Here is a 72089-nt window from a genome sequence, read left to right on the forward strand (position 1 = left end):
ATTTATCCTATTTCTGATAGCCCCTGGGTGAGCCCTGTCCAAGTCATCCCAAAAAAGGGAGGCGTGACAGTGATTCATAATGAAAAAAATGAACTGGTTCCTACAAGAACAGTTACAGGGTGGCGCATGTGTATTGACTACAGAAGGCTCAATACAGCCACCAGAAAGGATCATTTTCCTTTACCATTCATAAACCAGATGCTAGAAAGACTGGCAGGTCATGATTATTACTGCTTTTTGGATGGCTACTCAGGCTATAACCAGATTGTAGTAGATCCCCAGGATCAAGAGAAAACAGCATTCACATGTCCATCCGGAGTGTTTGCTTATAGAAGGATGCCATTTGGGCTATGTAATGCGCCTGCAACCTTCCAGAGATGCATGCTCTCTATTTTCTCTGATATGGTGGAAAAATTTCTGGAAGTCTTCATGGATGACTTCTCAGTATATGGAGACTCATTCAGCTCCTGTCTTGATCACCTGAAACTTGTTCTGAAGAGATGCCAAGAGACCAACCTAGTTTTAAACTGGGAAAAATGTCACTTCATGGTGACTGAAGGGATTGTCCTTGGGCATAAAATCTCAAACAAGGGAATAGAGGTGGATCAAGCAAAAATAGTGGTAATTGAAAAATTACCACCACCTGCTAATGTTAAGGCAATCAGAAGCTTTCTGGGGCATGCAGGATTCTATAGGAGGTTTATAAAGGATTTTTCAAAAATCGCAAAACCTCTAAGCAATCTGCTAACTACTGACACGCCATTTGTGTTTGACACAGAGTGTCTACAGGCGTTTGAAACGCTGAAAGCTAAGCTGGTCACAGCACCAGTTATTTCTGCACCAGACTGGACATTACCATTTGAGCTAATGTGTGATGCCAGTGATCACGCCATTGGTGCAGTATTGGGACAGAGGCATGACAAGCTTCTACACGCCATTGGTGCAGTATTGCAAACTATAAAGCTGCAAGGTTCATACCCAAAGAGTACAACAGGCAACAAAAGAAAAAATTAATCACTGATGCAAAGTACTACTTGTGGGATGAACCCTATCTCTTTAAGAGATGTGCAGACGGAATAATCCGTAGGTGTGTTCCTAGAGAAGAAGCACAGAGGATCCTATGGCATTGCCATGGATCTCAATATGGAGGCCATTTCGGAGGTGAGCGAACAGCCACCAAGGTCCTCCAATGTGGGTTCTATTGGCCCACACTCTATAAAGATTCCTGAGAGTTTGTACGTAACTGTGACAGTTGCCAAAGAGCTGGTAATCTGCCTCATGGTTACGCCATGCCTCAACAAGGAATCTTGGAGATTGAGTTGTTTGACGTATGGGGAATTGACTTCATGGGACCTTTCCCACCATCATTCTCAAACACTTATATTCTGGTGGCAGTTGACTATGTATCAAAATAGGTTGAGGCCATTGCCACACCCACCAATGATACTAAAACAGTGCTGAAGTTCCTCCAGAAATATATCTTCAGCAGGTTTGGGGTCCCTAGAGTACTAATCAGTGACGGGAGCACTCACTTCTGCAACAAATAGCTTTACTCTGCCATGGTCCGGTATGGGATTCGCCACAAGGTGGCGACTCCATATCATCCACAGACTAATGGACAAGCTGAAGTCTCTAACAGAGAGCTAAAAAGAATCCTAGAACGGACTGTAAATACCCGTAGAAAGGATTGGGCAAGAAGCTTGGATGATGCTCTGTGGGCATACAAAACAGCATTCAAGACTCCTATAGGGACCTCTCCATACCAACTGGTCTATGGTAAGGCATGTCACCTGCCCGTGGAACTGGAACATAAAGCCTACTGGGCAACCAGATTCCTGAACTTTGATGCCAAATCAGCTGGAGAAAAAAGATTGCTCCAGCTAAATGAGCTAGAAGAATTCAGATTCACTGCTTTCGAAAATGCCAAGCTTTATAAAGAAAAATAAAAAAAGTGGCATGACAGAAAGCTGTCATCTAGAATCTTTGAACCAGGACAAAAGGTTCTGTTGTTCAACTCCAGGCTCAGGCTATTACCCAGGAAACTGAAGTCCCGGTGGAGGGGACCATATGTGATTACAAGTGTATCACCATATGGTTTTGTGGAGCTTCAAGATATTGATTCTGATAAGAAGTTCATTGTCAATGGACAGAGAATCAAGCACTATCTTGAAGGCAATGTTGAGCAAGAGTGCTCAAGGCTGAAGCTAGACTAAAAGCTCAGCAAGGTCCAGCTAAAGACAATAAAGAAGCGCTTGCTAGGAGGCAACCCAGCCATGGGGCATCAATCCTCTAAGCATTTTGCCCCATTTTTATTTTTATTTGTTTATATAAAGTTCACCGATCCTAAGGTAAAGAGTCAATTGTATAAGTTCACAGGGTTACAGAAGGATTTTGCACACAAAACAGAGAAAAAAGCTCACTGACAAGAAAATGCCAATAAAAGTCTGTTTTGGGCATTCAACGCCCAACAGAAGCATTCACTGGGCGTTGAACGCCAGTGAGGATACCCATCTGGGCGTTAAACGCCAGAAAGAAGCTCTTTCTGGGCGTTTAACGCCAGATTTACAGCATTCTGGGCGTTCAGAAAAACGCCCAGTAACAAAGGACTTCCTGGCGTTCAACGCCAGAAAGAAGCAGCAGCTGGGCGTTGAACGCCCAGGAGAGGCAGCAGTTGGGCGCTGAACGCCCAAAACATGCAGCGTTTGGGCGTTCCAACGCCAGGATGGTGGGGAGGAGGTAAATTCATTTTTTTTTCATATTTTTTCATTCTAATCTTAATTTTCATGCTTCAATTCATGATTTCTTGCATACACATGTTAAGAATCCTGATTTTTAAAATCCCTAATTTCTAAAAATCCTACCTTAAAAATATCAAATGTATCTTAATCCATATGCACAAACCCTCTTTTTCAATACAATTCAACTCTTTTTCAAATTTTCAAAACAAATCTATCTTTTCAACTAATATCTTTTTCAAATCTCCACATTATCTTTTTCAAAAAATTTTCATATCTTTTCAATTTTAAACTATTTCCTCTCTTATCATATCTTCTATCTTATCTTTTCCAAATCAATTTTTTTATCATATCTTTCCTAAAATTTTCGAACCCACCCCCTCCCTTTAAATATGGGTTCGGCCTCCACCCCCCTCCATCAACAATTGCACCTAGCTCTCCTTCTATCCCTCTCCTTTCTTTTCTTTTGCTTGAGGACAAGTAAACCTCTAAGTTTGGTGTGTTTATCCGTGATCACTAAGATCATGGCTCCTAAGGGAAAACAACCCACTTCAAGAGGCAAGAAAGAGAGCATTCCAAAACCACTTTGGAATCAAGGGAAGTTCTTATCTAAAGAACATTCAGACCATTATTGCAAAATAATGGGTCTAAGATCAGTGATCCCGGAAGTTAGATTCGATCTGAAAGAAGACGAATATCCGGAGATCCAGGAGCAAATTCGAATCAGGAACTGGGAGGTCCTAGCTAATCCTGAAACGAAAGTGGGAAGGAATATGGTCCAGGAGTTCTATGCTAATATTTCGCAGACAGACAAGCAAAAACTATCTGGAACTACTTTCTATGAATATCGGACCATGGTCAGAGGAAAGATTGTTCATACCAACCCTGACAAGATCAGGGAGATCTTAAAGCTACCTCAGCTGAAAGATGATCCAGACTCTTTCAACAGGAGAATGATGAGAACAGACAAGGGTCTGGATAAGATTCTAGAGGACATATATATTCCTGGAGCCAGGTGGACCACCAGTACGAAGGGTGTCCCAAATCAACTCAAAAGAGAAGATCTCAAACCAGTTGCCAGAGGATGGCTGGACTTCATTGGGCATTCTCTACTGCCCACTAGCAACCGTTCTGAAGTCACTGTTAAAAGAGTAGTGATGATCCATTGAATCATGATGGGAAAAGAAGTGGAAGTTCATCAACTGATTTCAACTGAATTCTACAAAATTGCTAACAAAAATTCTAAAGAGGCTAGGTTGGCTTATCCAAGCTTGATTTCTCTGCTCTGCAAGGACGCTGGAGTAAGGATGGAAATAACTGAGTATATCTCAATTGAGAAACCAATCACCAAAGCATCAATGGAAAAACAACAAGCGCAGGATGACCCCATCAAGAAGAAAACACAGGAATTTCTCCCAGAAATCCCTCAATCTGAATATTGGGAGTATCTTGAAACATCAGTTACCAAGATACAAGAAGCTATGGAACAAATAATAAAGGAACAGAAGGAACACAGTCAAATTCTTTGCTATTTGATTAAAGAACAGGAAGAGCAAGGACGTGACTTGAGGGAATTGAAGCGCCAGAAGTTATCTCTTGAAGGACCAAGCACCCCACAGATCCGAGGAACATCCACTTCCCAGAACAAAGGTTGTTAAATTCCAATTTCTGCTTTAACTCTGTGATAGTTGTCGTTATAAGAGTTTACTTTAGGAGTCATATAGTAGTAATTAGTGTTTATTTTGATTTTACCTCCAATTAAGTTATAGTCTATTTTTCTCATCATCAGCAAACATGAATAAAATAGTAGATCTTTTGAATAAGAGGCAATAAAATTCGAGTTTTTTTTTAATAAGAAAAATTCTAATTAGTAACATGTGGTGGCAATGCTTTCTGTCTTCTGAATGAATGCTTGAACAGTGCATATGTCTTTTGAATTTGTTATTTAAGACTGTTAAATATGTTGGCTCTTGAAAGAATGATGAACATGAGACATGTTATTGATAATCTGAAAAATCATAAAAATGATTCTTGAAGCAAGAAAAAGCAGCAAAGAACAAAGCTTGCAGAAAAAAAAAAGAAGAGAAGAGAAAGCAAGCAGAAAAAGCCAATAGCCCTTAAAACCAAAAGGCAAGGGTAATAAAAAGGATCCCAAGGCTTTGAGCATCAGTGGATAGAAGGGCCTAAAGGAATAAAATCCTGGCCTAAGCGGCTAAACCAAGCTGTCCCTAGCCATGTGCTTGTGGCGTGAAGGTGTCAAGTGAAAACTTGAGACTGAGCGGTTAAAGTCAAGGTCCAAAGCAAAAAGAAGAGTGTGCTTAAGAACCCTGGACACCTCTAATTGGGGACTTTAGCAAAGCTGAGTTACAATCTGAAAAGGTTCACCCAATTATGTGTCTGTGGCATTTATGTATCCGGTGGTAATACTGGAAAACAAAGTGCTTAGGGCCACGGCCAAGACTCATAAAGTAGCTGTGTTCAAGAATCACCATACTGAAATAGGAGAATCAATAACACTATCTGAATTCTAAGTTCCTATAGATGCCAATCACTCTGAGCTTTAATGGATAAAGTGAGGTGCCAAAACTGTTCGGAAGCAAAAAGCTACTAGTCCCGCTCATCTAATTAGAATCTGAGCTTCACTCAAAAACTCTGAGATATTATTGCTTCTTGACTTATTAGTCTTCTATTTTATTTGTCTAGTTGCTTGAGGACAAGCAACAGTTCAAGTTTGGTGTTGTGATGAGCAGATATTTTATACGCTTTTTGGGGTTAATTTCATATAGATTTTAGTATGTTATAGTTGGTTTTTAGTTTATTTTCATTATTTTCTAGGCAAAATCCACATTTCTGGACTTTACTATGAGTTTTTGTATTTTTCTGTAATTTCAGGTATTTTCTGGCTGAAATTGAGGGAGCTGAGCAAAAATCTTATTCAGGCTGAAAAAGGACTGCTGATGCTATTGGATTCTGACCTCCCTGCACTCAAAATGGATTTTCTGGATCTACCGGACTCCAAATGGCGTGCTTTCAATTGCGTTAGAAAGTAGACATCCAGGGCTTTCCAGCAATATATAATAGTCCATACTTTGCTCAAGGATAGACGACATAAACTGGCGTTCAACGCCAGTTCTCTGCCCAATTCTGGCGTCCAGCGCCAGAAACAAGTTGCAAGTTGGAGTTCAACGCCAGAAAAGGATCCAAAGCTGGCGTTGAATGCCCAAAACAGCCCCAGGCACGTGAGAAGCTTTAGTCTCAGCCCCAGCACACACCAAGTGGGCCCCAGAAGTGGATTTCTGCACTATCTGTTATAGTTTACTCATTTTCTGTAAACCTAGGTTACTAGTTTAGTATTTAAACAACTTTTAGAGATTTATTTTGGATCTCATGACATTTTAGATCTAACCTTTATACTCTTTGATGGCATGAGTCTCTAAACTCCATTGTTGGGGGTGAGGAGCTCTGCTGTGTCTCGATGAATTAATGCAAGTATTTCTATTTTTCATTCAAACATGCGTGTTCCTACCTAAGATATCCATTCGCGCCTAACTATGGAGAAGGTGATGATCAGTGACACTCATCACCTTCCTCAATCCATGAACGTGTGTCTGACAATCACCTTCGTTCTACATCAGATTGAATGAATATCTCTTAGATTCCTTAATCAGAATCTCCGTGGTATAAGCTAGATTGATGGCGGCATTCATGAGAATCCGAAAAGTCTAAACCTTGTCTGTGGTATTCCGAGTAGGATTCTGGGATTGGATGGCTGTGACGAACTTCAAACTCGCGAGTGCTGGGCGTAGTGACAGACACAAAAGGATAGTAAATCCTATTCCGGTACGACTGAGAACCTGCAGATGATTAGCCGTGCGGTGACAGCGCACTTGGACCCTTTTCACTGGAAGGATGGATGGTAGCCATTGACAACGGTGATCCACCTACACACAGCTTGCCATAGGAGGATGTGCGTGCGTGAATCAGAAGACAGAGGAAAGCAGAGATTCTGAAGACAAAGCATCTCCAAAACTCCAACATATTCTCCATTACTGCAATACAAGTAACCTTTAATCCATGCTCTCTTGTTTGTTCGCAATTCAACGGATAAATATAATTGACTTCCTGACTAAGAATTGCAAGATAACCATAGATTGCTTCAAACTAACAATCTCCGTGGGATTCGACCCTTACTCACGTAAGGTATTACTTGGACGACCCAGTGCACTTGCTGGTTAGTGGTACGAGTGTGAAAAGTGTGGTTCACAATTCGTGCACCAGTATTGATTTTAGGTATATATGTATTGTATATATGTATTAGGTGTGTATATGTATATATTGGAGCTTGAATTGTAAGCTTTGGAGCTTGGTGGAGGTTGAGTACTTTTGTTGGGTGCCTTGGTGGTGTCTCAGAAATACGAAGAAATCGGCCAATGTATGGTTTAGGTTTCACGTATTTAATATATAATGTTCTGTGAAAACTTAGGCTAGATGACCATAGGATAGGTTGGAACGTATGAGTGTGTTTGATGTTTAGTAACCTTGATTAAAAATTGTGATACGGATTTGGTGTTTGTTGGGTGAATGTTGAGTTGATGATTATTGAGTTGATGACATGAATGTATATGCCTAAGATAGGTGGATTATGATTTTATTGAGGTATTTGAGAGATTGATGCATGATATTGATGAATTGAGATATGGAAAGACATTGTAGTTAATGGTGATTTAGTTAGGATTTGTGAATATAAAATTGTTATTGTTGTTTCATTGATATCTCATGATTGCTTTGGATATGATTGATTGATTTTGAGTAGTTGAATGATGAGTTGAATGTTGTGGATAGAATGAAAATGTGAAAAATGTGAATTGGGTTGTGTAATATTGTGTAGAACCTTGGAGTTATGAAAGAGAATGTTGTTTTGGTAAAATTTTAAAGGTTTGAGGTTTGTGAAAAATTGGATTTTGGCCGAACTTTGGCGATGCATAACTTGGCTTCCGGATCGCCAAATAATTTCAAATTGTTTCAAATAAAAATTGGGTCCGTGAAGTTTATGCCGTTTGAAGAACGGATGAAAAATATTTTAAAACAAAAAAGTTATGCGCGTCGGAAATTTGGGGTTTAAAATGAGCATTCTGCATGATTCAGACTAGCCAAAATTTTTGGTAAAACGTATGCCCACGCGTACGCGTGGCCCACGCATATGCGTGACATGAGGTTTATGCGTACGCGAAATTTCCCATACGCAACCAATCAATTCTGCCTGGTTTGCATGCATACGCGAGATGGGGCATGCGTAGTCATCTTGGTCCAAGCGCGTACCCATGCGTACGCATGGCCCCTGTTTCATCAAAAATAGATTTTGTGTTTTAAAGCTCAAACTTGAACTTCTAGACTTCTATTTTCATTTCTTTAGCCTAAATATTATTAGTAAGCCTAGTCATAGGATGAAGTTAGAAAATTGTGATAACTTGAAGGTGAAGAAAGATTATTTTTAAAGGTAATAAGTGATTAGAGGAGATGGTATTTGATCAATAAAGATGGTGAAAATGGTATATGAAGTAATTAATAGAGTAAAGTGACATTGATAATGATGTGTGTGACACTTAATGATGTTAAATAATTGAGAATGATGAGATGAGATATGAATCACTGTGAGATTGAAAATGATAAATTGTAAGAAACGATTGAATAACTTGAGCTTGGGGCGTTGTCTTCCCCATGTCAGCCTAGGATTCGTCCCACGGATAATATTAAGCTTCGGGTGCTGTCTTCCCCATGTCAGCCGGGATTTTTCCCGTGGTTATTATTGAGTTTGGAGTGTTGTTTTTCCCATATCAGCTTGGGATTCTTCTCATGGTTAATCTTTGAGCTTGGGGTGTGTTCTCTTCTACCCATGTCAGCTTGGGACTCTTCCCATGGATGTTATTGAGCTTGGGGGTGATCACTCACGCATGTTAGCTTAGGGATTCTCCCCATGGTGAGTGTTGAGGTTGAGGACATGTCGGGCTGGCGACGTAACTGACAGTTGATATCAACAGCCATAGGATAGGCATACATTATGTACATATTGTATTATTTGCTTGCTTGTGAACTATATGGGATTGCTTGTGTGATTATAATCTGCTATTTGTTATAATTGCTATCTGTATTACTTGTGAACTACTTGTGTTTGCTTTGTTTTGTTTGTTTGTCTGTGCAACTCATAGGAGACAGAGGAACGGAGGAAAGGTGGAAAAGATTAGTGTGCAGGATTAAGTTTGGTTAGGTTGAGAACCTTTAGACGACCACTTATTTATGGCTTCTGTTTTTAGTCCTTTAAGCTTTATAACTGAGTGTCGGTGTTCTAGGATTGTCTCTAGCATTCTCAGGACCTTATATATTATGTGCGTGGCACCTTTACCATGCTGAGAACCCCCGGTTCTCACCCTATACAATATTGTTGCTTTTCAGATGCATGTTGGAAGGCACCTCGCTAGGCATCTGGACTTCGAAAGCGGAGTGGTTTTTTTCTGGGTTTCTCTCTAAACAATTTGTTTATTTTTCTTCTCTTAGGGGTTTATGGAGAACTAGGGTGTTCTCTATGTATTTTGGATTTTGGGATATGTATATATGTATGTAAATATTCTCCAGCCAACCTTAACTTCGCAGGCTGAGTTAGGAGCTTGTTATTATGTACCTTTGGCCCTCTATTCCTAGTTCTGTTATATTTTGTTTAGCATCCTTAGTTTTCTTCTCACGCAAGTAAACTCATTTTCTGAGCACTGTGCTTTCTATTTTGCCATTTTGTTTTATCCGTTTTTCAAGACTCTTGGTTAAATATCTTTTTCATTATATATATATATATATATATATATATATATATATATATATATATATATAATTTTTCTCCTAGAGGTCGTAATACCTCATCACCTCCGTCTTATGACTTAAGCATAAGATTTTGTGTGGTAGGGTGTTACATTATGGTATCAGAGCAGTTCGTTCCCGTAGAGCCTGGGGAATGGGCTAACTATGCTTCTAAGCATACTCTGGCTGTGTGTACATGCTATTTAGGATGTCTGCTTGACATATATAGCTTAAATGTTCATGAGCATTACCTTTGGAGATTTGAAGCACTAGACTTTGGATATTAAGACTGATCACCTTAATATCAATTGTTCGGTGTGGACAATACCTAAATGACATCTCGTGGGCACGAGTGAGATGATACGACTGATTTTAGGGTTGCTGCAGTGCGAGCTACTGCTAAGAGGATGACACATCCGAACTGAGAACAGTGATGAAGGCGGTAATGGATCTGATGATGAAAGAAATCATGGGATTATAACTCGTGTAGCTAGAGCAAAGTTCAATAGCAATTATTTAGAAGGATAAAGAGACTCAAAGAATATTCTAACAGAGTAGACGAGTGATTAAGTTCTTAGTGGCTTGTAATCAGAGTAACACTGCGGAAACATAGTGAATTTGGTGGCTCTAGAATGGTAGTGACGTGAGAAAGGAGTATTAGGATATGAGGGCGTCTTAAGGAATTGGCGTAGGAGCGAGGAGTGGAAAGTGTGCATCATTTAGGTTATAACAGATTGAATTAGACTAAGAGACTGGAGAATTGATTAATGTTTGAAATAGCTAAGAAGGATTTGAGATTAATTTGGCTTAGAATGAACTCTTGAAGGGTAAGGAAGTTTGCAGTCATTGAAAAGGAACTAGACTAAGTTAAGACTGAAACAAACAGGTAGAGTTAGGCTTGAATTTGATTAAGTTTATGATGTTGTACCTGAGATTAGAGAATGTGAATTTGTGTTTGAATTCAGGTTGGAAGAATAACAAATGAATGATAAGAGGTCGGTTGGATATGAGAGAGCATATATGAAGATTTGAGAGCGAATTTTCGAGGGCGAAAATTTCTATTAGGGGGTAGAATGTAAACCCCGAGTAATTAGTGAATAATTAAATAATAAATTAAATGTTAATAAAAAAAATTAGAAATATGAATTTTATATTAAATTGGGATAGAGCTTATTAAAACGAGAATTTTGATACTAATTTCAAAGAATTTGGCCCAAGATTGGGTCTAACAGGCTGAACCAGACAAACCAGGCCCAAAATGGGCCCAAGGCCCAAATTCAAACCAGCCACTTAATCAAAACCCAGCCTTCCTTTCTTCTTCCTCTTCATTTCACGCTAGGAAACATTGTGGAGAAGGTAAGGAAGACAAAACTCTTGCTCCCAAATTAAACTATCATAACTTCTTGCTCCGAGCTCCGATTGCTGCACCGTTTGTGGCCACGTGTCTACCACGCCGAGCTCTACAAATATATCGGAATAATTTCATTGGTAAGTCACTCTACCACTCTATTTTCTCTATCCCTTGAATTTCGAGAATTGATGAGAATTCATATTGAGATTTTGTTGATTTTGGTACTTTAGGTTCAATCTAGCTTACAGAACATGTTGGGTTTGGTTCATTTGGTCTGTGAGTATAGTAAGGATCCTCAACCCTAGTTAAATTCTTGAATTTATGTATTGGGTATTGATTTTGGGTATATATGTGTTGTATATATGTATTAGGTGTGTATATGTATATATTGGAGCTTGAATTGTAAGCTTTGGAGCTTGGTAGAGGTTGAGTACTTTTGTTGGGTGCCTTGGTGGTGTCTTAGAAATACGTAAAAATTGGCCAAGGTATGGTTTAGATTTCATGTATTTAATATAAATAATGTTCTATGAAAACTTAGGCTAGATGACCATAGGATAGGTTAGAACGTATGAGTGTGTTTGATGTTTAGTAACCTTGATTAAAAATTGTGATATGAATTTGGTGTTTGTTGGATGAATGTTGAGTTGATGATTATTGACTTGATGACATGAATGTATATGTCTAAGAAAGGTGGATTATGATTTTATTGAGGTATTTGAGAGATTGATGCATGATATTAATGAATTGAGATATGGTAACACATTGTGGTTGATGGTGATTTAGTGAGGATTTGTGAATATGAAATTGTTATTGTTGTTTTATTGATATCTCATGATTGCTTTGGATATGGATTGATTGGTTTTGAGTAGTTGAATGATGTGTTGAATGTTGTGGAAAGAATGAGAATGTGGAAAAGGTGAATTGGGTTGTGTAATATTGTGTAGAATCTTGGAGTTATGAAAGAGAATCTTGCTTTGGTAAAAATTTAAGGTTTGAGGTTTGTGAAAAATTAGTTTTTGGCCAAACTTTGGCGAGGCATAACTTGGGTTCCGGATCCCCAAATAATTTCAAACTTTTTTCAAATGAAAATTGGGTCCATGAAGTTTACGCCGTTCGAAGAATGGATGAAGAGTGTTTAAAATAAAAAAGTTATGCGCGTCGGAAGTTTGCGGTTTAAAATGAGCATTCTGCAGGATTCAGACTTAGCAAAATTATTGGTAAAACGTACACCCACGCGTACGCGTGACATGAGGTTTATGCGTTCGTGAAATTTCTCATACGCAACCAATCAATTTTGCCTGGTTTGTATGCGTACGTGACATGGGGGCATGCGTACGCATCTTGGTCCAAGCGTGTACCCATGCATACGCGTGACCCACGCGTACGCATGGCCCTTGTTTTAGCAAAAACAGATTGTGTTTTAAAGCTCAAACTCGAACCTCTAGACTTCTATTTTCATTCCTTTAGCTTAAATATTGTTAGTAAGCCTAGTCATAGGATGAAGTTAGGAAATTGTGGTAATTTGGAGGTGAAGAAAGATTCTTTTTAAAGGTAATAAGTGATTAGAGGAGATGGTATTTGATCGATAAAGATGGTGAAAATGGTATATGAGGTAATTAATAGAGTAAAGTGACATTGATAATGATGTGTGTGACACTTAATGATGTTAAATAATTGAGAATGATGAGATGAGATATGAATCACTGTGAGATTGAAAATGATAAATTGTAAGAAACGATTGAATAACTTGAACTTAGGACATTGTCTTCCCCATGTCAGCCTAGGATTCGTCCCACGGATAATATTGAGCTTGGGGTGCTGTCTTCCCCATGTCAGCCGGGATTTTTTCGTGGTTATTATTGAGTTTGGAGTGTTATTTTTCCCATATCAGCTTGGGATTCTTCTCATGGTTAATCTTTGAGCTTGGGTTGTGTTCTTTTCTACCCATGTTAGCATTGGACTCTTCCCATGGATGTTATTGAGCTTGTGGTGTTCACTCACGCATGTTAGCTTGGGGATTCTCCCCATGGTGAGTGTTGAGGTTGAGGGCATGTCGGGCTGGCTACGTAACCGACAGTTGATATCAACAGCTATAGGACAGGCATACATCATGTGCATATTGTATGATTCGCTTGCTTGTGAACTATATAGGATTGCCTACGTGATTATAATCTGCTATTTGTTAAAATTGCTATTTGTATTACGTGTGAAATACTTGTGTTTGTCTTGTTTTGCTTGTTTGTTTGTGCAACTCATAGGAGACGGAGGAACGGAGGAAAGGTGGAAAAGATTAGTGTGCAGGATTAAGTTTAGTTAGATTGAGAACCTTTAGATGACCACTTATTTATGGCTTCTGTTCTAGGATGCCTTTGAGATTCCCAAGACCTTATATATTATGTGCGTGGCACTTTTACCATGCTAAGAATCCCTAGTTCTCACCCCATACAATATTGTTGCTTTTCATATGCAGGTCGGAAGGCACCTCGCTAGGCATCTGGACTTCGGAAGCGGAGTGGTTTTTTCTGGGTTTCATATATATATATATATATATATTTAACTTTCTCTCCAAATAATTTGTTTATTTTGCTCCTCTTAGAGGTTTATGGAGAGCTAGGGTGTTATCTATGTATTTTGGGTTTTGAGATATGTATATATGTATGTAAATATTCTCCGGCCAACTGGTGCACGAATTCCCACACCTTCATACAACTGTACCAGCAAGTGCACTGGATCGTCCATGTAATACCTGAGCGAGTCAGGGTCGATCCCACGAGGATTGTGGTTTGAAGCAAGCTATGGTTATCTTGTAGGTCTTAGTCAGGCGAATCAAGAAGTTGTTAGATTGAGGCTTAATTGCATTAAAGAAATAGTGTATAAAATACTTTGTGAATTTGAAAGGAATCAGTTATAGGAATATGGTTAAGGATTGGAGTTGCTTTGTCTTCCTGAATTAACTCTAGTATTACTGTCTCCTTTGCTTGTGAATGATTTCTTCTATGGCAGGCTGTATGTGATCAATTCTATTGGCCATGGTCATCAATCTCCTCTGCTTCAGATCAAACGCCGTATGGCCACGGTCATCCATCTGAACAAGGGTGAAGCTCTAGCAGTTCATTCTCTTTAGTGATTCTACTCAAAATACCACAGATAATGTCAAATTTTTTGGATCAGAGAATGCTGCTCCTTTGGGTTCTAACCTCTACCACAGAGACCCTAATCTCCCCAGATATTGGCTGAATTAGTGTCTCGAGAAGTCCCCAACGAAGTCATGAATTAGCCGTTTGAGAGATGTATAATCAAGCTGGCGGTTCGCGCTTTCCAGCCACGTATTCACACGAACCCAAGTAGACACGGGTGGTTGTCAGGCACGCTGCCTTAGTATGATGAACGGAGCTGATTGTCATGGATCATCCCATTCACCATGTTGAAGAACGAGTATACATCTTAGAATTAAATCAAACATGGATCCAAGAAGAACAGTAATACTTCTATTAATTCATAGAACTCAGCATGGCTCCTTCCCTCAACCTAGGAGGTTTAGAAACTCATACTGATAGAAATACAATGGTAAAAATGAAATATGGTGTGTAAAGTCTCAAGATGATGTGAATCTAATCCCTTAAATACTAAACTAATGACTAGTAAGGGTAAAATAGTCTTTTTAGTGCTAAAATCCACTTCTGGGGCCCACTTGGTGAGTGTTTGGACTGAGCTTTGATGAGATCCATATGCTAGGAGGCCTCTAGGGCATTTAACGCTAGCTAGGGGGTCCTCTCTGGGTGTTTGGACGCCTGGTTTCCTCCTTGGGCGTTGGACGCCTGGAAAGGGGCAGGAAGCTGGCGTTGGACACTTGTTTTGGGCCTTTTATTCTGAAGTAAAGTATAAAATTTTATATATTTCTGGAAAGCTCTGGAAGTCAGCTTTCCATAGCCATTAAGAACGCTTCATTTTGACTTTTGTAGCTCCAAAAAATCTCTTTCAAGTACAAGGAGATCAGATCCGGACAGCATCTGCAGTGCTTTCTCTGCCTCTGAATCAGACTTTTGCTCCAACTCCTCAATTTCAGCCAGAAAATACCTGAAATTGTACAAAAATACACAAAATGTGAATTTAACACTAAAACCTATGAAAATTTAATAAAAACTAAACAAAACATGATTTAAACTATATGAAAATAATGCCAAAAAGCGTATAAAATATCCGCTCATCACCAGCCTTAACTTCGCAGGCTGAGTTAGGAGCTTGTTACTTTGTACCTTTGGCCCTCTATTCCTAGTTCTGTTATATTATGTTCAGTATCTTTAGTTTTCTTTTCACGCAAGTAAACTCGTTTTCTAAGCGCTGCGCTTTCTATTTTGCGATTTTGTTTTACCCGTTTTTCAAGACTCCTAGTTAAATATCTTTTTCACTATTAATATATATAATTTTATTCTTAGAGGTCGTAATACCTCACCACCTCTGTCATATGACTTAAGCATAAGATTTTGTGTGGTAGGGTGTTACAGGTCTCCTAGCTTATCGATGGGCTGAAGGTCCTACTGAGGCTCTAGTTGAAAGTCTGGCGGTAGATTAGGCTAGAAGTCTTACTAAAAATCTGGCTAAGGATCTACCTAGAATAGTGGCTATGGCTGAATGGATGGTGAGTCCTACCAGGATGTATCTCATAGATCAAAAAATTATATGGTGCATCTAGGTTGAATAACGGACTAAGAAGCGGTTCTTCCTAGACAAGTGTATTCCCGTTGAACACAGCTTTTTAGAGTCTTGGCCGTGGCTCTAAGCACTTTATTTTCTAGTATTACCACCAGATACGTAAATACCACAGACAATTTAACTAGGTAAACCCTTTCAGATTGTGATTCAGCTTTGCTAGAATCCCCAGGTAGAGGTGTCCAGAGTTCTTAAGCACCCTCTTTTTGCTTTGGATCACGACTTTAACCGCTTAGTCTCAAGCTTTTCACTTGACACATTCATGCCACAAGCACATGGTTAGGGATAGCTTGGTTGAGCTGCTTAGGCTAGGATTTTATTCTTTTAGGCCCTCCTATCCACTGATGCTCAAAGCCTTAGATCCTTTTACCCTTGCCTCTTGGTTTTAAGGATTATTGGCTTTTCTACTTTTTTTCTTTTTTTTTTCTACTTTTTCTTGCATCAAGAATCATTTTTTTTATTTTCAGATTATCATAATACTTCTCCTTTTTCCTTGTTCTTTCAAGAGCCAACATTCTAAAATTCCAACTTCTACCATGTACTGTTTATTCATGCATTCAGAAAACAAAAGCAATAACACTACATCAAAATAATTGAACAATTCTTTATTGTAGAACTCGAAAATTATGCATCTTTAATTCTTCTAAAAAAATCAACTATTTTATTCATGTTTAATGATGATAAGAGGAATACTTTATAGCTAATTGGGAAATAAAAATTAATTAATACTAATGCTTATTTATTTCGAAAAAATTAGAAGACAATAAATAAAAACTTAAATGCTACTAGTGATCATGTAAACCTAAATATGAGACATAGGAATTAGTATAACAGAAATATGAAAAATAGGAATTAGAATAGCCACAGAGTTGAAACTCAACAACCTTCAGCTTGAGGGATGTTGGGCTCTTCAGGTTGAGGGGCGCTGGGCTCTTCAGGGGAGAGCTTCTGGCGCTTCAGCTCCTCAATTTCATGCCCCTGCTTCGCTTACTCCTTGATCAGTTTGCAAATCATGCTAGTCTGATCTTTCTGCTCCTCTCTGAGTTGATCCAAGGTACTTTGCAAGTGCATCACAGACGCCTTCAGCTGATCCCAATACTCAATTGGAGGAATCTCTTAGGGAGGCTCAGGTGCCTTCCTTTTGGGATGATCCTCTTTTATCTTGGAATTTTCCATCACCTGCTTGGAGATTGGGCTTACCACTGGAATAAAGTTGTCCACATGGATCAGAACCTTAGCCTCTTGGCATAGGCGAAAGATGAGATTTGGATAAGCTAGCATTGCATTAGTATACATTCTATTTGCCAGCTTGTAGATCTCACGGGAGATTATTTGGTGGACTTCTATCTCATTCTCCATCATGATGCAATGAATCATCACAGCTCTTGGAATAGGAACTTCAGAGTGGTTACTTATGGGGAGTATAAAACGCCCAATGCAGTCTAGCCATCCTCTAGCAATTGGCTTAAGGTTTGCCCTTTTCAGCTGGTTTGGCTGGCCTTTTACATTCTCAATCTATTGAGTTCCAGGCAAGCATATGTCCTCTAGGACTTGATCCAGCTTAGGCTTGGCTACTACCCTCCTATTGTATGATTCAGGGTCATCCCTCTGTAAGGGTAATTTAAAGATTTCTCTCACCCTATCCAGATGAAAATAGATGATCTTCCCCCTGACCATGGTGCGAAAAGTATGGAATGCTGTTCCATCTTTCTTTTGCTTATCTGTCATCCACAAATTTGCATAGAATTCATGGATCATGTTGTATCCAACAGTGATCTCAGGATTAGCTAGAATCTCTCAGCCTTTCCTTTGAATTTGCTCTTAGATCTCTGGGTATTCTTCTTCTCCTAATTTGAATCCCACCTCATGGATTACTGGCCTTTTAATCATATCTTGTGATAATGTTCTTCATGTTACTTGGTAAGGAATTGAATAGGTTTGAAAACAACTGTTGAGTTATCTTCTTTCTTGTTCTTTGGGGCGGTCTTGTCACTTCTTGGAGCCATGGGATTCAAATTTTTATGAGAGAACAGGACTTCTTCCACACCAAACTTAGAATATTTGCTCGTCCTCGAGTAAAAGGTGATAAAAGAAGAAAGAAGAAAAGTGAAATAGAAGATAAGAGGAGAATAGAATTCGAATGAGAGGAGGTGAGTGAGGGAGAGGGGGCACGAACATACATATATATAGGGAGGGGGATGGATTTTCGAAAATAATCTTTGAAGAAGGATAAAGATTTTTGAAAAAGATAGAAAAAGATGGGTTATAAAACTTGAAAGATAAGAAAAGATATTGAAAAGATATTAAAAAGATATAAAAGATTTGAAAGATAGGATAGGAGTATGAAAAATATTTGAAAGTTTCATAAAAGATATGAATAAGAATTTGTAAAGACAAGAAAATATTTTGAAAGAATTTGAAAACAAATTGAAAAAGATATGAAATTTTGAAAAAAATTTGAAAGGATTTGAAAATATGTTAAATTTGAAATTAAATTGAAATTGAAATATTTAAACCAAATTTGATTTAAAAATCAAAGAATATTTGAAATTGAATTTGAAAAAGATAGATTGAATAAAGAAAAGATAAGAATTTCGAAATTACCTCCATGTTGTCTTGCTGGTGTTTAAACGCCCAGAGTGCCTGCATTCTGGCGTTTAACGCCAGGGAGATCCCTTCTCCAAGGTATTCTATTTGATGTTCTGCATCATTCTGTCTCTATTTAAGCACTGTTCATAATCACTAACATTAAAATTGACCTAATTAAGATATAATCAAAAACTATTAAGAAGAAAACTAATTAAAACAAAATTAATTAAAAATACTATACGAGTAATCATTGGGTTGCCTCCCAACAAGCGCTTCTTTAATGTCTTTAGTTGGACTTCACTGTACTTAACTTAGTAACAGTGTTGAGCCTCCTGGATCTACATCTCCTTCAAGGTAATGCTTAACCCTCTTTCCATTCATAGTGAACCTGTTTTCTTTACCTTGAAGTTCTATGTGCCCGTAAGGTGATACACTAGTAATCACAAACGGTCCTGTCCAACGGGATTTGTGTTTCCCAGGGAATAGTTTGAGTCTTGAGTTGAAGAGTAGGACCCTCTGTCCTGATTCAAAGACTCTGGAAGATATTTTCTTGTCATGCCGCCTTTTTGCCTTTTCATTATAGATCTTTGTATTTTCAAATGCATCTAAGCGGAATTCATCCAACTCATTTAGTTGGAGCAGCCATTTCTCTCCTGTTGATTTAGCATCAAGGTTGAGGAATCTAGTAGCACAATAGGCCTTATGTTCTAGTTCCATTGGCAAATGACAAGACTTCTCATATACCAGCTGATATGGTGAAGTTCCAATGGGGGATTTGAAAGCCATTCTGTATGCCCATAGAGCATCGTCAAGCTTTCTAGCCCAATTCTTTCTAGAGGTGTGATGAGCGGATAATTTATACGCTTTTTGACATTGTTTTTAGTATGTTTTTAGTAGGATCTAGTTACTTTTAGGGATGTTTTTAATAGATTTTGTGTTAAATTCACATTTCTGGACTTTACTATGAGTTTGTGTGTTTTTCTGTGATTTCAGGTATTTTCTGGCTGAAATTGAGGGACTTGAGCAGAAATCAGATTCAGAGGTTGAAAAAGGACTGCTGATGCTGTTGGATTCTGACCTCCCTGCACTCAAAGTGGATTTTCTGGAGCTACAGAACTCGAAATGGCGCGCTTCCAATTGCATTAGAAAGTAGACATCCAGATCTTTCCAGAAATATATAATAGTCCATACTTTGGCCAAGAATTGACGACGTAAACTGGCGTTCAACGCCAGCTTTCTACCCAAATCTGGCGTCCAGCGCCAGAAAAGGATCCAAAACCAGAGTTGAACGCCCAAACTGGCACAAAAACTGGCGTTCAACTCCACAAATGGCCTCTGCACGTGCAACACTTAAGCTTAGCCCAAACACACACCAAGTGGGCCCCGGAAGTGGATTTATACATCAAATACTTACTCATGTAAACCCTAGTAGCTAGTTTATTATAAATAGGACCTCTTACTATCCTTTTAGACCATCCTGGATTGTATTTTGATCCTGTGATCTCGTTTAGGGGGCTGGCCATCTCGGCCATGCCTGGACCTTCCACTTATGTATTTTCAACGGTAGAGTTTCTACACTCCATAGATTAAGGTGTGGAGCTCTGCTGTTCCTCAAAGATTAATGCAAAGTACTACTGTTTTCTATTCAATTCTTCTTATTTCGCTTCTAAGATATCCATTCGCACCCAAGAACGTGATGAAGGTGATGATTATGTGTGACGCTCATCATCCTTCTCCCTTATGAACGCGTTCCTGACAAACACTTCTGTTCTACATGAAATAAGCTAGAATGAATATCTCTCAGATCTCCTAACCGGAATCTTCGTGGCGTAAGCTAGAAAGATGGCAGCATTCAAGAGAATCCGGAAAGTCTAAACCTTGTCTGTGGTATTCCAAGTAGGATTCAATGATTGAATGACTGTGACGAGCTCCGAACTCGCGATTGCAGGGCGTTAGTGACAGACGCAAAAGGATAGTAAATCCTATTCCAGCATGATCAAGAACCGACAGATGAATAGCCGTGCTGTGACAGGGTGCGTGAGCATATTATTCACTGAGAGGATAAGATGAAGCCATTGGCAAGGGTGATGCCTCCAGACGATTAGCCGTGCCGTGACAGGGCATTGGATCATTTTCCCGTGAGATGACCGAAAGTAGCCATTGACAGTGGTGATGTATCACATAAAGCCAGCCATGGAAAGGAATGAGACTGATTGGATGAAGATAGCAGGAAAGCAGAGGTTCAGAAGAACGAAAAGTATCTCCATTCGCTTATCTGAAATTCCTACCAATGAATTACATAAGTATCTCTATCCCTATTTTATTATATAATATTCGAAAACACCATTATCAATTTATATCTGCCTAACTGAGATCTGCAAGGTGACCATAGCTTGCTTCATACCAACAATCTCCGTGGGATTCGACCCTTACTCACGTAAGGTATTACTTGGACGACCCAGTGCACTTGCTGGTTAGTTGTATCGAAGTTGTGACAATTATGAATTAAGATCAGAGCACCAAGCTTTGGAGCCATTACCAGGATTTGTTCGAGCCTGGAGATCACAATTTCGTGCACCAAGTTTTTGGCGCCGTTGCCGGGGATTGTTTGAGTTTGGACAACTGACGGTTCATCTTGTTGCTCAGATTAGGTAATTTTCTTTTTGTTTTATTTTCAAAAATCTTTCAAAAATCTTCTCACCTGTTTTCGAAAAAAAAATGTTTTCAAAAATATATTTTTCTTCAAGAATTTTTAAGAATGAATTCTAGTGTTTCATGAAGCATGTTGAAGCCTGGCTGGCTGTAAAGCCATGTCTCAATTCTTATACTCAAGAGAAGAGCTTCTTTATCTTTCTTAGCCAATTGGCTATTGAATGTAAGGAATGTCAGGCGTGTCATGTCTGAGTTACATACTAAAGCTTGGCTGGCTATTAAGCCATGCCTGACCCTTTGATTGGAGCTTTAGAGCATAAGATTCCTGGAATTCATATTAAAAATTTTGGAATCCTTTTTTTTTTTTCCTTTTTCAAAAGAATTTTTCGAAAAATATAAAATAAAAATCCAAAAAAATTAGAAAATCATAAAAATCAAAAATATTTCATGTTTCTTGAGTCTTGAGTCATATCATAAGTTTGGTGTCAATTGCATGTGCATCTTGCATTTTTCGAAAATTTCATGCATTCATGGTGTTCTTCATGATCTTCAAGTTGTTCTTGGTAAGTCTTCTTGTTTGATCTTGATGATTTTTTGTTTTGTGTCTTTTCATGTTTATCATATGCATTCTTGAATTCTTAGTGAGTAAGCATTAAAGAATTCTAAGCTTGGTGTCTTGCATGTTTTCTTTGCATTAAAAATTTTTCAAAAATATGTTCTTGATGTTCATCATGTTCTTCATAGTGTTCTTGGTGTTCATCTTGACATTCATAGCATTCTTGCATGCATTCATTGTTTTGATCTAAAAATTTCATGCATTGCATAATTTTCATGTTTTCATAAAAATTCAAAAAATCAAAAAAATATCTTTCCCTTTCTCTCTCATCAAAATTCGAAAATTTGAGTTTATTTTTTTAAAAATTTTTAAAATCAAATTGTTTCTCATGAGTCAAATCAAATTTTCAATTTGAAAATCTTATCTTTTTCAAAATCTTTTTCAAAATTCATGATTATTTTCGAAAATTCCAAAAAAATAATTTTCAAAAACCTTTTTCTTATTTTATATCATAATTTTCGAAAATAACATAATCAATTAAAGTTTTGATTCAAAAATTTGAAGTTTGTTACTTGCTTGTTAAGAAAGATTAAAACTTTAAGTTCTAGAATCATATCTTGTGATTTCTTATGAATCAAGTCATTAATTGTGATTTTAAAAATCAAATCTTTTTCAAAAACTAATTTCTATCATATCTTTTCAAAAAAAAAAATATCTTCTTATCTTATCTTTTTCAAAATTTGATTTCAAAATATCTTCTCTAACTTCCCAACTTCTTATCTTTTCAAATTTGTTTCAACTAACTAACTAACTTTTTGTTTGTTTCTTAACTTTTTCAAAACTACCTAACTAACTCTCTCTCTCTAATTTTCGAAAATATCTTCCCTCTTTTTCAAAAATTTCTTTTTTATTAACTAATTATTTTTATTTTTTATTAAAAAAAAATTTCGAAAAAAATACTAACCTTTTTCAAAAACTATTTTCAAAAATCACTAACTCTTTTTCAAAAATTGTTTTCGAAAATTCACTTCCCTCTCTCATCTCCTTCTATTTTTTTTTATTCATCTACTAACATCTCTCCCTCATTCAAAAAAAAAAAAAGAGAAAAAAAAAGGGGGATCTCTATTATTATTATTTTTCTGTGCCTTCTTCTTTGTCATATGAGCAGGAGCAAGGACAAGAATATTCTTGTTGAAGCAGATCCAGAACCTGAAAGGACTCTGAATTACAACTAACCAGTAAGCACCTGTTAGGAATTTTCAAACAAGAAGAGGAGATGGCAGCCGAAAATAATAATAATGCAAGGAGGATGCTTGGTGACTTTACTGCACCTAATTCCAATTTACATGGAAGAAGCATCTCCATTCCTGCCATTGGAGCAAACAAATTTGAGCTGAAACCTCAATTAGTTTCTCTGATGCAGCAGAACTGCAAGTTTCATGGACTTCCATCTGAAGATCCTTTTCAGTTCCTAACTGAATTCTTGCAGATATGTGATACTGTTAAGACTAATGGAGTAGATCCTGAAGTCTACGGGCTCATGCTTTTCCCTTTTGCTGTAAGAGACAGAGCTAGATTATGGTTGGATTCTCAACCCAAAGACAGCCTGAACTCTTGGGATAAGCTGGTCACGGCTTTCTTAGCCAAGTACTTTCCTCCTCAAAAGCTGAGCAAGCTTAGAGCTGATGTTCAAACCTTCAGACAGAAAGAAGGTGAATCCCTCTATGAAGCTTGGGAAAGATACAAACAGTTGACCAAAAAGTGTCCTTCTGACATGCTTTCAGAATGGACCATCCTGGATATATTCTATGATGGTTTATCTGAGCTATCAAAGATGTCACTGGACACTTCTGCATGTGGATCCATTCACCTAAAGAAAACGCCTGCAGAAGCTCAAGAACTCATTGACATGGTTGCTAATAACCAGTTCATGTACACTTCTGAAAGGAATCCTGTGAGCAATGGGACGCCTATGCAGAAGGGAGTTCTTGAAGTTGATACTCTGAATGCCATATTGGCTCAGAACAAAATATTGACTCAGCAAGTCAATATGATTTCTCAGAGTCTGCCTGGAATGCAAGCTGCATCCAACAGTACTCAAGAGGCATCTTCTGAAGAAGAAGCCTATGATCCTGAGAACCCTGCAATAGCAGAGGTGAATTACTTAGGTGAACCTTATGGAAACACCTATAACTCAACATGGAGAAATCATCCAAATTTTTCATGAAAGGATCAAAACCCCCAACAAGGCTTTAATAATGGTGGAAGAAACAGGTTTAGCAATAGCAAGCCTTTTCCATCATCAACTCAGCAACAGACAGAGAACTCTGAACAAAATGCTTCTAATTTAGCAAATCTAGTCTCTGATCTATCTAAGGCCACTGTAAGTTTCATGAATGAAACAAGGTCTTCCATTAGAAATCTGGAAGCACAAGTGGGCCAGCTGAGTAAAAGGATCACTGAAATCCCTCCTAGTACTCTCCCAAGCAATACAGAAGAGAATCCAAAAGGAGAGTGCAAGGCCATTGACATAAGCGCCATGGCCGAACCTGTGAGGAGAGGAGAGGACGTGAATCCCAAGGAGGAAGACCTCCTGGGACGTCCAGTGGTCAATAAGGAGCTTCTCTCTGAGGAACCAAAGGACTCTGGGGCCCATCTAGAGACCATAGAGATCCCATTGAACCTCCTTATGCCCTTCATAAGCTCTGATGAGTATTCCTCTTCTGAAGAGAATGAGGATGTTACTGAAGAGCAAACTGCCAAGTTTCTTGGTGCAATCATGAAGCTAAATGCCAAATTATTTGGCATTGATACTTGGGAAGTTGAACCTCTCTTGTTCATCAATGAACTAAGTGATCTGGATTAACTGACATTGCCTCAGAAGAGACAGGATCCTGGAAAGTTCATAATACCCTGTACCATAGACACCATGATCTTTAAGGCTCTGTGTGACCTTGGTTCAGGAATAAACCTCATGCCCCTCTCTGTAATAGAGAAACTGGGAATCTATGGGGTGCAAGCTGCTAAAATCTCATTAGAGATGGCAGACAGCTCAAGAAAACAGGTTTATGGACAAGTAGAGGACGTGTTAGTAAAGGTTGAAGGCCTTTACATCCCTGCCGATTTCATAGTCCTGGATACTGGAAAGGAAGAGGATGAATCCATCATCCTAGGAAGACCTTTCTTGGCCACAGCAAGAGCTGTGATTGATGTTGACAGAGGTGAAATATTCCTTCAATGGAATGAGAACTTCCTTGTGTTTAAAACTCAAGGATCTCCCTCTGCAACTATGGAGAGGAAGCAGAAAAAGCTTCTCTCCAAGCAGAGTCAACCAAAGCCCCCACAGTCAAACTCTAAGTTTGGTGTTGGGAGGCCACAACCAAACTCTAAGTTTGGTGTTGAACTCCCATATCCAAACTCTAAGTTTGGTGTTGGAGAGTCTCAACAAAGCTCTGCACATCTGTGAGGCTCCATGAGAGCCCACTGTCAAGCTATTGACATTAAAGAAGCGCTTGTTGGGAGGCAACCCAATGTTTATTTATCTAACTATATTTTTCTTAGTTATGTGTCTTTATAGGTTCATGATCATGAGGAGTCACAAAATAAATATAAAAATTGAAAATGGAATAAAAAAAAATAGCAGAAGAAAAATCACACCCTGGAAGAGCATCTGTCTGGCGTTCGAATGCCAGAACAGAGCATAGTTCTGGCGCTGAACGCCCAGAATGGGAGCATCCTGGCGCTGAATGCCCAGAACAGGCATGGTTCTGGCGTTCAACGCCAGAAATGGCAGCAAAGGGGCGTTGAACGCCCAAAATGGGCACCAACCTGGCGCTGAACGCCCAAAGTTGTGTGCAAGGGCATTTTGCATGCCTAAATTGGTGCAGGGATGTAAATGCCTTGACACCTCAAGATCTGTGGACCTCACAAGATCACCTCAGGATCTGTGAACCCCACAGGATCCCCACCTACCTCCACTCACTCTCTTCTCTCTTCTCAATCATCCTCTATTCCCAATAAACACTCTTCCCTATTAACTCTTTACCACTCACATCCAAACACCCACCTTCCTTCAAAATTCAACATCTCTTTCCCACCCAATCCCACCCATATGGCCGAATACACATCTCCCTCCATCTCCTCCATATCTTCTTCTTATTCTTCTATCCTTTCTTCTTTTGCTCGAGGGCGAGCAACATTCTAAGTTTTGTGTGGTAAAAGCATAGCTTTTTTGTTTTTTCCATAACCATTGATGGCACCTAAGGCCAGAGAAACCTCTAGAAAGAGGAAAGGGAAGACAAAAGCTTCCATCAAGGGTCTATAGCTCAGTGGTAGAACATTTGACTGCAAATCAAAAGATCCCTGAGATACCTCAGGGGATATATTTTCTTCCACACAATTATTGGAAGCAACAAAGGGTGGAACATCAAGAGCACTCCATCATCCTTCATGAAATCAGAGAAGATCTAAAAGCAATGAAGGAGGAGCAACAAAGACAAGGAAGAGACATAGAAGAGCTCAAGGACATCATTGGTTCCTCAAGAAGGAAACGCCACCATTACTAAGGTGGATTCATTCCTTGTTCTTATTTCTTCTATTTTTTTTTCTATGTTATGTGCTTATCTGTGTTTGTGTCTTCATTACATGATCATTAGTAGTTAGTAACTATGTCTTAAAGTTATAAATGTCCTATGAATCCATCACCTCTCTTAAATGAAAAATGTTTTAATTCAAAAGAACAAGAAGTACATGAGTTTCGAATTTATCCTTGAACTTAGTTTAATTATATTAATGTGGTGACAATGCTTCTTGTTTTCTGAATGTATGCTTGAACAGTGCATATGTCTTTTGAAGTTGTTGGTTAAGAATGTTAAATATGTTGGCTCTTGAAAGAATGATGACTAGGAGACATGTTACTTGATAATCTGAAAAATCATAAAAATGATTCTTGAAGCAAGAAAAAGCAGCAAAGAACAAAGCTTGCAGAAAAAAAAAATAGAAAGAAAAAGAAAAAGCAAGCAGAAAAAGCCAAAGCTCTTAAAACCAAGAGGCAAGAGCAAAAAGCCAATAACCCTTAAAACCAAAAGGCAAGGGCAAATAAAAAGGATCCCAAGGCTTTGAGCATCAGTGGATAGGAGGGCCTAAAGGAATAAAATCCTGGTCTAAGCGGCTAAACCAAGCTGTCCCTAACCATGTGCTTATGGCGTGTAGGTGTCAAGTGAAAACTTGAGACTGAGTGGTTAAAGTCAAGGTCCAAAGCAAAAAAAGAGTGTGCTTAAGAACCCTGGACACCTCTAATTGGGGACTTTAGCAAAGCTGAGTCACAAACTGAAAAGGTTCACCCAATTATGTGTCTGTGGCATTTATGTATCCGGTGGTAATACTGGAAAACAAAGTGCTTAGGGCCACGGCCAAGACTCATAAAATAGCTGTGTTCAAGAATCATCATACTGAACTAGGAGAATCAATAACACTATCTGAACTCTGAGTTCCTATAGATGCCAATCATTCTGAACCTCAATGGATAAAGTGAGATGCCAAAACTATTCAAGAGGCAAAAAGCTATAAGTCCCGCTCATATGATTGAAGCTCTGTTTCATTGATAGTTTGGAATTTATAGTATATTCTATTCTTTTTATCCTATTTTGATTTTCAGTTGCTTGGGGACAAGCAACAATTTAAGTTTGGTGTTGTGATGAGCGGATAATTTATACGCTTTTTGACATTGTTTTTAGTATGTTTTTAGTAGGATCTAGTTACTTTTAGGGATGTTTTTAATAGATTTTGTGTTAAATTCACATTTCTGGACTTTACTATGAGTTTGTGTGTTTTTCTGTGATTTCAGGTATTTTCTGGCTGAAATTGAGGGACTTGAGCAGAAATCAGATTCAGAGGTTGAAAAAGGACTGCTGATGCTGTTGGATTCTGACCTCCCTGCACTCAAAGTGGATTTTCTGGAGCTACAGAACTCGAAATGGCGCGCTTCCAATTGCGTTGAAAAGTAGACATCCAGGGCTTTCCAGCAATATATAATAGTCCATACTTTGGCCAAGTATTGAGGACGTAAACTGGCGTTCAACGCCAGCTTTCTACCCAAATCTGGCGTCCAGCGCCAGAAAAGGATCCAAAACCAGAGTTGAACGCCCAAACTGGCACAAAAACTGGCGTTCAACTCCACAAATGGCCTCTGCACGTGCAACACTTAAGCTCAGCCCAAACACACACCAAGTGGGCCCCGGAAGTGGATTTATACATCAAATACTTACTCATGTAAACCCTAGTAGCTAGTTTATTATAAATAGGACCTCTTACTATCCTTTTAGACCATCCTGGATTGTATTTTGATCCTGTGATCTCGTTTAGGGGGCTGGCCATCTCGGCCATGCCTGGACCTTCCACTTATGTATTTTCAACGGTAGAGTTTCTACACTCCATAGATTAAGGTGTGGAGCTCTGCTGTTCCTCAAAGATTAATGCAAAGTACTACTGTTTTCTATTCAATTCTTCTTATTTCGCTTCTAAGATATCCATTCGCACCCAAGAACGTGATGAAGGTGATGATTATGTGTGACGCTCATCATCCTTCTCCCTTATGAACGCGTTCCTGACAAACACTTCTGTTCTACATGAAATAAGCTAGAATGAATATCTCTCAGATCTCCTAACCGGAATCTTCGTGGCGTAAGCTAGAAAGATGGTAGCATTCAAGAGAATCCGGAAAGTCTAAACCTTGTCTGTGGTATTCCGAGTAGGATTCAATGATTGAATGACTGTGACGAGCTCCGAACTCGCGATTGCAGGCCGTTAGTGACAGACGCAAAAGGATAGTAAATCCTATTCCAGCATGATCGAGAACCGACAGATGAATAGCCGTGCCATGACAGGGTACGTGAGCATATTATTCACTGAGAGGATAAGATGAAGCCATTGGCAAGGGTGATGCCTCCAGACGATTAGCCGTGCCGTGACAGGGCATTGGATCATTTTCCCGTGAGATGACCGAAAGTAGCCATTGACAGTGGTGATGTATCACATAAAGCCAGCCATGGAAAGGAATGAGACTGATTGGATGAAGATAGCAGGAAAGCAGAGGTTCAGAAGAACGAAAAGTATCTCCATTCGCTTATCTGAAATTCCTACCAATGAATTACATAAGTATCTCTATCCCTATTTTATTATATAATATTCGAAAACACCATTATCAATTTATATCTGCCTAACTGAGATCTGCAAGGTGACCATAGCTTGCTTCATACCAACAATCTCCGTGGGATTCGACCCTTACTCACGTAAGGTATTACTTGGACGACCCAGTGCACTTGCTGGTTAGTTGTATCGAAGTTGTGACAATTATGAATTAAGATCAGAGCACCAAGCTTTGGAGCCATTACCAGGATTTGTTCGAGCCTGGAGATCACAATTTCGTGCACCAAGGTGCTTACTGTCCTCTCTAAGATTCGCTGTAGTTCTCTATTTGAGACTTCAGCTTGCCCATTTGTTTGGGGATGATATGTTGTTGCTACTTTATGGCGAACTCCGTAACGGCTTAAAACAGAATCCAGCTGTCTGTTGCATAAATGAGTACCTCCATTACTAATCAGTGTCCTAGGGACACCAAATCTACTGAAGATGTTCTTTTGGAGGAAATTCATTACTATTCTGGTGTCATTAGTGGGTGTTGCTATTACTTCAACCCATTTAAACACATAGTCTATTACCACCAGGATGTAGGTGTTTGAGTATGAAGGTGGGAAGGGTCCCATGAAATCTATACCCCATATGTCAAACAACTCAATTTATAGGATTCCTTGCTGAGCATACCGTGACCATGAGGGAGATAGCTAGCCCTTTGGCAACTATCACAGTTACGGACAAATTCTCTAGAGTCCTTAAAGAGAGTAGGCCAGTAGAAGCCACTTTAGAGAACCTTAGTGGTTGTCCGCTCACCTCCAAAGTGTCCTCCATAGTCTGAGCCATGGCATACTACAAGAAAAATACCCATTCAGCCACACTTTTTTTAAGCTACATTTGAAAAGCGTAGCCTATTCATAGAATAGGCTACGCTTTTCTCCGTGTTGCCTTTTTATAAGAGAAAAGGATACACAATTGTGGCATCATTTAAAAAGTGTATCCTTAGGTATTATAGAAATCACTTATAAAGCGTAGCCGTAGATTGATACCTATGGATTCACTTTTCGTATCAAAGGGAACGCTTTTAGAGGGTAGCCTATTTATTAAGTTTTGGGTGCATTTTAAAAGTGATGTCTAATGTATCTAGAACTAAAAACTTAATACTTGTAAAATTTTTCCCTCTTAACACTTGTAAATTTTTTCCCTCTTAACTTTTTATCCAGTTCACACTTAGTGAAAATTTTCCCTCTAAGAGAAGAAAACCATTTCACCTTTCACAAAAAAAAAACCCTCAGCTCACACTCAGCTCACAAAGAAAACCATTTCACCCTTTTAGAAGAAAACCCTCATCGTCATCACCCTCAGCTCGTCATCGATCACCCTCAGCTCGCTCGTCATCACCCTCAGAAAAGCCTCCTGCATCGCGAATCGAAGCTAACCACTGACCCCCACTCACCACTCACCGCCACACACCACCCACCACTAACCACTGACTGTCGCTCGAAGCTAAGTCGCCCTCTTGCACTGATCGTAGCGCGCCACCCAGACTGTTCATCTACCTTCGTAGTCTCTGCTCTCACCATCACTGGTCACCATCGTCGTATCTGCATTCACTGTCGCCGCTCAACCAAGTTGTCTCTGCTCTCACCGTTGCATCTCACTCTTGTTGTCTCTGTGCCGACCGTCGCCGCACGCCTAGCATCATTGTTCTCTCTACTCACCATCATCGAGAAGGTGTGTATAGATTTTCATTTGGTTCTGAAATTGGAGGTTTAGGGTTCCGATTTAGGATTTTTAATTTGGGGGTTTTGTACACTAATTGCCTGTTATCCGTGAAATCTGAAGTTTGGTTTAGTTCAAGTGATTCAGTTGTTGTTTACTGAAATCTGAATTGAGTAGAGGTTGCTTGTTGTTCTAAACCATACTTGTTTGGGTAATAGAAAAATGAAATGCAGTCACTGCCATCACATGGAACTAATTGGTTATGATTCTTTATTGCTTCCTTAATTGCCTCCGGTAAGACAAGAAAATTGAGATTTCTTAATATATTTCTGTCACAAATAATTCTATGAATCAAGGTTTCTTCTGTACAGAAAAAATCATTGAATAGTTCTTCTGCATAGAAATTAAAAGTAGTATATGGTTCTACTTGTATATGCATAGAGAGGAAGGGCTAAAACAGTTGATGGACAAAGATAGTGTGGTGCACAAGAAGGTGAAATAGATGAAGGATATGGCTGGAAAAGCTGTCCTTAATGGTGCTCTTCTTTGAATTCTGTTGAAGAACTAATTGAGGATATCGTAGGTAGCAATTTATAACTATTCTGTTGTGTTTCATGAATATAGTTTTCCTTTCTTAGAATCAATGAATAAATTAGTGTGATAGAGAATTTTCTGACTAATATGATATAAGTTAGAAATTAAATTATTGTAGTTGGTCTATCAATTTTTCTTGAAAAAACTGAACAGGTGTTCCAATGTATTATAAATAGATCTTTTATGCTTGCTTTTGGGTATTGTTCAGTGCTTTAGCTTAATAATGCAGCCTTGCTAGTCGATTTTCCTAACTCATTATGCTGCACGTTTTAGTAAATGTATGCTAACTTTTTATTCACTTCCAATCAATAAGTCAAAGAAACAAGCAACACAAGGAAAATGTGAAGTTTCCACATCGCATGGGGCCTATCAATTTCGGAAGAGTACGAGTGGCTATGGTAAATAGTAGATTTATATTTATTAGAATTTATATTTGCATAAATTGAAGGAAGAAATCGAAGTATGATCTTGTTTTGCAGCAAGCAACAAAGGAAACAAAGGAGGAACCAAAAAGGTTTGAGATGTTCATTGCTACCCGAACAAGTCGGAAGAGGAAAGAAGTGGATGAGGAAACAAACTGCTGTTGTAAGAGTTCATTAAATCATTCATAATTACATTTCAAATTTAAGATACGGTAACTAACTCAGCTTTAAATGTTTCTTCTATGCAGGAAGACTTCCAACACCGCCAAGCTGCTGGTGAAACAGAAGAGGAAGCATTTGAGGCCTTATTTGGGAAAGAACAACCAGGTCGGGTAAGGTTGTATGGAAGATCTGTGACAAAGACTGATTTAAAAAAATATGCTGAAATTAATGAAATCAAGAATCAGCACAAAGAGGAAGTGTCTAGTCTGAAGGATAAACTTGGACACATGGAGGCCCAACAGCAAAAACAAGAGGCCAAACAGCAAAAACAAGACGAAGAGATTCATGGGTTGCGAAATATGATCAAGTTATTACTGCAGCGATCGAAACCTGGAATGAGGCCAGAAGAACTAGAAGCTTTATTACAAGATGCCCAACAGTCTCCTATTGATGCGAATAGCGGCCATGGATCAACACATTTTCCGAACTTAGATGTGGTATGTCCTTATCTATTCTTTGTTCCATAGTTTTTTACTTGCATTTACATTAATTACTATGGCTGAAAATGTTTGTTGGCTTTATTAACACTGAAGTTGTATTGCTATGGCTGAAATTTGTTTGCGTAATTTTGGTGGTTGTATTTTTGATTTTGTGCACTTGGTACATATGAATTTGTCCGTATATCTAATTTAAGTGTGAAAGTCTGGTTAATTACTGCATGAAAAATGCTATAGAGACATATCAGGATTGTGTTAAAGGAAATGGAAGAAAGAAACACCAGTAGATTTTCATGGTTTGAATGAAACAAAATACATAATTCCTTGAATTCACCTCTTCTGCCGTGACCATGTTATTTTTTTTTTAGTATATGCTTTCTTGGTTTACTATGACTACGTGTTCCATTTAATTTTTATAATTACGAATGTCATTATGAATATTTTTTTAACTACTTTTCTATATAATTATGCAGGGTAACAATGAAGATTAAGCAATGAAGATTAAGCTGACTATTATTGTGGTTTATTAGCTAAGATAGAGTGCTATTTAGAATCTTTACCTGTATGGTTGACTAATGATTTTTATTAGAAGATACTTTTATTGGCTAAGTGATATTATGGTTTTGATATGGCTATGCTTACTTTAGTTTGAGTTGTATGAATTTTTACAGTTAACTTCATTCTTGTACTTTTGGATCAATGTTATAAATATATTTTGGTTAGAGACAATTTTTATTATATAAAAAAATTATTTACTATAATTATGTATTTATTTTTATTTTGTAATATTCAATTCATTTATACATGTAATCATATTAACTATTTTGTTGTATTAATAATTATTAGATAATTATATATATATATACAGAAAATAAAAGACCTAAGGCTACACCTATATGTACAGTAGCTATAGTATACAAAAAAAAAAAAAACGAGACCTAAGGCTACACTTATATATAGTAGCTATAGTATATAGAAAAAAAAAACGAGACTTAAGGCTACACTTATATACAGTAGCTATAGTATACAAAAAAAAAAGAAGGACCTAAGGCTACGCTTATAAAAAGTAGCTAAGGTATACAATGTGGTTACGCTTTACAAGTGATGCAGTAGGGTTGAAAAGCGTAGCCTATTCTGGAAGAACGAAAGCTGAAAAGCGTAGCCTTTGGTCCTGCACAGCATCACTTGAAAAGTGTAGCCTATTCCCAAACGTCAAAAGCGTAGCCCTTGGTGCAGAAAAGCGTAGCCTTTGAGAATAGGCAACGGCCGAATAGGAATCACCCCAAAAAGCGTAGTCGTAGCCCAAAAAGCGTAGCCGTAGCCTAAGGCATCATTTTTTTTTCACTTTTGGCTACACTTTTCAAGTGTACCTGAATGGGTGTTTTTCTTGTAGTGGCAATGCCATAGGATTCTCCATGTCTCTTCTTCAGACACGCACCGTCAGATTATTCCATCTGAGCTTCTCTTAAAGAGATGTGGTTCATCCCACAGGTAGTACTTTGCATTATGCATGAGTTTCCGGGCTTGCTACCTGGTAAACTCCTTGGGAATAAACCTTATAGCCTTGTAGTTTGCAATGTCTGCAAACCAAGCTGTTGTCCGGATGGCATAGAGTTGCTCATCTGGAAAGGTTTCGAATATGTCAGTGGAGGGAGGAGAATTCCTTGCCACTAGTTCTATCTGGGACAAGTGGTCAGCCACTTGATTTTCTGTGCCTTTTCTATCTCTAATTTCTATATCAAACTCTTGTAGGTGTAATACCCATCTTATAAGTCTGGGCTTAGAATCCTGTTTGGTGAGTAGATACTTTAGAGAAGCATGGTCAGTATAGATGATGACCTTAGATCCTACTAGATAGGATCTGAACTTGTCAATGGCATAAACCACTGCAAATAGCTCCTTTTCTGTAGTAGTGTAGTTTTTCTGCGCATCATTTAGTACACAACTAGCATAGTAAATGACATGCAGAAGCTTGTCATGTCTCTGCCCCAGAATTGCGCCAATGGCATGATCACTAGCATCAAATATTAGTTCGAACGGCAAATCCCAATTGGGTGCAGAGATGATAGGAGCAGTGACAAGCTTGACTTTCAGGGTTTCAAAGGCATGCAGGCATTCTTGGTCAAAGACAAATGGAACATTAGTGGCCAAGAGATTACACAGGGGTTTTGCGAGTTTAGAGAAATCTTTTATGAACCTCCTGTAAAATCCTGCATGTCCTAGAAAACTTCTAATTGCCTTAAAATTAGTTGGTGGTGGAAATCGTTCAATCACTTCCACCTTAGCTTAATCAACTTCTATTCCCTTGTTTGAATTTCGATGTCCAAGAACAATGCCTTCAGTCACCATGAAGTGGCATTTTTCCTAGTTTAGAACTAGGTTTATCTCTTAGCATCTTTTCAAGACTAGGGCCAGATGATCAAGGCAAGAGTCAAATCAGTCTTCAAAAATAGAGAAGTCATCCATGAATACTTCAAGGAACTTTTCTACCATATCAGAGAAGATGGAGAGCATACATCTCTGAAATGTAGCAGGTGCATTGCACAGACCAAATGGCATTCGCCTATAGGCAAACACACCAGATGGGCATGTGAATGCTGTTTTTTCTTGATCCTGTGGATCTACTTCTATTTGATTGTACCCGGAATATCCAACCAGGAAACAATAAAAAGCATGACCTGCTAGTCTTTCTAGAATTTGGTCAATAACTGGTAAAGGAAAGTGATCCTTCCTGGTGGCATCATTGAGTCTTCTATATTCAATGCACATACGCCACCCTGTAACTGTCCTTGTAAGAATCAGTTCATTCTTTTCATTATGAACCACTGTCATGCCTCCCTTCTTGGGAACAACTTGGACAGGGCTCACCCAGGGGCTATCAGAAATGGGATAAATAATCCCAGCCTCCCAGAGCTTAGTGACTTCCTTCTGCACTACTTCATTCATGGTTGGATTCAGTCGCCTTTGTGGTAGCACCATTGGTTTGGTGTTATCCTCTAGCAGGATTTTGTGCATGCATCGGGCCGGTTTAATGCCCTTAAGGTCACTTATAGACCACCTAAGGACGGTCTTATGTGTTTTAAGCACTTGGATTAGTGCTTCTTCTTCATGAGCTCTGCGTGGCTCTAAAGCAGAGCTCATGATTACAGGATAAGTATCTCTATCTCCCAAAAATGCATATTTCAGGGAGGATGGTAATGGCTTGAGCTCAAGCTTTGGAGGTTTCTCCTTTTCCTCCGGAATTTTCGGAGGTTCCTCTAAATCAGGCTGGTCATCTGTAAGGATGTCATTCAGCCCTCCCTTGAGACTTTCAGCCATACTTACTTCTTCCACCAGGTAATCAATGAGGTCAATGCTCTTGCATTCTTTAGGGGTGTCTGGATGCTGCATAGCCTTGACAGCATTCAGATGAACTTTTCCTCATTGACTATCAGGGTTACTTCCCCTTTTTCAACATCAATGATGGTCCATCCTGTAACTAGGAAGGGTCTCCCTAGGAACTTAAAGATTGACACCAAACTTAAAGATTGACACAAGATTTAAACAAAGAAACTATTTTTAAAAATTTTTTGAAAGAAAGACTCAAAAATTTCGAAAATTTCAACAAGAATAAAAACAAAAGACTCAAACCAACAACAAAGATTAAACAAAGAAAAGAAAAAAAATTTTTTGAATTTTTTCGAAAAGAGAAGCAGAAAATAAAAAGAAAAGCTAACAAAATTAAAGACAATACCTGATCTAGGGAACAACATAATCCGTTAGTTGTCCAAACTCGAACAATCCCCAGCAACGGCGCCAAAAACTTGGTGCACGAATCCCCACACCTTCGTACAACTGTACCAGTAAGTGCACTGGGTCATCCAAGTAATACCTGAGCGAGTCAGGGTCGATCCCACAAGGATTATGGTTTGAAGCAAGCTATGGTTATCTTGCAGTCTTAGTCAGGAAAATCAAGAAGTTGTTGGATTGGGGCTTAATTGCATTAAAGAAGTAGTTATAAAATACTTTGTGAATTTAAAAGGAATTAGTGCTACGAATATGGTTAAGGATTGGAGTTGCTTTGTCTTTCTGAATTAACTCTGGTATTACTGTCTCCTTCGCTTGTGAATGATTTCTTCTATGGCAGGCTGTATGTGATCAACGCCATTGGCCGTGGTCATCAATCTCCTCTGCTTCAGATCAAACGCCGTATGGCCACGGTCATCCAATCTGAACAAGGGTGAAGCTCTAGCAGTTTATTCTCTTTATTGATTCTACTCAAAATGCCACAGACAAGGTCGAATCTTCCGGATCAGAGAATGCTGCTCCTTTGGGTTCTAGCCTCTACCACAGAGACCCTAATCTCCCTGGAAATTGGCTGAACTGGTGTCTCGAGAAGTCCCCAACGAAGTCGTGGATTAGCTGTCTAAGAGATGTATAATCAAGCTGACGGTTCGCGCGTTCCAGCCACGTATTCACACGAACCCAAGTAGACATGGGTGGTTGTCAGCCACGCTGCCTTAGTATGATGAACAGAGCTGATTGTTACGGATCATCCCATTCACCATGTTGCAGAACGAGTATACATCTTAGAATTAAATCAAACACAGATCGAAGAAGAATAGTAATACTTTTATTAATTCATAGAACTCAGCAGGGCTCCTCCCCTCAACCTAGGAGGCTTAGAAACTCATACTGATGGAAATACAATGGTAAAAATGAAATATGGTATGTAAAGTTGATGAGTCCATATTTTCCGATATATTTTGGCTTGATTTAAATGGATTCTAGCACATGAACTCATACTTAAGCACCAAAATAGCATACTTTTGTATTTGATCCCTAAATTGATCTTAAATATGAAAACATGCATTTTAATGCTTAAATTAGTGATTTTTAATTCCACTTCTATGTCATTCGATGCCGTGATATGGTTTGTGAGTAATTTCAGGCCATAAAGGTAAGAATGGATGGGTAAAAGTGGAAGAAAGCATGTACAAGGAAGAAAACATGAGGAAAACAAGGAAAAGCACACATAGCAAAGTGTGCGTCCGCACAGCCCTGCGTGCATGCGCACAAGCAAGAATTTTCATGTGTGCGTACGCACGCACCTGTGCATATGCACAGGTCAATTTTCAGCCGCGTGTGCGAACGCACACGTCTGTGCGTCCGCACAGGTCCCTGCACGTGATTTCATTAAAGAAACATGTGCTTCGCGATTTCTGAGGCCTCTTGGCCCATTTTGGAAGGCTGGAATGCTATTTTGGAGTGCTATATGAAGGAGAATTCATCACTTATGAAGGGGGGAGATCACTTAGATAGTTTTTAGAGAGTAATTAGGAGTAGGAGTAGGAGTAGTGTAGCATTGCTCTCTTAGGGTTTCTTTCATCAATTTCCATTGTAGCATTTTATAGCAAGCTTTGATTTTGGATTTTACTTCTTTAATTGTAAGTACTCTCAATTTTCTTTTAATTAAAGCACTTTTACTTTCATTTCCTTTTGGTTCAAGTTACTTTGTTCATATTGCAATTTTGAGTTTCTTGAAGTTTTGATTGATGAATTTTATGTTTCATGCCTCCTTTATGTTTGATTGCTTGTTTATGTTTGATTTTGTTGATAGTTGGTTATAGTTTTACATTTTAATTTGCGATTTTCCATGCTTTACTTTTATGCACACAAGGTGTTTGTGAAAATGCCAACTCTAGATTTTGAGTAGATTTTCCCACCTTGGCTTGTGGTTTGAGTTCCTAGGATACTAGAGTCATAGTGTCCAACATTTAGTGGTAATTCTTGGGTAGTTAATTGACTCTTGTTTCCATTGACGTTTAGCCTTTTATCAACTAGTTTGGTAAGTTGGTTAGGACTTATGGGTTAAGGTCAATTATGCTTGCTTGACTTACTCCTCGATGGTTGGGGTTGACTAGGCGAGATCGACTCATTATAGTTACCATAGTTATGGTTATGGCGATGATAGGATTCCTTGGACATTCATTCCCAAGTCAAGGTTCTTTCTTGCATTTCTTGCATTTTCACTAGTTTTGATCCCAATTCCTTTTTACTTGCATTAATTACTATTTTGAGCATTGCTTAGTTCTTTTATTGCTTAATTTCTTTAATCTTTTGTTCTTGTTTACAAAACCTCTTTTGCCCTCTTCACAACTGAAAGAAGTAACATTTCATTTGCATTCCTAGGGAGAATGACCCGCGGTTTCAATACTCTCGGTTATTTGTTTTGATTTGAATTTATTATTTGATTAAGAGAATTCATTGTTGGTTTGGACTATAGTACTAATGAATTGATTCTTGATTTTAAACCGGCAAAAACTCTCTTCATCAAATATGGCGCCGTTGCTGGAGAATGCAAACGGTGTTATATCTTTTGGTTGTTGTGACTATGTTAACAGTGTAAATAGCTCTTTTTGGGTTATTTGTTTGCTTTTATTAGTAGGGTTTTGTTTATATTTTCTTAATTACTTTTTCACACCATCACCACAATGCACCCTAATGAAACCCAAACACTTACCTTTATAATCACCAATCTTACACACCATCCCCTCACTACACACAAAGCCAAAATCCTTACCCTCATGAGTTTGATTGTCAACCTTCATCACCTCAATCTTCATCTTCATACATGGATAAAGCCACACAAGAAGTACTTTTCATGCTCATTCAAGAACAACAAGAATTCTGGAAGAAGCAAGAGTAAGTCATGTCTACCTTAGTAAGAGCTTTGGGTCATTTAGCTTCATTATGTTCATGCCACAAGCAAGAAATTCTAGTGGATGAATGTGTGGGACCAAGTGAAAAGTGTGGAGTGAAAGAAGAATGGCCAAATCAAGAAGATGTCAAGTCACCACATGAAGTGCAAGAGGAAATAAATGAAGAATGGGTAGGAATTGATCAAGAGGATTCTATCATTCAAGATTTTTTGTCCAACTTGGGTAATTCCTTCTATGATCTTCATGGACCTCCAATAGTAGAATTGAAAGGAGATGTTGATGTGGACTTCACACAACCTCCAATTTTTTACTTGAGTGATGATGAAGAAGATTCAAAAGAGGTTAAGGAAGATTCTATTCACCAAGAGGTGAAGATAGCTGTGCAAGAGCGAATGGAGTGGGTGAAGACTTCTCTAATAAGATTTCTAGCCACATGGTGCACGAAATTGTGATTACACTTTTCACAACTCTGCACAACTAACCAGCAAGTACACTGGGTCGTCCAAGTAATACCTTACGTGAGTAAGGGTCGATCCCACGGAGATTGTCGGCTTGAATCAAGCTATGGTTATCTTGTAAATCTTAGTCAGGAGATTAATGATAAAAATGATTTTGTTTATGAAAAGTAAATAACATGAAATAAATGGTACTTGTGATTCAGTAATGAGGAACAGGTTGAGGTTCCGGAGATGCTCTGTCGTCTGAATCTCTGCTTTCTTACTGTCTTCTTCTCCAAACACGCATGGCTTCCTTCAATTGCAAGTTGTATGTTGGTGGATCACCGTTGTCAATGGCTACCATCCGTCCTCTCAGATGAAAAATACCAGGCACGGTTTCTGTACGGCTAATCAACTATCGGATCTCTCGTCTCGGATGAAAAATACCAGGTACAGCTACCGCACGGCTAATCATCTGTCGGTTCTAACTTGTGTCAGAATAGGATCTCTCTATCCTTTTGCACACTGTCATTGTGCCCAACATTCATGAGTTTGAAGCTCGTCACAGTCATCCCGTTCCAGATCCTACTCGGAATACTGGAGACAAGGTTTAGACTTTCCGGATCTCAGGAATGCTGCCAATTAGTTCTAGCCTCTACCACGAAGGTTCTAATCCCACGGACTCGGTCCGTGGATTATAGACCCAAGAGATACGCACTCAAGCTGTCGCCCAATGACTACGTTGAGCTCAGATAGAACGGGAGTGGTTGTTAAGCACACGTTCATGAGTTTGAGAATGATGATGAGTGTCACAGATCATCATATTCTCTATATTGAAGTACGAGTGAGTATCTTAGAACAGAATCAAGCATGATTGAATAGAAAACAATAGTAATTGCATTAATCCATTGAGACACAGCAGAGCTCCTCCCACCTATGGGGTTTAGAGACTCATGCCGTAGAAAATATAATATGAGATGTAAAATGTCATGAGTTGCAAAATGAATCTCTAAAAGTAGTTTTTATACTAAACTAATAACTTAGGTTTACAGAAAATGAGTAACTAAGTGCAGATAGTGCAGAAATCCACTTCCGAGGCCCACTTGGTGTGTGCTTGGACTGAGCATTGAAGCTTTCACGTGTATAGACCATTCTTGGAGTTAAACGCCAGCTTGGGTGCCAGTTTGGGCGTTTAACTCCAGTTCTGGTGCCAGTTCTGGCGTTTTACGCCAAAAAGGGTCTCTAGCTGGCGTTTAACGCCAGTTTGGGCCATCAAAGATCAAGCAAAGTATGGACTATTATATATTTCTGGAAAGCCCAAGATGTCTACTTTCTGAAGCAATTGAGTGCGCACCAATTGGGCTTCTGTAGCTCCAGAAAATCCACTTCGAGTTCAGGAGGGTCAGAATCCAATAGCATCTGCAGTCCTTTCTCAGCCTCTGAACCAAGTTTTTGCTCAGGTCCCTCAATTTCAGCCAGAAAAATCTAAAATTACAAAAAAACACACAAACTCATAGTAAAGTCCAGAAATGTGATTTTTTCATAAAAACTAATAAAAATATAATAAAAAAGTAACTAAAACATACTAAAAACTACCTAAAAACAATGCCAAAAAGGGTATAAATTATCTGCTCATCACAACACCAAACTTAAATTGTTGCTTGTCCCCAAGCAACTAAAAACAAAATAGGATAAAAAGAAGATAATATACAATAAATTTCAAAAATATCAATGAAGATTAGTTTCAATTAGATGAGCAAAACTAGTAGCTTCTGCTTCTGAACAGTTTTGGCATCTCACTTTATCCTCTGAAGTTCAGAATGATTGGCATGCATAGGAACTCAGAATTCAGATAGTGTTATTGATTCCCCTAGTTTAGTATGTTGATTCTTGAACACAGCTACTTTATGATTCTTGGCCGTGACCCTAAGCATTTTGTTTTCCAGTATTACCACCAGATACATAAATGCCACAGACACATAACTGGTAAACCTTTTTAGATTGTGACTCAGCTTTGCTAGAGTCCCCAGTTAGAGGTGTCCAGAGCTCTTAAGCACACACTTTTTGCTTTGGACCACGACTTTAACCACTCATTCTCAAGCTTTTCTCTTGGATCTTCATGACACAAGCACATGGTTAAGGACAGCTTGATTTAGCCGCTTAGGCCAGGATTTTATTCCTTTTGGGCCCTCCTATCCATTAATGCTCAAAGCCTTGGATCCTTTTTACCCTTGCCTTTTAGTTTAAAGGGTTACTGGCTTTTTCTGCTTGCTTTTTCTTTTTCTTTCTTTTTCTTTATTTTTTGCCATATTTTTATTTTTATTTTTTATTTTTTTTTGCAAGCTTTGTTTTTTTACTGCTTTTTCTTGCTTCAAGAATCAATTTTATGATTTTTCAGATTATCATTAACATTTCTCTTTTTTCATTATTCTTTCAAGAGCCAACAATTTTAACATTCATAAACTTCACTATCAAAAATATGCACTGTTCAAGCATACATTTAGAAAGCAAGAAGTATTGCCACCACATCAAAATAGTTAAACTAATTTCAAGATAAATTTTGAAACTATGCACTTCTTGTTCTTCTGCAAATAAAAATATTTTTTCATTTAAGAAAGATGAGAGATTCATGGAATCATTCATAGCTTTAATACATAGACTATAAACACTAATAATCATGTAATAAAGATAAAAACAAGACAAAAACTAAACATAAGAGCAGACAAATAACAATAAAAGAAAGGAAATTAAAGACATAAAAATAAACGACTCTAATACTAATGCTCATGTAACTCTTAAAATAGGTCTCTAATAACAAAAGTTATCACAGAGTTAGGACTCAACAACCTTTATTTTGAGAGATACTTGCTCCTTCAATCTGTGGGACGTCTAGCTCTTCAAGGGGCATCTTCTGGCGCTTTAGCTCCTGTATCTCACGCCCTTGTTTCTCTTGTTCTTTGAGCAGTTTGCAGAGCATGCTATTTTGATTCTGCTGCTCTTCTTTGAGTTGATCCATAGCTTCTTGTAGCTTGGTGACAGATGCTTCTAAGCGGGCCCAATATTCAAATTGAGAAATTTCTAGGAGGAGCTCATGCGCCCTCCTCTTGATGGGGTTGTCTTGAACTTGAAGTCCATCCATCACCTTTTTGGTGATTGGGCGTTCAACTGGGATATATTCATCCACACCCATCTTTACCCCCGCATCTTTACATAACAGACTAATCAAGCTTGGGTAAGCCAATTTAGCATCAGTGGATTCCTTGTTTGCAAATATGTAAATTTCATCAGGAATCAGCTGATGAATCTCTACTTCTTTCCCTAGCATAATACAGTGAATCATCACTGCTCTCTTGACAGTGACTTCAGAACAGTTGCTGGTTGGGAGTATAGAATGCCCAATGAAATCCAACTAACCTCTAGCAACTGGTTTGAGATCTCCTCTCTTTAGCTGGTTTGGGACACCTTTTGTATTAGTAATCCACTTGGTTCCAGGGAGGCATATGTCCTCTAGAACTTTATCTAGCCTTTTATCTTTGGCCATTCTCCTATTAAAGGAGTTTGGATCATCTTGTAGTTGAGGAAGCTTGAGAACTTCTCTCACTCTGTCAAAGTGGAAGTAAATAATCTTCCCTTCGACCATTGTCCGAAAGAAGTGGAAGTCATTTCCCTCTAATATTTGCTTATCCGTCATCCACAAATTTGCATAGAATTTCTGGATCATGTTTCTTCCAACATGTATCTCAGGATTAGCCAGGACTTCCCAGCTCCTGTTTCGAATCTGCTCTTAGATCTCCAGGTATTCATCTTCTTTTAGATTAAGCTTAACCTTTGGGATCACTGATCTTCTGCACACAATTTTGAAATAATGGTCTGCATGTTCTTTGGTACAGAAATTCTCATGCATCCAAAGTGGTTTTGGATTGCTTTCTTTCTTGCCTCTTGAAGTGGTTTGTCTTTCTTTGGGAGCCATGAGATTCATTTGTTTTAGCTTAGGGATCACGAAAATCACACCAAACTTAGAGATTTACTTGTCCTCAAGCAAAAATAAAAGAAAAAGATGAAGAGATGGAAAGAAGGATTCGAATGATGGGTAAAAAGGGTTGGCCGAATGTAAATTTAAAAGGGTGGGAGGGAATGGGTTTCGAATTTTTAGAGAAAGATAAGATAGAAAGATATGATTGATAAAAGATAAGATTTTTTTTAAAATTTAAAAGATGTGAAAAAGATATGTGGAGGTTAAATCTGAAATATTTTTATTAATGCACCTAAGAAATAAAAGATACTATGGATGAATTAAAAAGACATGGAAAGAAATTAGAAAGATAAATGAGTTTTTAAAAACGTTTAGAAAAGGAATTGAAAAGGATTTATAAGATTATTAATTTTTGGAATTGGAAATTGAAAGATGAATATTTCTAACAATTTTATGCAGAAAATTATGAATTAAAACATGAAAATTCGAAAAAAATTGAATTGGAAACGAAATTACCTCCCCTTTGCTGTTCTAGCGTTAAACGCCCATAATGATAGCCATTCTGGCGTTTAACGCCCATCTGGTAGCCATTTTGGGCGTTACCCTGGCTGGCGTTAAACGCTACAAATCCTTTATTACTGGGCTTTTTTCTAAACGCCCTGGATGCTGCTGTTTCTGGAGTTAAACACTCAGAATGCTGCCCATTCTGGCGTTTAACACCCAGAATGATACCTTTTCTGGCGTTAAACATCCAGAATGGTAGCCATTCTGGCGTTTAACGCCCAAAATGCCCTTTACTGGCATTTTGATGCTAGTGAGCTCTTTTTCTCTGTGATTCTTCTGCTTTATGTTCTGAACCTCCATTTTCCTGACTTATTCACTAAAATGTATTAACTAACATGAATAACAAAATTAAATAGACTCATATAATTGTTATAAACATCTAATTTTTTATAATCGCTGGGTTGCCTCCCAGCAAGCGCTTCTTTACTGTCTTTAGCTGGACTTTTACTGAGCTTTTTATTTTAGTCTCAGTTTTGAGCACTCTTGCTCAACATTGCCTTTAAGATAATGTTTGACTCTCTGTCTATTAACAATGAACTTTTTGTCAGAGTCAATATCCTGAAGCTCTACATATCCATATGGTGACATACTTGTAATCACATATGGTCCCATCCACTGGGATTTTAATTTCCCAGGGAACAATCTGAGCCTAGAGTTAAACAGTAAAACCTTCTGTCCTGGCTCAAAGACTCTAGATGACAGCTTTCTGTCATGCCACCTTTTTGCTTTCTCTTTGTAAATTTTAGCATTTTCGAAAGCATTGAGTTTGAACTCCTCCAGCTCATTCAACTGGAGTAATCTTTTCTCTCCAGCTACCTTAGCATCAAGGTTTAGGAATCTGGTTGCCCAATAGGCTTTATGTTCCAGTTCCACTGGCAGATGACAGGCTTTTTCATACACAAGCTGGTATAGAGAGGTCCCTATAGGAGTCTTGAATGCGGTTTTGTATGCCCACAGAGCATCATCCAGACTTCTTGTCCAATCCCTTCTACGAGTACTTACAGTCCGTTCCAAGATTCATTTTAATTTTTTATTTGAGATTTTAGCCTGCCCATTTGTTTGTGGATGATATGGAGTTGCCACTCTGTGGTTAATTCCATATTGGATCAGAGCAGAGTCAAGCTGTTTATTGTAGAAATAGTGCCACCATCACTGATCAGTACCCTAGGGACACCGAACCTGCTGAAAATATGCTTCTGGAGGAACTTCATCACTATCTTAGTATCATTAGTGGGTGTTGCAATTGCCTCTACCCATTTAGATACATAGTCTACTGCCAACAGAATATAAGTGTTTGAATATGATGGTGGGAAAGGCCCCATGAAGTCAATACCCCATACTTCAAATAACTCAATCTCTAAGATCCCTTGCTGAGGCATGGCATAATCATAAGGCAGATTACCAGCTCTCTGGTAAGTGTCATAGTTACGTACAAACTCTAGAGAGTAGGTCAGTAGAAGCCACATTGGAGGACCTTTGTGGCTGTTCGCTCACCTCCGAAATGTCCTCCATATTGTGATCCATGGAAATGCCATAGGATCTTCTGTGCCTCTTCTCTAGGCATACATCTATAGATTATTCCGTCTGCACAACTCTTAAAGAGATATCGTTCATCCCACAGGTAGTACTTTGCATCAGAAACCAATTTTTTTGTTTGTTGCTTACTGTACTCTTTGGGTATGAATATCACAGCTTTATAGTTTGCAATGTCTGCAAACCATGGTATTTCCTAAATGGCAAAGAGTTGATCATCCGGAAAGGTTTCAGAGATCTCAGTAGGAGGGAAGGACACTCCTGCTACTAGTTCTATCCGGGACAAGTGATCAGCTACTTGGTTCTCTCTCCCTTTTCTGTCTCTTATTTCTATATCAAACTCTTGCAGAAGCAACACCCATCTTATGAGTCTGGGTTTTGAATCCTGCTTTGTGAGAAGATATTTTAGAGCAACATGGTCAGTATACACAATCACTTTTGATCCTACTAAATAAGATATGAACTTGTCAATGGCATAAACCACTGCAAGCAACTCCTTTTCTGTGGTTGTGTAATTCCTCTGCGCGTCATTTAAAATACGGCTAGCATAATAAATGACATGCAAAAGCTTGTCATGCCTCTGTCCCGATACTGCACCAATGGCATGGTCACTGGCATCACACATTAGTTCAAATGGTAATGTCCAGTCTAGTGCAGAAATGACTGGTGCTGTGACCAGCTTAGCTTTCAGAGTCTTAAACGCCTATAGACACTCTGTGTCAAAGACAAATGGTGTATCAGAAGCTAGCAGATTACTCAGAGGTTTTGTAATTTTTGAAAAATCCTTTATAAACCTCCTATAGAATCTTGCATGCCCCAGAAAGCTTCTGATTGCCTTAACATTGGCAGGTGGTGGTAATTTTTTAATTACCTCTACCTTAGCTTGATCCACCTCTATTCCCTTGTTCAAAATTTTGTGCCCAAGGACAATTCCTTCAGTCACCATAAAGTGATATTTCTCCTAGTTTAAAACCAGGTTAGTCTCTTGGCACCTTTTCAGAACAAGTGCTAGATGGCCAGGACAGGAGCTGAATGAGTCTCCAAATACTGAGAAGTCATCCATGAAGACTTCCAAAAATTTCTCCACCATATCAGAGAAGATAGAGAGCATGCACCTCTAAAAGGTTGCAGGTGCATTGCATAGACCAAACGGCATCCTTCTGTAGGAAAATACTCCAGATGGACATGTGAATGCTGTTTTCTCTTGGTCCTGAGGATCTACTGCAATTTGGTTGTATCCTGAATAGCCATCCAAAAAGCAGTAGTATTCATGGCCTACTAGTCTCTCTAGCATCTGGTCTATGAATGGTAAAGGAAAATGATCCTTCCTGGTGGCTGTATTGAGCCTTTTGTAATCAATACACATACGCCACCCTGTAACTGTTCTTGTAGGAACCAGTTCATTCTTTTCATTATGAACCACTGTCATGCCTCCCTTCTTGGGGACAACTTGGACAGGGCTCACCCAGGGGCTACTAGAAATAGGATAAATAATCCCAACCTCTAGTAGCTTAGCGACCTCTTTCTGCACCACCTCCTTCATGGCTGGATTTAGCCGCCTTTGTGGTTGAACCACATGCTTAGCATCATCCTCCAATAGGATCTTGTGCATGCATCTGGCTGGGATAATGCCCTTAAGATCACTTATGGACTACCCAAGAGCAGTCTTGTGTGTCCTTAGCACCTGAATTAGTGCTTTCTCTTCCTGTGGCTCTAAAGCAGCGCTTATGATTACCGGAAAAGTGTCATCTTCTCCCAAAAATGCATATTTCAGGGATGGTGGTAGTGGTTTAAGCTCAAGTTTAGGAGGCTTCTCCTCTTCCTGAGGAGTTTTCAGAGGTTTTTCTGTTTTCTCTGGTTCTTCCAGATCAGGCTGAACATCTTTAAAAATGTCCTCTAGCTCTGATTCGAGACTCTCAGTCATATTGACCTCTTCCACCAGGGAGTCAATAATATCAGTGCTCATGCAGTCTTTTGATGTGTCTAGATGCTGCATAGCTTTGACAGCATTCAACTTGAACTCATCCTCATTGACTCTCAGAGTTATCTCTCCTTTTTAGACGTCAATGAGGGTTCGTCCAGTTGCTAGGAAAGGTCTTTCTAGAATGAGAGTTGCACTCTTGTGCTCCTCCATTTCCAGCACTACAAAGTCAGTGGGAAAGGCAAATGGCCCAACCTTGACAATCATGTCCTCAATTACGCCTGATGGAATCTTAATGGAGCCATCAGCAAGTTGGAGGCATATCCGGGTTGGTTTAACTTCATCATTCAAACCAAGCTTTTTGATAGTGGATGCAGGTATTAGGTTGATACTTGCCCTAAGATCAGATAGAGCTGTCTTGGTACAAGCATCCTCTAATGTGCATGGTATCATAAAGATTCCGGGATCTTTAAGTTTCTCTGATAAGCTTTTAGAATGACTGCACTACATTCTTCAGTGAGGAAAACTTTTTCAGTTTCTCTCCAATCCTTCTTATGACTTAAGATCTCTTTCATGAACTTAGCATAAGAGGGTATTTGCTCAAGTGCCTCTGCAAACGGAATCTTTATTTCAAGAGTCCTGAGATAGTCTACAAAGCGGGCAAATTGTTTATCCTGTTTTGCTTGGCGGAGTTTCTGAGGATAAGGTATCTTGGCTTTATATTCTTCAACCTTAGTTGCTGCAGGTTTACTTTCTACAGAAGTGGTTGGAGAAGCCTACCTAAGGGGGTTGTTATCAGCACTTGTAGGTGTCAGATCCCCCATTGGTGTTTGAACGCCAGAATTGGGTGCAGTATGGCCGTTTAACGACAGATTGCCACCCTTTTCTGGCATTTGAACGCCAGAATTGGGCATCCACTGGGCGTTTAACGCCAATTTTTCACCCTTTTTCTGGCGTTTGAACGCCAGACTCATTCCTCTCTGGGCTCTTACTGTCCTCAAAAAAATTTTGCGTAGTGGCTTGGTCATCCTCTGTCAGTTGTTCCTTTCTTGGCTTTCTGCTGCCTTGTGTTGAGACATTCAATGTCTTCCCACTTCTTAAATGAACAGCTTGGCATTCTTCTGTTATCTGTTTAGAGCCTGTGCTAATGTCAACTACATCCTAATGTGCATCCATCACCACTCTTTCATTCTCTTCCTTGCTATATATCTATTTGAATTTAATTTACTTTCTCCTCTCTTTTTAGGATGGCCACCAAGAAAGGAAAGGAGAAAGCAAATCCTAAACCCCCAGCAAGAAGAGGCACTAAAAGAGCATCAGTGGCAGAGCCGTCTTCAACCGCGGTCAAGCCCTCAACAAAAAGAGTTAAGAGGATAATAAAGGTTGATGACAAAGAGAAAGCCTTTCCAGCAAAGGAAACTGCGCGATTTTTCAATCGCTACTGTGAGCAGATGTTCCCTATCCTGGCAGAAAGGAACTATAACAATGAATACCTTCTTGTCCTCCCGTCCAATATTGCTACCTTTGTTGAGCCGCAAATTGAACGAAGACAATGGGGTTTCCTACGGAGACAGCCAAGGCAGGTCAATCTTTCTTGGGTAGTTGAGTTCTACTCTAACTTCTACATGCCAACCCTGCAGTCTGTTTATATCCGGCAGAAGCAAGTCCCCATTACAGAAACGGTCATTCAGCAAGCTCTAAGTCTTCCCCCTATTCCAGAAGGAATGGACGCCTTCCAAGAAGCCGCACTTAAGCGCCAGAGGTACCAATTTGACTGGGACTCCGTTCTCGGAGTTATCACATTACCTGGCAGCTGTTGGATCTACGGATACCACCGTACCCGCCCTAAGGGAATCTTGGCTTCAGCACTTACCTTGGAGGCTCGCGTATAGGCACAGATCATGTCCCATTACGTCTTTCCGAGCACTCATGAGTCCTCCTTCACTGCAGACATGGCTGTTCTACTATGGTGCATCCTTACAGACCAACCCCTGAATCTCTCAAGACATATCCGAAATGCTATGGGACACGTACAAATTGCGGGCAACTTACCTTTCCCTGCCTTGGTCTCAGATCTTGTCTCAGCAGCTGGAGTCTCCTACAGAGCTGGGGACACCAAAGCCGTGCTTCCACGGGATGATCAGTATGTCCCTAACGGGAAATACCTCAGACTTCCAGCAGCCACTACAAGTCTTCCTACTACTCCAGTTGAAGATAATCCTTCTTCAACACCACAAGCACCTACAACTGATGAATTGCTCCAGCAGATAATCACAAGGTTGGATCGGCAAGAACACAAAGCTAAGTTGAGAGAGCGCCGTAACAACCGATGATTCAAACACCTCAAGGAGCTACTTAGAGGAGATCGCAGAGACTCAGACACCCCGGAATCCACTTCTTTTACTAGCACAGGGAGCCATGACAGTCCCGATTGTGGAGATACTGCTACCAGCCCACCCCTGTTCCTGATAGACGGCACCGAGGACGGTGCAAAGCCTTAAGTGTAGGGAGGTCGGTCAGTACCTGACTTCCGGAGGTAATTTCTCTTCCCTAGCACCAATAATTAGGATATTTTAGTTAGATTTTCTTTCTTCTATAGAATAGAATAAATTGCATAGGTTAGGATAGTTGCATGCATGTTCTACTTGATTGAAAAGACAATAAGTTTCTTTTAAGACTCTATCTTTGGAACAAAATTTTACTAATTTTTCAAAATTTTTATGATAAATTTGCTTGAGTTTATTTGGAACATGATATTTGAGCTAAAGAACACATAACCTGTGAAAGATTTGAGCCTTTATGTATGGTTACATTATTTAACCATAATTATTTCATCCTTGTGTGTTTACTTCTCTATGATTGTAATCTATATTTTGTTTTATCTTATATGTCCAATATTTATTATATTTGCATGCTTGCACATGATTGAGGCCATTATTTTTTTAAACTCACTTATCCAAATTAAGCCTATCCTTTTCAATTACCTTTGTTAACTACTTTGAGCCTTTAAATCCCATTTGTTCTATATTTTACCACATTACTAACCTTAAGCTGAAAAATAATTGTATATCCCAAATTGAATCTTTGGTTAGCTTAAGATAGAATTGTGTGTGCTAGTTAAGTATGGGAAATTATGCGAACAAAAGTTGTTAAGGGAATGTGTCATGAGAATTTAATGGAAATTTGGATACCTACTCATGTGAAACTATAAGAATTAAAAATCTATGTGCATTCATAAGCTATATTTATTTTAATGTCAAATATATATATATATATATATATATATATATATATATATATATATATATATATATATATATATATATATATATATATATATATATATATATATATATATATATAAGGGGACAAAGTTGATACATGAGTATGGATTGAAAAAGGGAATTCTGGGTAGCTAGGTATGAACTTTAAGATTACATTAAAAATATACAAGTTGGGTTGGAGCTTGGGTTAATTAAAGATTCAATTTATTAGCTCACTTGACCAAATGTATACCCCTACCTGTACCTTAGCCCCATTACAACCTTGAAAAGACCTCATGATGTTTGCATTGGTATATTAACTGTTGTTGATTGGTTAGGAGAAGAACAAAAGTTAGAAAGCATGATTAGAGAAGGATAGAGTGATTATCCTATACACTAGAGATTAGAGCGTACATACATTATCAGTGAGGGTTCAATGCTTGAATTTTCATGTTCCCTGTCTTCTTGCACTTTTATCTGTTTTATTGTATAATGATAGAATTAGTGGAATTTGATTTGTAATTGTTTTGAAGAGCTTATTTACTTTTGATCAAGTGGGCAAGAATCATATAGTTGCATTTATTTATATATATATATATATATATATATATATATATATATATATATATATATATATATATATATATATAGGCTTGCGTTGCATTTCATGAGTTTCTACATGTTCATACTTATTTCCTTATCTCCTTCAATTAAGCATGAGGACATGCTAATGTTTAAGTGTGGCGAGGTTGATAAAACACTATTTTATGGTTTATATTGTGTTTAATTGTGTGGTTTTATCATGATCCTTACCCACTTATTCATTAAATTAGCAATTAATTATAATTCCTTCCTGAATTTATAACATGTTTGAAAACTGCTTCCTAGAGACTTTAATTATGTATTTTTAATTCTCCTTTATTCCATTCGATGCCGTGATCTGTGTGTTGAGTGTTTCAGACTTTATAGGGCATGAATGAGTTGGAGATTGGAAAGGAAGCTAGCAAAAATTGAAGGAACACAAGAATTTGAGAAGATAACCAGCGAGAAGTGACGCGGTCGCATGGCTCACGCGACCGCACGAAGGAGAGCAAATCGCAGTGACGCGGCCACATGGCTCACGCGGCCACGCGGACTGGAAAAGCTCAAGCGACGCGGTAGCATGGACGACGTGAACGCGTGGCAAGGAAAAGCGCGAATGACACGTCCGCATGGATGACGCGATCGCGTGACATGTGCGATCTGCATAATCTGCAGAATTCACTGGGGGCGATTTTGGACCTTATTTCGACCCAGTTTTCGGCCCAGAACAGCAGACTAGAGCCAGAGAATATGCAGAAACAAAACACAACATTCATTCTACACAGTTTTCAGTTTTAGATCTAGTTTTACTCCTTTAGGTTTTTCTCTCTAGGTTTTAGAATTTTAATTTTTAATTGGTCTTAGCATTGGAACATTGAGAAGAGTTATTTCCTCATCAAGACTCCGTCATTCTAGTTCGTTCTCTTAACTTGGTTTTATTCTTCCATGTTCTTTGCTTTGTTCAATTTTGTCATTTGAATACTTTCATGATTATTTAATATAAGGATTATTTCTTCCATTTTAATTTATTTTCCATTCCAATAATCATGTCTTCTTTTAATTCTCTTTCATATGTTATGGATTTATTATTTACAATGAGCGAGTAGTTTCTTCACTTGATGGGGAGTTGATTGAAAAGAACTCTTGAGTTGGAAGGATTGAAAGAGAATTTGTAATTGGGTTAACTGTTGGATTGCTATCCAGTCACTAACACCAATCCCTTTGAACTAAGTGGGTTGCAACTCGTGAATAGATCTAGCATTCCAACTTGTTTGACTTTCCTTTACCTAGTAAAGGATAACTAAACAGAACAACCATTAATTATAAATTAATCTTGAAATCATCCCATCAATAATAGAGATTCCAACTAATCAACTCCCAGTCAAGGCTTTTATTCATATTATTTAAATTTTCTCAATTTAATTTTTCATCTACTTAACTCAACCTTTTGGAACATCTGATTAATAAAATAGCACACTTTTCTGCAACTCGTTGAGAGACGACCTGGGACTCCAACTCCCAGTAATTTTTAATTTAAACTCTCTGTGACATATTTCTAAATTGAAAGGCAGATTTTTGGTAAGTTAAGAACTATACTTGCAACGTAACTATTTTAATAATTTTTAATTCACCAACTTCTGTGCCTCATCAATTTTTGGCGCCATTTCCGGGAAGTTGCAATAGAGTGCTAAAGTTATTAATTAGAATTTATTTATTTTCATTTTATTTTATTTTGCTACTATGAGCTGCATGTTTCTTTCGTCAAATGACGCGTTCACTTCCTGATCCGCGCTTGCTAATATTCGATCCTGAAATTGAAAGGACTATTTCACGAATAAGGTGAGAACAGCGTCGGTTAGTCCGCTCTGAGGGCGGATCTGAAAGTGAACTTGAGGAAGAAACCAGCCCCCATTCTACTGATTCGGTTGTTTTACGTGCAGAAGACATGGCAGCTAGGAGAGTTACCATCCAGGAAGAAGGAGCCCCTGATTTTACAATGCAACCGTTTCAAGCGCATCATCCAGCGGTAGCTACAGATTTTGAAAGAAAGACCGCACTGCTAAATTTGATGCCCAAGTTTCATGGCCTACCTGCTCAAGAGCCTATCAAGCACTTGAGAGATTTCCAGGCAGCCTGTTCTACTGTCAGGCGTGATGGTACTGATGAAACTTCAATTTTGCTGAAAGCTTTCCCGTTTTCTCTCGAAGGAAAAGCAAGAGAGTGGTACTACACTCAACCTCTAGCAAATGTATCCAACTGGGACACTCAGAAAGGAGTTTTTGGAGAAATTCTTTCCATCTGAAGTTACTGATAAACTGAGGAAGGATATTTCCACAATTACTCATGATGACAATGAGACTCTCTTTGAATACTGGGAGCGCTTCAATAATCTTCTGGAAGCATTTCCCCACCACATGATTGACAAGATAGTGTTACTTAGCTATATCACACAGGGCGTGAGGCCCCAAGATAAGACCACATTGGAAAGTGCTAGCAATGGGTCTATGAAGAAGTACAAGACCACTGATGAGGCTTGGCAATTGATCAATGATTTAGCTGAATCTACTAGGAACCACAGGCAAAAGCAAGGCCGTTCAAAAGCCGTTGCAGAAGTATACTCTAACAGAGAGACTGCGGCTCTAGCTCAGAGTATATGTGAGATGACCAACTTGCTGAAGCAGATGCAATTGAATCAACAACAAGCTCAGTAAGCTCAACCTCCCTCGCCACAGCAAAACCAACAATTAGTCCCGCAAAGAATTTGCGGAATCTGTGCTGATTATAGCCATTACACTGATGAATGCCCGCAGCTCCAACAAGAAGACAACATGGTGGCATCCACTCATAACTTCTATGACCGCCCCAACCAAGGGTACAATCAAAGTGGAAATAATAACCATGGATGGCAGGACAATTCTAACCAGAATTGGAGGAACAACAATAACAGAGGAGGCCGAGATAATCAGGGAAATCAAAGGTGGAATGATAACAACAATAGGCAGCAGAATCAACCTTACAGAGCACCTCACCTGAGGCAAAACTAAGGACCACAGAACAATCAACAGCAGACCTCACAATTTACTCATTCTTCTTTATCTCCTAATAAAGAGCTACTACAATCTTTTGAGCGAAGACAACAGACCATGGAAAATAACATCATGAATAGTATTAATGCCAGTCTGAATGGTCACACCTCTACTTTGCAAGCTCTTATGTCACAGATTGGATCAACGCAAAATTCCAGTAACCAACCTTCAAGCTCCACTGGACTCCCCTCTCAACCATTACCCAATCCAAAGGGAGGCATTAATGCCATCACCCTAAGGTCTGGAACCACACTGCAGGAGAGGAATCAGGAGGAACCAAGCCCACCAGAACACACCTCAGCTGAAGAGGTAGTAGAAATAGAAGATGTTGAAGAGGAAGAGGACATACAGGACATAGCTGAAGAAGAAATAGCTCAACCACAGGAGGAAGCACCAAAAGGCGCAAACACCACAGAAAACACTACTCCTATTCCATTTCCACAACTTGCAAGGAAGCCCAGGAAGCAGCTGGAACCCGACCCCAAAATGGTAGAAATATTCAAAAAGGTTGAGGTAACTGTTCCTCTTTTTGATGTTATTCAGCAGGTACCTAAATATACAAAGTCTCTAAAAGACTTATGTATCCATAAAGACAAAATTAATGAATTAGAAACTATTCCTTTAGGTAGTTCTATATCTGCTTTAATGGGAGGATTACCTGAAAAATGTAGTGATCCAGGTCCTTGTATAGTTAGCTGTACTATTGGTGGTGTAGTAATTTATGATTGCATGTGTGATTTAGGAGCATGTGTCAGTATAATGCCTTTGTCTATATATGATATTTTGAGGCTCCCTCCCTTAAAAAGGACGGCAGCTCGTTTTGTGTTAGCAGATAAAAGCATTATTACAGTGGCTGGAGTTGCTGAAGATGTTTTGGTGAACATTAAAGGGCTTACATTTCCCACTAATTTTTATATCTTGGAAATGCCCCATAATGATTCAGATAAGCCATCATCAATCCTACTTGGAAGACCATTCCTGAAGACATCAAAATTCAAATTGGATGCTTTTTCAGGAACATACTCCTTTGAAATAGATGGCCGCATAGTAATCTTCAATCTGAATGGAGTCATTGACAACCCCCCAGAAGATCGTTCTATCTTCCAGTGTGATGTCATAGATGAAAGTGTAGCTGAAGTTCACAAGGAAGAGTTTGAAGAGAGGCACACTGGACAAGGTCCAAGTGTGGGGCCCCTTTTAACTGACAATGAGGGCACTTCGCCATTTTCACAAGCCCCAGATAATCCAGAGCCTGCTCATGATCAGAAGTTAGAATTGAAACCCCTCCCTCCGCATCTCAAATATGCTTATCTCGAAAATGAGCAGAGGTTTCCAGTTATCATTGCAAGGGAACTTACTTCTCAACAAGAAGAGCAGTTACTTGATGTGCTGAGGAAGCATAAGAAGGCAATTGGGTGGAGCTTGGCAGACATAGTAGGCATCAACCCTCAAGTATGTGAGCACAGAATATTTTTAGAAGAGGGAGTAAGACCTGTCCGTCAACCCCAAAGAAGATTGAATCCCACCATCTTGGAAGTTGTCAAAAAGGAAGTGACCAAACTATTGGAAGCAGGTATCATATATCCCATTTCAGACAGTGAATGGGTAAGCCCAGTACAAGTGGTGCCCAAGAATTCTGGAGTCACTACAGTGAAGAATGAGCATGGAGAGCTCATAGCAACTAGAGTTCAGAACGCTTGGAGAGTCTGCATTGATTACAGGCGTCTCAACCAAGCTACCCGTAAGGATCACTACCCACTTCCATTCATTGATCAAATGCTGGATCGCCTGTCAGGTAAATCACATTTTTGCTTTTTAGATGGTTACACAGGTTATTTCCATATTCATATAGCTCCTGAGGATCAGGAAAAGACTACTTTTACATGTCCTTTTGGGACTTATGCTTACAAGAGAATGCTCTTTGGCTTGTGCAATGCACCAGCTACTTTCCAAAGGTGCATGATGAGTCTTTTCTCTGATCTTATTGAGGACTGTACGGAAGTTTTTATGGACAATTTTAGCGTTTATGGTGATTCTTTTAGCCTTTGCTTAGATGGATTATCTAGAGTATTAGATAGATGTGTTAATACAAACCTTGTATTAAATCTCAAAAAATGTCACTTTATGGTAAAATAAGGAATTGTATTAGGACATGTGGTATCTAATAATGGCATTTCTGTAGACCCAGCAAAGGTGAATGTTATTTCTAGTTTACCTTACCCCTCTTCTGTGAGGGAAGTCCGTTCGTTCCTTGGCCATGCAGGTTTTTACAGGAGATTTATTAAGGACTTTAGTAAGGTCGCACTTCCCTTATCCAGATTACTGTAGAAGGATATTGAGTTCGAGTTCAGTGAGGATTGCAAACAAGCATTTGATAAGCTGAAGACTGCTCTGACTCAAGCTCCAATTGTGAGAGGACCAGACTGGAGCCAGCCATTTGAAATCATGTGCGATGCTTCCAACCATGCAGTAGGAGCAGCGCTGGCTCAGCATGAAGGTAAGGATCCTTTCGTTATTGCTTATGCGTCTAAGACTTTAGACAATGCCCAGTCCAACTATACTACTACTAAGAAAGAGCTTCTTGCTATTGTTTTTGCTCTGGATAAATTCTGAGCTTATTTACTTGGTACTAGAGTAGTAGTGTATTCGAACCATGCAGCTTTAAAGTATCTATTAGCTAAAAAGGAGTCCAAACCAAGAGTTATACGTTGGATACTGCTGTTACAAGAATTTGATTTAGAAATAAAGGATAGGAGTGGTAATCAGAATTTAGTGGCAGACCACTTGAGTCGCCTTGAGCATGTTAAGGATGATTCTACTCCTATAGATGATAATTTTCCTTTTGATAACCTGCAAGCAGTATTTGAGGTAGTCCCTTGGTATGCACCTGTTGCTAATTATTTAGTTAGCCACACATTTCCTCCAAATTTTTCTAAGCATCAAAGAGACAAGCTGAAAAGCGAGTCTAAATATTATATATGGGATGACCCATATCTATGGAGATGTGGCGCTGATCAAGTAATTAGACGTTGTGTGCCTCAATCAGAATTCCAGTCCATTTTAGAGGCCTGTCACTCATCTGAGAGTGGAGGACATTTTGGTCCTCAAAGAATAGCTAGAAAGATCTTAGACTGTGGATTCTGGTGGCCTACTCTTTTTAGAGACGCTGCTGAGTTTTGTAAATCTTGTCTCCCATGCCAGAAATTTGGCAATATATCCAGGAGAGATGAGATGCCTCAACAAATTATGCTCTTCTGTGAAATTTTTGATGTTTGGGGCATTGACTTCATGGGTCCATTTCAAAATTCTAATGGATATTTTTATATATTGTTAGCTGTGGATTATGTTTCCAAATGGGTGGAAGCAATTTCTACCCGCACTGATGATGCTAACACTGTTGTTTCCTTTGTGAGAAACCATATTATATGTCGCTTCGGATCACCACGAGCAATCGTGAGCGATCAAGGCACCCATTTTTGTAACAGGAGACTGACAGGATTAATGAAGAAGCATGGGATAATTCATAAAGTTGCAACAGCTTACCATCCCCAAACTAATGGGTAAGTCGAGGTGTCAAACAGAGAAATTAAGTGTATCTTGCAAAAGATAGTAAAGCCTCATAGAAAAGACTGGAGCACCAGGCTACAAGATGAACTCTGGGCATATAGAACAGCATACAAGACACCCATTGGGATGAGTCCTTTCCGCTTGGTTTATGGAAAAGCTTGTCATCTCCCAGTTGAAGTAGAACACAGAGATTTTTGGGCAGTTAAGGAGTGCAAAATGGGAATTGAGAAAGCCGAAGCTGAAAGGAAGTTGCAACTGCAGGAATTGAAGAGCCTTCGCCTAGAAGCTTATGAAAACTCCAGAATATACAAGGAAAAGATGAAGGCTGTACATGATCAAAATATCAAGAAGAAAGAGTTCCAACCTGGGGATTTAGTCCTCCTTTACAAATCTCGACTAAGGCTCATGCCAGGTAAGTTGAGATCAAGATGGGAAGGTCCATACAGAGTAGAGAAGGCCGAACCGTACGGAGTTTATCACCTAAGCCATCCTTCAAGCTCTGAACTTATTAAGGTTAATGGACAACGCCTGAAGCTATACCATGGCGAGAAGATGCAGAGAAACAAGGAGCTTGAGATCTTCCTCTTGGAAGATCCCCACATAGCAGAAGATTGAGCTAGTGGAGCAACCAACTTACGAACGTTAAAGCAAAGTGCTAGGTGGGAAATAACCCACCATCGTATGATCGTTCTTTTCTTTATTTTTAGTTTTTCCTATTCAATAACTCTTCCCTTTCTTAGTACTTTTGTGCATCTACATTTACATGCTTTCACGTGAATAGAACATTCTTGGAGTTAAACACCAGCTTGGGTGCCAGTTTGGGCGTTTAACTCCAGTTCTGGTGCCAGTTCTGGCGTTTTACGCCAGAAAAGGGTCTCTGGCTGGTCTTTAACGTCAGTTTAGACCATCAAATCTCGGTCAAAGTATGGATTATTATATATTGCTGAAAAGTCCAAGATGTATACTTTCCAACGCAATTGAGAGCACGCCAATTGAACTTCTGTAGCTCCAGAAAATCCACTTCGAGGGCAGGAGGGTCAGAATCCAACAGCATCTGCAGTCCTTTCTCAGCCTCTGAACTAGATTTTTGCTCAGGTCCCTCAATTTCAGTCAGAAAATACCTGAAATTACAGAAAAATACATAAACTCATAGTAAAGTCCAGAAATATGATTTTTGCATAAAAACTAATAAAAATATAATAAAAAGTAACTAAAATATACTAAGAACTACATGAAAATAATGCCAAAAAGGGTATAAATAATTATCCGCTCATCACCCCACACCAATATGCCATTCTAGAAATGGATGGTCAACCTCAAACCTTTCTTGGAGTAGTGGGTGGTGAAGAGAAGAACGTTGATTGGCTAAGAAATGGGAAGTTCATCAAAGGAGCCAATCCAACATTTGGAGCTCAATTTTGGTGCAAGAGTCACTTTAGTAGATTCCGGAGAGTGCACAAGCATGTCAGTGGTGATAGAGGACCTCAAATATGGGATCCGGGCATATGTTGCAAGAGTCAACCAAGTTGGATCCTAAGTGCTGGCTTGAATCCTCTCACAAGTTTGATGCAACATAATTGGGACCCCGGAGGTTAATTCGATAGCAAACTTGGTTGGAGATTTAAGGAGGAGTGGAAGCATAAGCCGCCCTAACAAGGATCTCCTCACCAAGTCCAACTTAGGACTATAAACTAAAGTGCTAGATGGGAGACACCCCACCATGGTAATATCCTTCTCACCCTCTCTCTTTTAGCCTTTGTTTCATTAATAATTGGTTAGTTTGCTTGGTTGGTTGGTTTTTGATGTTTGTTGAGCAATTTTGGTAAAATAATGTGTTTTAGGGAGTTTTGTGATGTTTTAGGACTTGAAAACCTGCTTGGGATGTCAAGTTTGATGTCTTAAAGGCATAATTTTTGTTGCAGGAACAGAGACCTGTGCGTCCGCACAGCCTTGTGCGTCTGCACAGTTCCCCTATTTTTCAGCTCCTGTGCGTCCGCACAGCAGCGTGCGCACGCACGACCCTCAACATTCCCTCTGGCCGCAGCACACGCACAGGCTGTGCGTGTGCACACCACCTTTTTCCCTTCTGTGCGACCGCACACATCCCTTTTACTTTCAAAAAAAAGAGAAAAAAAAAAAGAAAAAGCCTCTTGTGCGAGCACATCGCTCTATGCGCTCGCACAGCTTGATAACACCCCCTGGCCGCAGCGCACGCACAGGCTGTGCATGTGCACAGGTCCCCTTTTCCCTCTTTTGTGCGCCTGCACACCCCGTGTGCACCCGCACAGGCTGCGTTCCACCTTCTGCTCGCAGCGCCCGCACGACCGCGTGCGTGCGCATAACCCTTTCTTTTTCCCTGTGTGTGCGTCCTCACACGGCCATGTGTGTCCCCACAGGCCACTTTTCGAACATTAATTCGAAAAGGGGGTACACTCGTGCTTCAGTTCCAAAACTCCCCCAAAACTTTCTTCTTCTTCTCTCAAAACCCAACCCCTCCCCTTCATTCCACCAACCCTCCCGCCGCGACCACCCACTGCCGGCGAACCTCCGCGCCACCATCGCCAACCTTCCCTCTTTCTCTCTTTCTTTCCTTTTCTTCTTCTCCTCTATACCACATTTCCCCTTCCATCTCCCTTTCCTGCCTCCGCGCCAGCGCTGCCCTAGGCCGTGCTTCTCTGTCCGGCGAGCAACCGCCAGCAGCGGTGGACCCCTGTGCCACTGCGCCCCTCTCTGTCTCGCCCTCACCTTCCTTCAATCCTTCTTCTTCTGCATTACAGGTTCAAGCCATGTTTCCCTGCACTGTTCCATTTCCTTTCTGGTTCATTTTTACTGCTTCATTTTTATTCTACTTTTATATTCTACTTTAGTTCCTAGGTGGTATTAGGTTAGTTTATTTCTAGTTTTCTAGATTGAGTGTAATGCTGGATGATTATTGTGAATTCTGTTGAACCCTGGATGCTGTTGCGTTTGACTGCACTCTGAATGATGCAATATATATTGAGCTGTGATTGCTGCTCAGAATTTTTGCACATGTTATGCTTGATAAATTGCTTAAATGCAATTTTTGATCCAACTTCTATGTCTGATCAGCATAAATTTTGAATTTTCTTCCATTGGACATTGTTAATATCTGATTGTGCATACTTTCTGTTGAATATGAATGTTGCATGAGATGATTTGGTTTATGCACTTTGCTTCTGCTGAAACATCAACCTGGAATTTACATTACCTCTGTAATTCTATTGTTTGATGTCAATCTTTTTGCTGAGCATATCATCCTTTGCTAATTCACCTGCCAACTATGCACTTCTTTGCTGAATTTGTTCTTAAAACCAGATGGGGATAAAATTCAAAGCTTTGTTCATTCTATTTGGTACTCTTAAGTGCATAGCCTGCGGAATTACTATATTATGTGCTGACTACCCATTCTTGTTTGCTCACACACCAAGCTAACATTAAACTTCCAATTTTGAAATCTGTTTGGTGACATTGACAGTAGCACATACATTGCTTTCTATGTGAATTGATCAAATACTTATTCATGTGTTTTTCAACATCAAAGCCATGTACATAGCCACTTGTTCCTTTAAGTTTTTGAGCAATGCAACCTTGTTTTTCAATCGAGCATTGCTTTGGATAAGAGATTGTGTATATGTGGTGATTTCCTATCTTTTCAACATGAATATGTGTAAGCTTTCACTCTAACTTTGATTTCTGCCTTTTGTGCTGATTTTTCCAAACTCTTCCAACTTCGAAGGCACAATTGCACTAATCAATATCTTTCAACTCAATTCACATACATCATACACCTAGGTCCTATGTACGCTTTCATTGTTTGTTCACTCATTCATATGTCACTTAGGTTGCCTGATCTTGGGGAAACACATTTCTTTTTGCAGAATTAACTGTTTTATACATGTTCTCCCTGGATTGATATTTGTTTACTCTAATGGCTCTTATTTGAATTGTTTGATTATATCCTCCTTCCTTCTATGATTTTGTCTGTTTCTCCTGAGTTGTACTCTGTTTTTGTCTTTTTCAGGATGGGTTGCAAAGGAAAGGAGAAGGCCAACCCCTTGGCTCATCCTCCTCCGGTGCCGCCAAGTGACCATCCGGACACTTTCATTAATTCCAAGGCCCAAGAACAATATAAGAAGCTAGAAAAGCGCACCTTTCATTATGAGAGGAAGCTAAACTTTCCTGAGAAATATGCGGATGAGATCCTTAACAAAATCAATTTTTATCAGTGGGGATTCATAAAATCCAACCCGGTGGAAGTAAATGAACACCAGGTCAAGGAATTTTACACAAATCTCCTCAAGAGGGATGCCCAAACTATTTTTCTAAGAGGTGTCACCTTAGACACCTCTGATACTGCTTTAGAGGCCCTCTTGGACATTCCGAATATTCCTCCGGCTAGGGACGCTTACACTCAAATAATGACGGACGTGACAACGGGTAAGATTTCTTTGGATGCGGTCCTGCAAAAGATTGGCCAGCCTGAGGCTAGATGGGAATACAGCAAAGGAGAGCAGCCAGTCCCGTTGAGCATTGCATGCACGGACCTCAACCCAGAGGCAAGGATCTGGCAACAGATCATTGCCGATTACATTCTTCCGAGCACGCATGCCACGCATATCAGAGTTCGTGTGGCAGTATTATTATGGGCTATTCTAGAGGGGAAGAAGATTTCTTTTCTTCCCCTTATCAGAGAGTCAATGATGAAGGTGAACCAACAGCTAAAATTCAACATTCCCTTTCCATCATTGATTACCAAATTAGCAGCCTTATCTGGTGTAGAGAGACACCCAACAGACCGGACGTCTGTCTACATCAGTAAGCAGCCATTTCTGCCATACGGAGATTAAGACGGGCCGCCTCAGAAGAAGAGGAAGACCTCTGAACCTACATCAGCAGCAGCAGAGCCTTCAGCACCTCCTACAGCACCTGCACCCATACCCAAACCCCAGACTCGATATGAGTTGTGCCGAGACATCCTTCAGGCCCTCCACCTCTATGAGTGCCGCAACGCTCGCCGCTTCCAGTGGATAGTGGTGAAGTTTGAGGGTAGAGACCCTGGGCCACCTCCTCCAGATACACCAAAGCCTGAGGCCGAGGAGCCTGCATCTGAGGAGCCAGCAGCTGGCCAGGCAGTCGAGCACCCTGAGCAGAGACCTGAGGAGCCCAGTGTTGAGGAGCATAAAGCCGAGGAGCCAAGAGTTGAGGAGCTGGCAGCTGTAGCCGAGCCGAGAGCTGAGACAGCATCAGAGCCACCTGGCCATACACTTGAGCAGCATCGAGCTGAGACCACCACACAGCCATCCAGTACCATCATTGTCTACCAACGTCATCATCACCCACCACCGCCTGGCGGTGGAGCTTCACATGGTTGATTCCCCCCGATTGATTCCTTTGGCACTGAGGACAGTGCATGACTTAAGTGTGGGGGAGGATCTTCTATTTTTGGGTGTAAACATTTTGTCCTGAACACTTCTATTTAGTTTATTTTGATTTTTATTATGCTCTCTGTGGATATTTATAGTACTTTGACTTATGCATTACTGTTAGTACTTTTGTATATATAGTAGCTTGCTTCGCTTCTAGTTACCCTTAGTATTGCATTTCTAGTTTTAGTATATATATATATATATATATATATTGCATCCTTATATTGCTGATATATAGTATAGTTATGGATTGTGATTGGATGATGTGAATAGCTTATGCCTAGTTATCTTGATCCTAATTGTTCATGTTACTTTTGGCTTGTTGAAAATTAGGAAAAGAACTAGGAAATTTTGAAAAATTTTGCATCCACCACATCATACATACATATAGGAAATAACTTTGGTGAAAAACAACAAGGATTTCCAAGAATTTTGTCAAGGGCATGCTATTGAATTGATTGAGAAAACTGTTTTCAAACTTGTTCGAATGATTTCTTTTTGGAACATAGAGGAGTAAAGAACAAATACCTTGTGAGTTTTTGAGCTATATTGAGTGGTTACACACTTTAACCACTAATTTTGTTCATTGTGTGATCTATCTTTTCTATGATTGTAATCTTGGTTTTGCTTGATTCTTTATGTCTATGATTGATGTTTTGAATTTCATTAAGCATGATTGAGGCCATTCTTGATAATAGCTCACTTCCCAAAATAGCCTACCCTTTGCATCTACCATCATTAACCCTTTTGAGCTTTATTTATCCCATTGTTCTTGATATTAGCACATCACAACCTTAAGCGAAAAACCATGAATTACTTTGGATTGTTTCCTTGATTAGCTTAGGTTGAAGGAGTGTGTTATACTTAAGTGTGGGGGAATCTTTTGGGAAACTTTGGTAGTAAAAGAAAATGTTCAACTTGGGTATTTCATTGAAAATTTTGGAAAATGGGTACACTCATGTATGAGCTACTAGAACCATATGCATTTCACTTCAAAGAAAAAAATCATCATCATAAAAATGGGATGAAAATTATCCTGAAAGAAGAAAAATGAATAAGAAATGCATATGTGATGTGAATGATAAGCCTTACATGAGTGTTTGTGAGAAATAATTGATGGAAGGTTAGGATTGCATTTTGTTTTGATTTGGTTGATATAGGTTGATGTGGATGACTTAAACTAATCAAGGATTCAACCATTTTAATCCACTTAGCCATATCTATCCCACCTTTACCCTAACCCCATTACAACCATATGAAGTCCTCATGATAATTGCATTCGTGCATCACTTGTTGATTGTTAGATGAAAGGAAATTTCTTGAAAGCATGATTGGAAGAGACTTGAGTGATTGAAACCCTAAACACTGAGTGATTAGAGTGTATACACACCTAGTGAGGGTTCAATTACTCAATTCTATGTTTCCATACTTCTTATCATGTATTCTTGCAAGTTGCTTCACTTTGATGAGTTGAATCAATTCTTTAGATTTTTTATTGCAGTGGATTATTTCCTTGCTTAGCCCTATTTGTCCATACTTGCTTAGAAATTTGATTGGTTGTTTTCACCAATTTCACATAGATACTATAGATAGATATATAGATATAGATAGTATATAATATACTTGCATGCATATAGGTAGTTGCATTTAATAATAGTATATAATATTCTAGCACATGAACTCACACTTAAGCACCAAAACAGCATACTTTTGTGTCTGATCCCTAATTTGATCTTAAATGTGAAAACATGCATTTTAATGCTTAGATTAGTGATTTTTAATTCCACTTCTATGTCATTCGATGTCGTGATATGGTTTGTGAGTGATTTCAGGCCTTGAAGGTAAGAATGGATAGATAAAAGTGGAAGAAAGCATGTACAAGGGAGAAAACATGAGGAAAACAAGAAAAAGAACACACAGCAAAGTGTGTGTACTCACGCACCTGTGCGTACGCACAGGTCAATCTTCAGCCGCGTGTGCGGACGCACACCTCTGTGGGTCCTCACAGGTCCCTGCACGTGATTTCATTAAAGAAACACGTGCTTCGCAATTTCTGAGGCCTCTTGGCCCATTTTGGAAGGATGGAATACTATTTTGGAGTGCTATATGAAGGAGAATTCATCACTTATGAAGGGGAAGATCACTTAGATAGTTTTTAGAGAGTAATTAGGAGTAGGAGTAGGAGTAGTGTATCATTTCTCTCTTAGGGTTTCTTTCATCAATTTCCATTGTAGCATTTTATAGCAAGCTTTGATTTTGGATTTTGGTTCTTTAATTGTAAGTACTCTCAATTTCCTTTTAATTAAAGCACTTTTACTTTTATTTCCTTTTGGTTCAAGTTACTTTGTTCATATTGCAATTTTGAGTTTCTTGAAGTTTTGATTGATGAATTTTATGTTTCATGCCTCCTTTATGTTTGATTGCTTGTTTATATTTGATTTTGTTGATAGTTAGTTATAGTTTTACATTTTATTTTGCGATTTTCCATGCTTTACTTTTATGCACACAAGGTGTTTGTGAAAATGACAACTCTAGATTTTGAGTAGATTTTCCCACCTTGGCTTGTGGTTTGAGTTCCTAGGATACTAGAGTCATAATGTCCGACATTTAGTGGTAATTCTTGGGTAGTTAGTTGACTCTTGTTTCCATTGACGCTAGCCTTTTATCAACTAGTTTGGTAAGTTGGTTAGGACTTATGGATTAAGGTCAATTATGCTTGCTTGACTTACTCCTCGATGGTTGGGGTTGACTAGGCGAGATCGACTCATCATAGTTGCCATAGTTATGGTTATGGCAATGATAGGATTCTTTGGACACTCATTCCCAAGTCAAGGTTCTTTCTTGCATTTCTTGCATTTTCACTAGTTTTGATCCCAATTCCTTTTTACTTGCGTTAATTACTATTTTGAGCATTGCTTAGTTCTTTTATTGCTTAGTTTCTTTAATCTTTTGTTCTTGTTTACAAAACCCCTTTTGCCCTCTTCACAACCGAAAGAAGTAACATTTCATTTGCATTCCTAGGGAGAACGACCCGAGGTTTCATTACTCTCGGTTATTTGTTTTTATTTGAATTTATTATTTGATTAAGAGAATTCATTGTTGGTTTAGACTATGCTAGTTGTAACACCCTAACTACCAAAGCTCACGCTTCCGGCTGCGCGACTCTGATAGCTCGGATATTACGATGACTTTTATATTATTTAATACTAAAATATGAGCCTGTTTAAAACTTTAAATCACAAAATCGCTCCCACAAATACATTTGTTGTACAACGTACATCCATACATACCATACAACTTACAGAAACTCATAAAGAGTATATCCATATATATATACATACAAATATATAAATATTATTACAAGCATTAACCAATACAATCCCTATCCCTCTTACAGAATATATCAAGATAAATGCGAGGGTACAATAAATAATCTAAGGCAATACAAAGCATCTCAACAACTAAATAAACTCTTCGTAACTTCTGCGCCCATATCCTGAAAGGGAAAAAATGTAGGGGGTGAGAACATCATCCTCGAAAGGGTTCTCAGTAGAGGGTTTTTGGGAATTACCGTAATAGGATAAGTGATGATAATCGCACCAGTGATTAATAACCGTCTTATACCTCTTTTCAAAAACAACGGTTTACAATAAAAGTAAAGTCGAAAATCTTTTCTAGAAGAGGAACCGTTCAATTCTCAAAAACTCAAAAGCCTTTCAAAAAGGTTTAACCATGCTGAACCAAATAGCCTTTCACACTTTTCCGAACCAAAAACACAAAACCAAAACCAACCATCAGTCCATTTCATTTCAACCACGGCCCTAGGTCCAAACAATCCAACCATCAACCAATCACCACAATCCAACAGAGTCTCAGTTGCAAACACAGATAGGAAGTTCAAGCACAAACAAACAGTTACAGCAAGTAGAATAATTAGCAGTTAATCACATAGGCAAACCAAGTACAATATGCACACCCAAACAATGTAACATAGATGCATATGATGCATGCCTGTCCCTAGTGGCTGATGATATCATCTATCGGTTATAAAGCCAACCCGACAAGTCCTGGTAGCTAACCATTGGACTGTCCCTCTGTCGCGCATCCCCAACTCGAGTTATACTCATCATAAACTTGATCATAATCATTATCCATATCCATCACCCTCACTGGTGAATATTTACGAGGGCGAGCTCATCCGGGGCTTTCACAGTGTCCGGCCACACTTACGACATAGGGTCAAAAGAGCTTCGAGTCTCAACCTGGAGCACGTGGTGGCTAGCCACTACTTCCTCCCAGGGAAACTCTTATCTCCGATAGTGGAAGTGCAACATCACATTTTATCAATATCTCAGCATAAATGCTTTTATTCTCAGTCATGGATCAACATCCATCTCAGCCATCCGGCTCACGGTTCAATCCAGAACCAGCCAATATTCATATCATTCAAAGCTATTCCGACTCACAACAAAACAGCACTTCCACATTCAACATCATCAATTCATAAAATCGGCATTTAAGCCATAAATCATTTTTTCTCAAATCATTTCACTTTGAACTCAAGTTTCAACTCTTTCAGCCTTGGCTTTAAAGATCTCATTTCTCAAATTATCTCAGGCTCATAAGCCACTTTTACTCGAGGAAAATTCCCTTTTTAAAACAAGCCACTCTCGGCTTCCTCTTTCCAAAACTTCCAAAACCATGGAAAGTTAAAGATTCCTTTTGAAACATTCAAAATCACCCATCCAACAATGGGATTTTTGTAACAAAAGTTTCTCGGCAGAGTCCCAAGTCCTTAGGGGAGAATAGCATAACTCATTTTGCCAAATTCATTTAAAATCATTAAAACCCTGGCTTTTCGATTTGAGTAATAAAATAGGATCTAAGCAAAACCGAGTCACGTAATCATTTACTTCTTTCAAAGCTGTTTCTTTTACTTAGGCAAAACCAGCTTCAACCCCCATGATAAATTCTAGAACGTTTCAACTATTCAAAATTGTTTTAGTCTTGCAAGAATTCAGAATTCAAAGAGTACTTAAAACCTTTCTCAAAACATTTCAAAATGAAACTTGTCAATAGACATTCGGGTTCTTTCAAAGTCATTGAAACTCCTCTAATTGAAATCCTCAAGTCAAATTCAAAGGCATAGCCCTTGTCACACTTAAAACAGCTTTAAAACATAAATTTCATCTAAATAACTTCCTCCCAAAGGAGATACAATGCTTTTCTTACGAAGCAAGACTAAATCACAATTTCCTCTTTAATAATTCATTTCAAAAGCATGAATCATCCTTTTCTTGATAATTCAAATAAAATAGTAGAAGTCTTTAAATCATCATTTCTCCAAACAACATTTTAATAAAGACTCGGATTTTATAGAAATTTCGACAGCATTTCCCCTAAAACTTGGACTTTGCCACCCGATTCGGGTCCCAACAAAACCATTCCACAATCCTTTTCCAACAGCCCAAAATCCAAAATGAATTCAAAGGCAAGCCAAAACTCAACAGTCAATCTCAATACCATATTTCCAGAAAACCGTTTCAAAATCAACTCGTTATCAGCCGAATAAACTCATTTCTAAAGCTTTAAAGAAATGGTTCAGCAACAATCATTTATCAAAAACCAGATCATTTAAAGCCAACTAGGCTAAAATCAAGAGTGTATTCTATTTTACACATTCTCAAGAAAATCCATTCAATTCAAATCAATTTCCAACGGATTCAACTCGATCTCAAAGCTTTAAAAGAATCAATTTCAAAAGCATTTCGTTTCACAAAGCCACACAACAGTCGAGTCAAACAAACACCCATAATCATACAAAACAGCCAAACAATACATAGGACTGATACAATCACCAAATACACATCCTCACATCAGTACCCATATGTAATAATTCCAATATATAAGAATATAGTTTTTGGAAAGCGCCCCTACCTCAAAGCGCAAATCCATAACCCAAACGCCTCATCAAGTCCTTTCCGCCTCAACCCGAACTGACGGCAACCAAAACCTCAGCTCCCAGTCACGTTCGCAATAACCATAGCAACACTAATCGCAACATACAATAATCAGGACTCGACCCACGTTATCAAAACTCATTCATTAACCGAACACAACAGAATACTAACGCGAGGTTTTCCGAAACATAAATACTTACTGAACTAGCGAAACGAAGCAACTGCGATTTCGAACAGGCCCTGCAACAGCTCCGACGGCGGCCAGAAGCTCCGGTAGATCAACTATAAAGACTGCGCAGTGTTAAAACCTTTTCAAAATGCAAAAGGTAGAAACCTCAAATAAAACTCTTACCGGCATACTTTTCCGGCGACGGCAGCAAGGTCTCAAGTAGCAGAAGCTCAACCCGGAGCTCCGGCGGTGATCCCAGAAGTCACAGGACCATCCCTGGCGGTCAAAATCACAGAGATGCGGCTCCCTTCTCCGGCAGCGACACCTGTGGCGGTCGAAACCCCTTTTTGCCGCGGCAGCTTGGCTCACCATCATCAGCAACGGCGAACTCCGGTGGGGGCAAGGGCGACCCTAGCGATGGCGACCACCACGGTGACAGTAGCGATGGCAGTAGCATTGCTTTTCTCTCTGGCTGTCGCGTTCGCTCTCCTTTAGACCCGATCGGTGACTGACCACCTTCAACGGCAAAGGAGCAAGTGACAGCGACGGCTGGGCGGCGATGGATCTGAAGCAGGGAGGTTCGGCCGCGTGAACAGTACCTTCTCTCCGCCGATCTCCCTCACAGTCACGCATTTCATGGCGGTGGCAGATGCTTCATCCATGACGATGCTGCAGCGCGGTGACAGATCGGCAGCAAGGTGTAGCTCTACGGGACGGCGACGCATGCAAAAATGGAGGCAATGAGGCAGCAGACGCAATCGGCTAGATGACGGCGCGGCATGGTGGCAAATTGAACGGCGGCGCCAAGCCCTTTCCATCTCCTTCCCTTCTTCTGGCTCGATCCCCCTTTCCTGATTCTGTTTCCTTCCTCCATGGAACAAGAAAAGGAAATCATGGGTCCTGCTATGGGCTTCAATTTCGGTGAACTTGCTGAAGGTGAAAGGGAAGACAGGGCAGGGTTAAGGGGAAAAACTGTGTTGAGGGAGGTGAGTGACGTTAGGATTTTTGCCAGTAAAGAATGTCATGAAAATAGTCGCGTTGTAGATATAGTCTCTAAACCGACAAAAATTCCTTCGTGCAAATGTTTTGGGTGTCACAAGTAACAAACCCCTTTAAAAATTATTAACTGAGTATTCAAACCTCGAGTCGTCTTCTCAAGGAACTGCGAGGAGGTATGTTCTTATTATTGGCTATAAAGGTTGTAATCGGGGTTTGGAAGATGAGAAGCAAGTAATTTAAATGACAAGTAAAGTAAATGGCAATTAAAATAAATAAATACTGTTAAGCAGACTTTTGGCAAGGTAAGAGAAGTTGGAGGTCCAACGTAGTTATCTCTCTCAACTATAATGAAAGTTGAATCTAAACTCCACTTGGTCAACCTTTACTAGGGAAAAGGAAAGTCAAGGGACTAATTAAATTGACCTTTGAATCCTATTTATTTCCTAAGAAAAGGTTGGGATTACTTAAGTTCAGCTCAATTAGCAAGATAACGATTATCAATTATGTTGAGTTTAATAACTGTTGAGTTACTGAATTCTTAACCAGGACCAAAAGGGGAAAAAGTAAAATTGCTGGAATAATAAAAATGTCCTTAAATGGGAAGCAATGGTAACTTAAATCAAAGAGAACAATCATAAACTGAAAATACCTTAATTATCATTAATTCAAATAACAGTCTGTAACATGGAAGAATTCATAGATTCAATTATAAAGGTAAATAGCCAACTCAGATACTGAAATAAATAAATAAAGTGAAAGGGAAGTTTAAAACAAAGAAATATAAATCCTGGATTGAGAGGCACTCTTAAAGCGAGAAGAAATCCTAAATCCTAAGAGAGAGAGGAGAAGATCTCCCTCTCAACTAAATCTAAATCATTGAAAAATAAAATATGCGAGTTCTCTTTTGAATGGGTGCATTCCCACACTTTATAACCTCTGGTCTATGCTGTCTGTACTTAGATCTGGGCCAAAAAGGGCTTCAGAAATCGCTGGGGGCGTATTCTGTAAATTCTGATACGTGGCCTCTGTCACGCGTCCGCGTGGGTCACGCGGTCGCATCATTCAGAGCTTTTCCTTGCCACGCGGTCGCGTCAGTCACGTGTCCGCGTCGTATGCGTTCTGCTTATGTCGCGCGGTCGCGTCAGTCATGCGGCCGCGTCGCTGCATCTTCGCTTCTGGCACGCGATCGCGTCGTCCATGCGATCGCGTGAATACCAGTTTCCTTCAAAGCTCCGTTTTGCTTTCTCCTTCCATTTTTGTATGTTTCCTTTCCATCCTTTAAGTCATTCTGCCTTAGGAAATCTGAAACTACTCAACACACTAATCACGGCATCGAATGGAAATAAAGGTAATTAAAATAATTAATTTTTAAAGCTTAGAAAAACATGTTTTTCACAATATGACATAATAAGGAAGGGAAAGTAAAACCATGCAGTTAATATGAATAAGTAGGTGGAGGATTGAATAAATCACTCAAATTAAGCACAAAAGAACTCATGAAATATGGGTTTATCAACCTCCCCACTCTTAAACACTAGCATGTCCTCATGCTAAACCCAAGGTAAATAATTAAGGTTAAAGTGATGGAATGTCATGCAATGCAACCTAATTTAAATGCAACTACCTAAATGAATGATGCATCATGCAACTCTAAATTATTCACTCATATATAAAGCTTACATGTAGTCAAGTTAGTTCATATTCTCAAGGAGTCATGTATATGTATAGCCAACCCTTAAATAATGAAGCATTTCAGCAAATGAGATGGGAAAGAAAACATTGTACAAACTTGCAAAACAATTAGTAAATTAAGTACAGATATATGTTGATGAGTTATTGAACCCCACTGGATTTTATGTTTACCCTCTAGTCACTCAGTGTTTACTGGGTTTATTCACTCTACTTTTCTTTTTATTTTTA

The 72089-nt window shown here is 39.1% G+C and overlaps 1 non-coding gene across 1 annotated transcript; it reads right to left on the reverse strand.

Annotated features, from left to right (window-relative positions):
* Positions 1-23111: 23111 nt before the first annotated feature.
* LOC148578170 (small nucleolar RNA R71) lies at positions 23112-23219 on the reverse strand. Its single transcript, XR_015903314.1, has one exon. It is a non-coding gene; the product is annotated as a small nucleolar RNA R71 (small nucleolar RNA).
* Between the last annotated feature and the right edge of the window lie 48870 nt (positions 23220-72089).

This window comes from Arachis ipaensis, chromosome B1, assembly GCF_059453495.1.
Source record: "Arachis ipaensis isolate K30076 ecotype BB chromosome B1, ASM5945349v1, whole genome shotgun sequence".
Taxonomy (NCBI): Eukaryota; Viridiplantae; Streptophyta; class Magnoliopsida; order Fabales; family Fabaceae; genus Arachis; species Arachis ipaensis.